We start from the raw sequence: 72,089 nt of genomic DNA on the forward strand, positions 1-72,089 counted from the left end.
GTCTCCTCCCTCTCCATCGTTTATTTATTTTAAGTGAGAAAGAACAAGAGAGCAAAAGACGGCAAATTGAGGGCGGAGGGTTTGCCTGGAAAATTCCCAGAATGAAACAACTGACAAAATAATACCCCCGAAAGAGATGGGTCCTATGGAGAATTATGATTTTCATGTTTAAAACATAGTTGGATATGGGGGCGACTTGACTCAGAGTTGGAGGGAAAAACCTGGAGATTTAAATACCAGTAGTTGGGTCTAAAGCCAAAAAAATAAAAAAGGAGGAGATGAACTCACAGATAACAGGACCATTAAATAGCCAGATGTTACAAGACTGTCTTTACAAAGGCCCCTGGTTATTTCTGAACCTCAGGCCTGTGGAAGAAACTTGTTTCTATTCGGTGCTTGAGTTTTCTCTGAGGTAAATCCATCCATCCCAGGTATATTTTTGGGTAACAAAAAAACATGAGCCCCTGAATTTTGTGTGATTGAAGCTGTTTGCCAAATCTAGTATTTGACTTACTGTTTCTGGAAGAACTAGCCAGTGCTTCCCTCAATACTCAAGCAACAATTGAAATGACAAATGTGCCCCAAAGCCCCACGTTTCACCTCGGATGCTTGGAAATGTGGGTGTGTTTACCTGTAGTCCCAGGCTAGAAGGCTTGCAAAAGGAGTGAAATTAATATGGAGAAGGGGACCTGGGGGATTTCCCCATCCTGGTTGCCAGCCACATTCCTAGATTTCTAGGACATCCATTAAAATCTTTGCATTTGTTTTAAAATTGTTCATAGTTATTTACAAGGTTTGAGAAGTTAGTTCACAAATTGGAAGATTACTCTTTAGGTTACAAGGGTCTTGGGCTATTTCCCTTCAAATGAGTGTTTAGTGACTTTTTGAGTGTTTAGTTTTGAGGAGGAAAGATCTGCTGCTTCCTAATTTTCTTTGACCATTTTTGTTTATTTATTTAAGATTCATTTCATTATTTATTTTTATTTTTGGCTGCATTGGATCTCTGTTGCTGCACATAGGCTTTTCTCTAGTTGAGACTGGGGGATGCTCTCTGTTGCATTGTGTGGGTTTCTCATTGTGGTGGCTTCTTTTGTTGTGAAGCACAGGCCCTAGGTGCTTGGGCTTCAGTAGTTGTGCCTCAAGGGCTCAATAGTTATGGCTTGCATGCTCTAGAGCACAGGCTCAGTAGTTGTGGCACACGGACTTAGTTGCTGCACAGCATGTGGGATCTTCCTGGACCAGGGCTTGAACCCGTGTGCCCTGCATTGGCAGGCAGATTCTTAACCATTGCTCAGGCTACACTGATATCCTTGTTGTTCCTTCTGCCTAGAATGCTCTTCCCCCAAATTTCCACAGCGCTCATTCCCTTACTTCCTTCAGGTTTCTTGCTTCAGGCCTTGAAGCTCAGGTTCTTGATGTCTCATGACAGAAAGAATTCAGTGAGAGACAAAGTGAGAGGTAAGAAGTGGATTTATTTAGAGAGAAACACACTCTACAGACAGAGTGTGGGCCATCTCAGAGGGTGAGAAAGGCCTGAATGAGTTTTTGAAAATGGAAACCCAAAGGAGCTTCAAACAGCAGGGGGACTAGAGGTCTGAAAGTGGGAACACCTGAGTTGTATTCTTGCCCTGTCCTTATCTAAGACAGCAGTAACAGTGGGCTGTTTTTCACCTGGCACTGACCATTCTTCCCAACCCGGCCCAGGGAGGCTGATCCTGCCAACTGCGTCACCCAGGCCCCCTTGCCGTTTGGCGTCTCACTGGTCTTGGCCTGGGGATGGAAGGTGGGAAACAGGTTGAGTGAATCCTCCCCATTCCAGCCCTTACTTCTGTCTCATCATCCTTTGTTTTTCTCTTAATCCTGCCCACAACTGTCTAAGTGGTCCCCTGTTAAGTTCTTGTCATTTGAACCATCTGGAGTGGCTTCTGCTTTCAGCCAGGCTTCTGATACAAATGATAACCAGCTTTAGCAAACTGGAAATGAATTTCAAGCAGTGGGATTAAATTCTGAAACTCTGGGATCACACCAGCTATGTCTGAATTCTTCCTATAAGAGCCTGCTAGGTGGGGAGAGAGGCAGGGAAGGTTAACTGGTCCTGACATGCCTGGGGCCCTTGCAGCCTGTTGCCCCATCTTACCAGAAGTGTAAGCTCAAGGACAGTTCAAGTGGTCTTGAAGCCACTGCTTCAGGGGCTTAAAAACAATTTTACCCACCAAAAGTATTAACGCACTTGGGCACTTGAGAATAAAAGAGCTTTACTTACGATTCAACCAAAAGTTTTAATTAAAAGTGGAGGTTTGCTTGCTTGTTTGTTTTTTAAATAGCCACATGACAAGAGGGTAAAGCAATCCCATAATGGGGTAGTGAGACCAGAGTCCAGGCTTCATTCTGCTGGCTGCACGACCTTGCAATAAGCTAGAAATAAGCTAGAAAGGTAAAATTGTGTGTGTGTGTGGGGGGGGGGGGGGTGGGATTGCAAGACTAGGGGAGGAGAGCAGGCCAGACCAGAGTGGGCAATGCCATCCTCAGTCTTTTGTATTTATATCTTATATATATATATATTACATCCAAGTACGAAAGTCATTTGTACCATTTCCCAGGAGACGCAGATGTTTCCAAGGGGGGATGGATGGATGGGGGAGGATGGGCGTCGGGCATGGAGTGGGTTGGGAGCCTCCTACAGAAGCTGCAGGAGCTTCAGCGATTGTAAGAGGGCCCCGGGCTCCGCCGACGCCAGATACTGGGAGCAGAGCCAGTCCTCCAGCTCCACCCCGCGCCGCCGGTCCACCGCCTTCTCCGCGAACTTCATCATCATCAGGGCCCGCTTCATGTCGATCCAGTTGTCGAGCGTGGCGCACAGCACCTCCTCCGAGGTGCCCGGCTGCTCCACCAGCTCCCGCCGGGGCCCCCACAGCAGGCACTGCAGCACGCGCTTGGCCTCGCCGATGCGGATACGCTTGATGGGGTCGGCCTCCAGCAGCAGGTGGGCGAGCCGCTGCAGGCCCGGCGAGTACAGGGAGAGAGCGGGCAGCGGGGGCAGGTCCTCCTGCCGGTAGTCCTGCTCCCGCAGCTGGGCCCGCACCTCGAACGGGTTGGGCTGATGCAGCAGCTCGTAGATGAGGATGCCTGTTTGGAACTCATCGAATTTGCGGTACTGGGAAGCAGACACGATCTCGGGAGCCAGGCGGGCCTGGCTCTTTTTCTGCTGCAGGTTGGTGGTGCCGCCTGGCTTCTGCTTGGCCTTCAGGAAGTTGCTGATGATGAGTCGGGGCAAGTGCTTCTCACGGGGTCCTCCCTGACAGGCGGGGGCAGCCGGAGGGGTGGGGGTGACGCTGGCTGGGAGGGTGGCAGAGGGGCAAGAGGAGGGGGTAGCAGCAGACGCCAGGGACATGGTGGTGGGAGGGGCGCAGGAGGTGGCAGAGGAGGCAGGAGGAGCGGGGGAGGAGCCGGGGCAGGCCTGGGGGGCACAATGCACCAGCAGCAGGTTCTCCAGGCACAGGTCCCGGTGGATGATCCCGTGCTCCTTCAGATGCTCCAGCCCGTTGCAGAGCTGCAGGAGCAGGAAGCACACACGCCGCTCGTACACCTCGGCCTCAGACTGATGGCTGGTGGCTGAGTCCCGCACAAAGTCTGAGGCAGTCTGGTGGGGTACCTCTCGAGTGATGACCACCACGCAGTCTTGCTCCTGGGCGGGGGGATGGGAAGGCAGGGCAGACAGAGGGTCCTTAGGTGCATCGGGAGAGGTGAGCATGCTGGAGGGCACCGAGGCAACAAAGTGGCCGCAGTCCTGCTGGATGTTGAAGTGCACGGGCACAGAAGGGTTGCAGTAGGAAGCTGCTTTGGGCTCAGGGGTTTTGCAGATCTGTGGGGGAAAGGGGAAGTGAGGTCAAAGAGCCAGAGCCATCATTCGGTTCAGCAACTGCTGCTGGGACATTTAGATATCCACATGCAGAACGGTGAACTTAAACCTCTACCGCACACTGTACACACAACTTAACTCAACATGGATCACAGAGACTTAGGTCAAAATGGAGAGACTTAGGCGTGAGAGCCAAAACATACACACTTTTGAAAAAAACACTGGACAGAATCTTTGAGACCTTAGATTGATCAAAGATTTCTCAGATACCACACCACAAGCATGGTCCATAAAAGAAAGAAATGGACAAACCTGACCTTATCGAAATTCAAAACTTGTGTGCTTCAAAAGATACTAAGAAAATGGCAAGACAAGTAATATAGAGTGGGAGGAATATTTGCAAAACACACATCTGATAAAATGGTTTCTATACAGACTTTACCAACAACTCTTGCAATGCAATAATAAGCTAAATTACCCAATCAAAAAGTGGGCAAAAGATATTAACAGGCATTTCACCAAAGGAATATGTAAATGGCCATAAACACATGAAAAGATGTTCAACATCATAAGCCATGTGGGAAATGCAAATTAAAACCACAAAGAGTGATCAGGTGATGCCTACCAGAACGGCTATAATAAAATGGCAATAACAAGTGTCTATGAAGATGTGGAGAAATGGGAACTTTCATATACTGTTGGTGGAATGTAAAGTGGTACCATCACTTTGGAATACAGTTTGGCAACTTCTTAAAAAAGTTAAACCTAAAATTATCATACAGCCCAGCAAGAGTGAGTTACCTTGGTAGGAAGACATCTCCTTTTGTCCAGTGTGGGCTGGACAAATTCTCAGGAAGCCAGATAAGAGCTTACCCAGGCAGTCAGCCTCACTCCCCAGTCCTCACACCTGAATCAGCAGCTACCTGACAGCAGATATGTTTGACCGCTGGGATGTTCCCTTCTTGGGAAATCTCAGGGGCAGGTGCAGGCCCTAAACCTCTAGGACTTGGTCAGATTCTCACAGGCTGCCCTAGTTTCTAGATCCAGGTATATATGCCATGCCTACTAGCTGGCACAACCTGCAAGGCTGATTTCAGTGAAGCCACTAAGTGGAAGCCATGAGCTTTTCCTCCAAAGCTGAGTCATAGCAGCTGAAAGAAAACAGAAAGCTCTCCAGAGAATAGGGAACCCAGAGGCCCAAAGGCACCCTCTTATCTGAAGGTCGGAATAAACAAGCACAGGATCTCAGGCTCCTCTGGGGAGTTCCCACACTGTGTCTTTCCTGACTCTTCTACTTCTTTTTGTACTAATGACAGTGACAGCCACCTAAGGATCCTGAGCAACAGGAACCCTCATCTGGTGGCCGCACAACTGGAGAGTCTTGAGCCAGACACAATGCCCCCATCAGGCCTCGATTTCCCTCTAATTACACTGAAAGGGATGATGGTAGATGGTCCGTGAGTGCCCCTCTCAAAAGGAGATCGTGCAACCCCAGCCGTGCTTTGCAGAAAGGTAAGGATTGGTGTGTAATCCTGAGAAGAAAGGCATCTCGCCTCTGTCTATAAAATATCATCCTGCAAACAAGCCCAAAATAACCCTTCGGGCTGCTGTGTGGCTGCACTCGAACGAGTACAGCAGTGTTTGTTTACGGAGCACCATGATGCTTACAGGTGACGTTTTTAGAAGTTCTATTGCAAACACCTTTTCAAAGAGGTTGATTTTTATTGCAGCTCTACAAACCTCAGCATGAAACCTGGCATAAAAGAGCTCAGCCTCTGAGAAAACTTTTAAAAAGATAATTGGAGAGTTGGGGTGGGGTGGGGGGACACATTGATTTAGTGATCTCTATTAGAGAAGTAAAAATAAAAGGGAAGTACATTTTGTCCCAGACAGTGTGTCCTATTACGTTAACAAAAGTGATTTTGGAATACATATCCAGAAGGTGTTGCTTCAGCCTTTCTTATCCGAGCCCCCCAGCTATATTCGGTTTTTAAATGGCAGTCTCCTGGAACACTATTACACTAAAGGAAATTTGGGAGGGGTCCTCAAAAAATAGTCTTGCGTATAAATACCAACCACTGTGTATGGACCTGTCTGCGGTGCCATCTACAGATACTGATGTCGCGGCATCCCCTCCAGTGAGGGCTTCTCGACTACACCATATACCCACCCAACTCTTGCACTATACCTACAAAGCGTTTTCCATGTAGTATCTCGTTAAATCTCACTGAACAACTCAATGAGGTAGATGCTACTACAGAGGAGGAAACTGAGACTTCAAGAGGTTAAATTATTCGCCCTAGATTATACAGCTAAGAAGTGTTCTGGAGGTGAAAAGTATGGGCTTTGGAGTGAAAAGGATCTTAGTTTAAATATGAACTCTGCAAACATTGGCAAGTTTCCCTTGTTTCTTGTTATCTGCAGTCATTACACTCTATTAAGTAGCCACAAACACTGAATGCATGACTGCTGAACCACTGCTCCTGGGGAAATACAATGTGAAGTTCTTCCAAGTCTCTGGTCACAAGATGTTCACCAACTGGCCAATGTATAACCTTGTCATATGTGTGTTTCTGTTTATAGACGCCTTATTCATAGTTGTTGTTGATGCTCTAACACTGACTCACAGCCACCAGCAGTGTAACTCACTCCTGAACGAAGCTGATCTAACACCCTCTCAAAGGTGCATCACAGCCTGCCAGACCTTAGGAACATGGGACAGGACTTCAGCCCTCAGCATGGCCATCTTAAAGAGCGAAATCACCAACGAAAACACAAAAATGTGAAGATGCACTAAATAGACACGAAAAGGATACTTGTTTACAGTCTGAGAGCTGAAACAAGAAGGTAGAGGGTCCCACGTAGCACCTCGGCTAGGCATTTGTGTGTTGGATAACTCAGACCCCCCAGCTCTGGGCACAGCCAGGAATGGTTTAAAGCACCCAAAGTATTTATTAATTGGGGGTTACAAATACATTTCAGCATCGAATTCACAAATACGGAATCCTCGAATGTTGAGAATTGACTGTATTTATCTCAAAGTGTTTCTCCTCTGTGTCTCAGGGGCAGTGGCCCTCCTCACAGAGCCACTGGGAGCATTAAGGACACAACACAGGTGTGGCTTTCAACGCAATACCTAGGACTTCCCTGGCGGTCCAGCAGTTAAGACTGCATTTCCACTGCAGGGGGTGAGGGTTCTATCCCTGGTCGGGAAACTAAGATCCTGGATGCCACACGGCTCAACCCAAAACAACAACAAAAACACAATGCCTAGCCCAGGCGAGCACCTGCCCGCAAAGGTTGCTATGGTGACTGCCCTCGTGGGTCTGGCTGTAGCCATGCCTGGTGGTGCCGGGTATTTCAGAGCTGGCTGGCAGGTGACTGTACAAACCCGGGGGACGCAGCTGCCTGGGCTTGGCCTGTATTTCCAAGGATCCCTTTTCTCCAGGGTACCAAAGGCCTGGGCCCAGCAGACACTGCCCTAGGGAGCTCCAGGAAGTTTGCTCAGAGATGTAAATGAAGGAGCAGAGTGAATGACAACTGGCCTGGATGCCTTTTGAAATCAATGAGCTGGTCCTCTGGCAAGACCTGCAGCTTCCTCACTGGCTCGAACAAAAGATGGGGTGCAATGTTAACCCTCAAGATCATTCTGCAGTGTCAAATTAGGGGTGAGGGTGGTGGGGGGAGGGGGGAGGGGAAGGCTTCTTTCCATCCCATCTCCCCACTGCCCTCCAAGTTCATTTTCAGGGGGTCTGTGCTTGAGTTTTGGCTCAAGACCTTCACACAAACCTTTGGTTCAGCTCAAATTTCAAATGTTTCACTGAGCAAGTCTCACTTTGGTGCCACGGCCTGATTTGTGGTTGAAAATCTGGCCTAAGTCATGTCTGTTAAATAAAAAAGGCCCAGCCAGCTTAACACAGGTCCCTAATTACCAGAGCTCTGGTGGACTGAGGCAAGAAACAGCTTTGAAAGCACATACAGCAAAGGCTTTTTTCCTCCTCCAGCCCCATATTCGTGGAGCAGGGCCACACACGCTGGCTTCACCTCCTGGAGGCTGCAGGGCGCCGAGCCCACAAACAGAGGGACCAGCGTGAGTCCCAGCAGGTGGGAGCCTGCAAGCGAAGCGCCTGCTTCCCAGGCGCGGATGAAATGGGCTCAGCCACAGCTGGGCGGTGCAGGAAGGAGCCCCACTCCCCACTTCTGGAGACTCAGCTCATTCAGATGACCGTATTCCATCCAGAACCAGCACTAATGAAGCGGAACAGCGGCACGTGTGGAAGGATGCTCCGCGCACCACGCCTCCCCTCCCCCCCCACGCCAGGCATATTTGTAAATTGATATGGCTGTTCCCCAGGCTCTGAATATTTGAAGCTCTTCTCCAGATTTCCTTTTCACACATTACAGAGATGGTCCCTGAGCTGCCAAGGCTCCAGCAAAATCAAACAGGAGACCCTTGGGGCTCTCCTCCTTAAGAGGACCAAGGTCTATTGCTGGTTTCCTTATGGTTTAGCTTTCAAGTGGAATGAACCATGCTGCCTTTAAACAGCCTCTGGAAATGCTGAATTTTCTGCACTGTTCTTTGTGGCTAATTCTACATGGTTACGGGAGGTCCTACAATCCAAGCTGCACATCACCTCATGGATACAAAAACCAAACCAAACCCCTTTGCCAGGAAGTTGTGATCCAGCAGCAGATCTTGCATCAGGTGGCCGCCCCCTGGGCCATATCACGTTCTACCCCATGGGCAAGAGGGATTAAGCCTGTCCCACCAGGCTCTTTCCTCCTCGAAATGGAGAAGTCAGCTGTCTCTTGACAGTGAAGGAGCCCCCAGGTCCAACCCCAGGAGATGGGGGCGAGTAACCGATGCCCTAGAACACCGGAAAGGTTCATGGTGGAAGCGGAGAGATTATTCACAGATCCCTTTCTCAGGTCCACTGGGTTGGCAGAAGCAAAGAACTTCCTAAAAGCACCTCCATCCCCTTGACTTTCAAGGAGCTCAAATTTACATTCCTTTCATTGGATGAATACAGACCCCTGGCTCTGTGGGCCACCAGTGATGACCAGGCCGACCACATTCAGCTCACTGGAGGGTCTACTCACTCTTCCTCTACTAGATACAGCACCCTCCTAATAGGAAGGGAAACACTTGGATTGTTTTCCTTTTAATTGTGGTTGGGGGAGTGACCAGGAAGGGTAGCTCAACAAGAAAGGAGCTGCTGAGTTTAGATATAAAGAGGCAATGAAATCCATCTACTCTTTTGGGGCCTTGATTTCTGACAATGAACTAGGATCCTAGTACCCACCTTCCTGCCTAGTTTTTTCACAGGAAGGCAGCGAGAAATTATACAGAGCCCCTTAAACAAATAAATCAGGGGTTCCCATCTATATTTTATGGTGGTATCACTAATTTTTTTAAGAGAAAAATCTCAAAGTGAAACTCACTGCAATTTTCCCTGGCTAGTAATCATAATATTAAAAAAAATCTTACTGGTAAGAAGGAAGCTACCCTGCCAAGGCCATTTCATATTAGTTCACTTTTTACACTTTTTCTAACTAGAAATAAAATAAAATAAAAGAATGTCTTGGGGCAGGTGATGGAAGAAAAGAGTTCAGCGTTCCCTCCTCACTCCTCGCAAAAGCCTGCATTTATAGAAGGACCGCAGACCACCAGGTACTCAAGGAACACCAAAAGAAGATGAGAAAAGGCCACATGGAAGGATCAGAGTCCACGACAGAGACCAGAGGGGCTGGATGAGTACAGACCACTCCACCAGCTTGCTCAGAGCTGCGCCCCAAGAGAGCAACAGGGTGTGCTGGCAAGAGCCCAATCCAGGGCCAATGATGAAAGAGCTGTGTTACCTTGGACTAGTCACTTAACTTCTCTGAACTTCATTTTTCTTAACTGACAGGATGGTAGCATAGGCTTTGAGACAAGACAAAGAAGAGCTAAAATGCATCTTAGCCCCTTGCTAGCTCTGAGCAGATTACTTCGTCATTTGAGCCTCAGATTCCCCACCCGTAAGACCTCCCTACCCTGTGAGGACCCTGTGTGTAGTTAACACACCCATCCAAGAGTCTAGCTGTATAGTGACTATTCTATCAATGCTATTACTCTTATCGTTCAAGATGATGCCTGGGTCTAAGTATCCTTTCAGCTCCCTTTTAAGAACAATATCTTAACTGTCTATCTCCCGTATTAAATTATAAGCTCCATAGGAATCATATGTTAACCTCTATATACTCAGATCTTTACAAAATACCTGGCTCATAACAGGCACTCAACAGAAACCCGTTGACTACGTGAATGAACTCTCTGTTACATTAAAAGGCAACTGTCTTAAATCCAACTCGATCATGTAGGTTGGTTCCTGAAAGCAGAGAGTGAACCTTCTATTCACTGTACAAATCGCATTACCCCACGTCCCAGGCCAGGCAAGAGAGTGAAATCACTGAACATTTCTAGGAAACTACCCTCCTCCAGGAGCCGGCCAAGGGGAAATGACTGCTCAAGCCACAGTACTGCCCCAGCCAGGACCTGCTGGCTGCACCGTGGAACCGCAGGAGGGAGCGGTACCTACTTTCACAGCGTAGGTGCTGCCGGGGTCCTCGGAGCAGGTGGCACAGTAATAAATGGCATCCCCCGAGTCACAGCAGGGCTTGTTACAGGTCAGCTTGAACAGGGACCAGTTATTCTCGCTGAAGTGCAGCTCCTTCTTCTGGCCGCCCATGAAGAGGTCCTCACACTTGGCCACGAGGCGGACCAGGGACTGGGCGTAGAGCCCTCCCAGCTTGGCGTAGGTGCCTTCCTTGCTGCTGATGCTGCTCAGGAGGCTGTGGAGCTGCAGCTGGCTGCTGCCCGCGGAGGCCTGGCTCCACACGCTCCGCTGGGAGGCCGAGGCCGAGGAGGCCCCTCTGCCCTGCAGGCTTTTGCTGCCCGCCAGCCCTGGCGCGGAGCCCAAGTGGCCATTGCCCTTGAATGTTTTCTCCAGAGGCTCGGAAGCAGAGAAGATGTGATGGTGGCGGCCACTGGGGCCTGAGGAGTAGCTGAAGTGGGCCTCCTCATGGACGCAGACGTTGGTTTCCGAGTGGCTGAGGCTCAGCTTGGGACTTGCTGTTCTTGGCTTGGGGGAGCCTTGGCCCCAGAAGAAGCCATCCGGAGAAGAGGCCGCCCGGCTTACAAGCTTCTTCAGGGGGAGGGGCGGGGGCTGCAGGGGGCCGCCAGGGGACACATCCTCAGTGGAGCCCGAAGGGAAGGGAACGGGGGCGAAGAGCTTCTTCCCACTGTTGGTGGGCGAGTGAGCCGGCTCAGACGAAGGACCTGAAAAAGAGAAACAGAAACCATCAGGCTAGAGGTCCATGCGCTCAGTTCCAGGGTCCTGCGGACTTTTCTTTTCTTTTTTCTCATCACAGCAGTTTAGTTTATTTTGTTTTTATCTATTTCTTGAAGGGACAACATATGTACAGTGAACACAATTCAAAATGGAAAACTGGTATACAATGCAGAGACTTCCTAGGTGGGGCAGTGGTTAAGAATCCGCCTGCCAATGCAGGGGACACGGGCTCAGGCCCTGCTCCAGGAAGATCCCACATGCCGCGCAGCAACTAAGCCCGTGTGCCACAATTATTGAGCTTGTGCTTTAGAGCCCGTGAGCCACAACTATTGAGCCCATGTGCCGCAACTAGTGAAGCCCATGCGCCTAGAGCCCGTGCTCCGCAACAAGGGAAGCCACTATAATGAGAAGCCTGCACACCGCAACGAAGAGTAGCCCCTGCTCGTCACAACTAGAGAAAGCCCGTGTGCAGCAACGAAGACCCAGTGCAGCCAATAAATAAATTTATTTAAAACAAAAAACAAAAAAACAACTGGTATACAATGCCAATGAAGTCTCCCTCCTACCTGTCCCTTAGCACCCAGTCCCTCTCATCAGAGGAAACCACGGCTGGCAATTTCCCACACATCCTTTGGAGATCTGCCAGACAACCCAAACACACACACACACACACACACACACACATTCACACGAAGGAGAGCAAACGGGGCCCACTGATTGCAACATTCCTTTTCTTCACTTGCCACTATGGCTTGGAGATATTCCACATTAGCTGATGTTCAGGTCTATCTAATTCTTTTTAACAGCTATCCCATACTATATCATATGCAAATATGATAATTTATTTAACCAGTCACCTCTGGATGGACACAGGTTGCTTCTAATATTTTGCAAACAATATTGCAACAGCAACAACAAACTTGAACATGTGGGGTTTGGCTGGATTTTTTTTTCAAAAAGTCAATCTATAGAGGGTACAATTTAGCTACAGCATAATTCCTCCTTTTTAGTGTGTAATTCTATGAGTTTTGACAAACCCTCTCATGGCCTGGGGGACAGGGCAGGCCCATAGACATTTTAGAAGGCAGAGGAACGTGATTTTATAAAAGAAAAAACAGATCTCCAGGGAAAGCGAGTGGTTCCCAGGCCCCACAGTCCCCACAGAAGTGCACGTGGATACTGATGTGGTTCTGGGAAAGTTCCATCACTGCCTCAGGTCTCCGCAGAGCAGGTCTTCTGTGAGCTTCAGAAACGTCACAGAAGGTGAGACGGCGGCCAGTCTAGACAGAGCAAAGATTGCACTTACTCTTTGTCTCAATGTATGAAATGGAGAGTTCACAATGAAACAAGAGTTCCGGGAAAAAATGTGTAAGAAAAGGTATCGACATTGGAGACAGGAAAGAGCCGACTGAAATAATACTCATTTCTTTCATTCTAAGAACTGACTCAAAGATGTACCCACTATTTTAATAACAGCTTTTAGGGGGATTAAAAAAACATTTACTATATCTATATATTGTAAAATGCATCCTATTATCCTAAAGGTTAACATGCGAAAGAAACAGAGGTCTCAGATTCAAGGAAATAGGCAGTTACGATGTGTTGCCCCTCATTCAGCTGACTGTGTGTGTCACTTAAGGGCAGGGCTTGTAGTGCCTCTCTGGACCCCTCCCCCACCTCAGAAGAGGACTAGGATGAAAGATGCACAGCAAACAGAGGCCGGAGGCAAGTGGAGGCAAAGGAAGCAATTGTTAGTTTTGTGTCACTTCACTCAGCGGCACATGGCCTTTGCAGGGCTGCTTCTGAATAGGTAATAGCGGTCTCTGCCTGAGTCCCTCTTTGCTTTCTGCAGCCAAAGGGGGACAGAAATGGGCTGGCACCAAGCCTTGCATATCAACACGGGGGCGTGGGGGGGGTCTCCTTACTTGGGATGCTCCACAGGCAGGAGGGAGCAAGGTGGATGACCAGGTCTTCAGGTGCTGATGTCCGTGCCCCAGTCCCACTGACCAGCATTAATGAGTGACAGCAGTACAAGCCCCAGTGCAAAGCCCCTAGGGGGACAGAGCTGGTATACACAGCTCCTTGAACACAGAAGCTGGGAACCAGGTTCGTGCAAAGAGATGCATGATCGACATGCAGAAGATAAGGGTTGGGGAGGGCGCGGAGTGTGATGAGGATCACGATCAGGGCTTTCATCAGCATCTCTGGCAACAGGGACAGGCTGCCTATGGTCAGGACTCCTGGTCCCCCGTCCAACTGGCCGGGGAAGTTTGTGACAAATCAGTTTCTTGGCTAGTCCCCTCTTTAAGCCTTATGCTTATTCCCAGTCCCTTATTTGGTTTGCCTTCCTTGCCTTCCCTGCACAGCTCTCCTTGACACCAACGTGTCCCTTCCTGCCTCTACTCTGATCTGAGGGCGCACAGGGGAATGAACTCTGATGTAAGCTGTCACTCTCACTCGGCCATTTCCTCATTTAAAAACTGGCCGGATTGCATCCCTGTGAAGGCTCTTTCCAGCACTAATAGTGTATAATTTCAGCGACTCTCTCCATTTTCAACAGCTCCTCATGTGCATTTTGTCTCAAAGCTGCCTCTGAAATAAAATACCTCTAGGCAGATGGTTATCTTTCTTCCACTGTTCCTCTATCTCTAGTTCCCACAAGCTGCCGCTGGAAAACTTTTCAATCTTTAAGGACAGCAGGAATCTTTAAAAAAAAAAAATTGGTAACACTTCTTATTCCCTAGATTACCAAAGAAAACCAAGCGGTTGTGCTTTAGTACAAAACAATAACGTGTGTGTTCAGGCAGCTGGAAGGAAGTGATTTTCTCCTTTGCCCTGTGTGTGTTCTCTTGCTTTCTTGTGGGAACTGTGAGTCAGTGGCTTTGATCAGATCTCCATCCCATAACCACTTGGCTCAGTCAGGCCAGGAGTGCTGGGTATTAGAAGGAGGTGTGGCTTCAAGGATTAACATGTGGGCTGGTTCATTTTTCTTTCTTTCTTAGATGTTAGGTGTTTGTCACCCAACAATCACTGCCTAAAGCACACAGTAATCAGAGGCTGGCACTGCACAGGAAGGCTCCAGCCATGCACTTCCCCAGCGGATGTGAAGGACTGCATTACTCAGACCTCACCTGGTGAAGTGAGGCTCACCTGAAATGTGCACTTTCCCTGGTATAACTGGCCATTACATACACACATTGTGATTTTTGCATCCGAAAAAAAATTGCCTAGTTTGGTAACAGGCACACCATCTTCTGACCATTCTCCAGATGTGGACCCACACTTGGTGAAAAGACCATAATTCATTCTGATTGCCCCCCAGTACCCCAGCACCATATAACATCTCAGCTGTTAATATTCTTAGGGCTACTCTGAAACAGATGTCCACATGTGGCCCTTCTTGATGAAACTGTGATTTCTCCACCACAAGACAACCAGTAGCTGTCTTCTATGGGATCAGAGGGCACCGCTCAAGGCCCACTCTGGTTCTGTCATTTTCTTGACTCTTGCATGGGGTACCTCCTCACCAGCACGGCCGTGGGCCCCGCAGAGGCTAGGTTCTTACTTTTTGTGGCAGCTACCACCCTCTGCAGTTAGAAGAACCAGAAAGAAGAGGGAACAAATATGCCTTGACACCTCAAATAGTCTCAAAATTCACAGGCAAACCACTGGTTCAGAAAAACGTGCCTAAAAAATCGTGAAAAACTTTGGCCAACAGCCCATATTCTCAGGACTCAGATCCAAGGGCACATGAGACAAAGTCAAATATATCTTGGTTTTATGCTGGTGTTAGATCACCCTGTTTCCAAATTCTGGCTTACAATTAAGGGTGTAAAAAGGGTGAGAATGGAAAATACTTTCCTGGGAAGTCTGCCTATATCATAGTTACATCATTGGTAGTTTTTTTTAAATGACTTTGCACACTAATTGGGCCAATGAGCTACAAATCCCATTTCCTAAGTGTTCCTTCCAATGTCCAATTCTGCATATCAAGCCCACAGGCAGTTATAGAGCAGAATACCTCTGCATCTCTTCAGTGTCTGTGCTTCAGTGAAGAGAAAGTGTTTCTAGGAGGAAACTACACACGGATGGGATCTTAAAACGGTGGAGAGGAAGGTATACTAGTTTGGCGCCATTATATTTAGAAAGCAGACAAGAGAAATCAGGATTTCAACGGTTGGGAAAAAGAGCCTAACTCCTATGCAGAAATGCAGGCCAAAAGTTCAAACCCAGCACTGTGAGGTTTTCTTATTATAGACAGTCCTCTCTTCTGGCTGGGTTTTAATAGGTACTTTCATTGTTCTCTACAGCCAAAATGAGAGCTGGGTTGCAGGAGGAAGTGGTCAGTCCAGTTTTGAACCGTATAAATGAGCCCATGTAGCTCCCTCGGCGCCCGGCTCTGCCTTCTGAAAGCAGCTGGGCCAGAACAAATGTGAGGACAGAGGGCAGGGTCCCAGCTAAGAGTCCCCCAGCTCCAAACATCAGCTTTGGTGTCTGACTGTTCTCCAACTTAAAGTAAAGGAATGCTTCAGCAGAGTTTTTGTGTATTGCCTATTTTTTTATTAGAAAATTATTTTTGTCGTCTTCTCGTGTATCTTACAGTTTAAGAAACACAGTGTATGCTACTCTCTCACTTCGTCCCAGCTTCTAGGGAGGGTGGGAAGAAGTTGCAGGAGGGATGAGATATGGGGATATATATATAAATACAGCTGATTCACTTTGTTGTACAGCAGAAACTGGCACAACAGTGTAAAGCAATTATACTCTAATAAAGAGCTTAAAAAAAGAAAAGAAAAGAAAGGAAAGGAAAGCAAACTGAATTTTCTTCTGTTCAAAACACTTAGTGTTCTGTGGATCATTTTTTAAAATGAGGATAAGAGGTTGTCTGACTGGAAATGGTTGTACAGATTTATATATTCATTCACTCAGTATTTCTTGAGCACCTACTAAATGCAAGGCAGAGGGAACAAAGCAGATGGAGAAAACCTCACCAACACCCTGTGGCTTCTTTCAGTCCCTTCATGTTCAAGGTGAGAAAACTAAAGTCACCTTGCAGGCACCTTGCCAGTGTCACACAGGAAGTGGCAGTCTTGCAGGTTTTGGCCCAAACCCCTCTCCCTACCCCCAGAAGATATGAAGGGTGGGGGCGGAGGGGATGTTCTAACCTCACAGAGAGCAATTTTTTCCTCCAAAGGAAAATTGTGCAAACTCTTGTTTGATTCCACAATCAGAATAGATGAAACTCTAAAAAAATTTTTTTTAAAGGAAGGCAGCATAGCATTCCTTCAAGAGGAACCCTCGCTTTTTCAAGAAGGTAAACGTGGTCTGAAAATGGAAGCATGTTGTTAGCATTTTATAACTGAATGGAAAATGTGAGAAGTCTCTCCGGACCACTTAATCTTTCCAGGAAACAGTGATCAAGATGGGTAGGCAACTAACATGCAAAAAAGGAGAAGCGCTGTCTCAGCTTGGAAAACAGGCTTGTGGAAAATATTCCATGTCTACAGCCCATGTGTTGTTCCAGAATCATGATACTTCTCCTGTTAAAACACAATCATTAAGGGTTTTCTTCCAAATTAACAGTAAAATTAAAAGTTAGTTCAAGGCACTTTCACATGCTGTTGATAGAAGCATAAACTGACATTTTTAGAAGTTAATTTGGTAACATCTATTTAAAAATGCATATACATTTTGACATATTGATTCCACTTCTAAGAATTTATCTTACAGATATGCTCACCAAATTATCTTTGTGTATGTCACAGGATCTTACTGTAGACTCATAATACAAGTAACCTAAAGGTGCATTGACAAGAGAAGAGTTTAATTCATAAAGGAAAAAATATGCAGCATGAAAAAAAATGAGGTAGACCTAGAGGTTCTGATTTGAAGGACTTTAAGACACAGTAAGTACAAAAATGTGTAGAACTGAAGTTTATGATAGTTAAAATATGGGTAAGAATTTCTGGGATGATATAGAAAGAAATGTTCCAAGTGGGGGTGGGAGCTGGGAGTCTGAAGACTCTGACTTTTCACTTTATATCTTTCTCCATTGTTTGGATTTTATCACAGACACGTATTGACTTTATTGAAGTAATAATATATTTTTAAAAACTTTAAAGGGAATAGCTCAAACTAAAACAAAGCTTCGCTTTAGTGATATTGTGAGGTCTCAGTCTACAGACAATCTTAAAAATGAGTATCTTTTCCTTTAGGATAACTTCTCCATCCTTTAGTAATAGATCTCTCAGAATAGAACCCGTGACTCTGTCTCAACACCAGTGAAATATATTAGACTGAATCCACCAATTTAGGATCAAGTGCTCAAACAAGCCTCTTTGTCAGAAAACACACTATTTTTTGGCTGGAGAGTTGTAGATGCCTTTTTTAGGACCATCTTTTTTTTTTTTTTTGGTCCATGCTGTGCGGCTTGTGGGATCTCAGTTCCCTGACCAGGGATTGAACCTGGGCTATGGCAGTGAAAGCCCAGAATCCCAACCACTAGGCCACGAGGGAACTCCTAGGACCACCTTTTTAAAAATACTATTTCCTCTTATAGAGTCTCAGGTAACAGCCTGAGTGGGTGAGCAAGGCTCAGTGAGGATCAGGCTGTCACTCATTCTGACTGACGTCTGATCTTTGTGGACTTACGTCTCCCCTTGACAGGTGCTCCCACCCCTCCCCACCCCCTCCCGGCTGACTTTTCCCCCAGCACTTACTGCCATCGGACACACTGGCTACTCTAGCCCCTCATCTTCCTCACTGCTCATCTCTCGCCACTAGAATGTGAGCTCCGTGAAAGAAGGGACAGGGCATTTTTGTCACTGCTGGACCTTCAACATCTAAAACTGTACCCAGCCCACAGTTGGCAGTCAACAAATATCTATCAAACCAATGACTGAATGAATGTCTACATTTTAAAAATCTTCTTGGCATTATTATTGAGAAATACAAACTGACGACGGTCAAGATATTTAATTAACTTTCTGTGTTTCTGGTTTGCCAGTTACAAAAATCAGAACACAAACACTGCCTCGGTGCCTGTCTTCCTGGGAGTTTATAACTATATTCCCTACTGTGTAGTTATTTAGACCTCTCATCTGTCCCTTCGGCCCATACTTTCAGTTCAACACAGTACTCATCTCCTGTGGGAGAGGGGAACCCCGCATCCGTGATGTTTGTTTACCTGTGGAGCTGAACTGCAATGTTATCCTAAATCAAAACGGAAAGTGATCTTAGTGCAAATATGAGGTTTGCATATTTAAAAGTAACCATTTAAAAGCGCAAGAGTCTTCTGGGGACCATTCCTGCTGAGCAACCCCCCTCCTCCATCCATCCTCTGCAGGTGACCTTGCCCTTGGCAACGTTCACGGATCTATCCCAACACAGGCAGTGTGTCCCTCCCCGGTCAAGCATAAACCCGACAACTGCTTCCATGGATTTTTCCTTTCACCGAGCTGACCCACCGTTCAATGGAACTGCCCACATGGACAAATGGGATGACAGATGTCCTTGGAGGAGTATGGAATGCCATACAAGCACAAAGAGATGATGTTAACATTGATACAAACATATTTTGTCAACCTAAAGTACAGACAAACTCATTTTTAAAATGCAGCAAACTTATAACTTTCAATTATGTTTATTTTCTCATAAGATTTAAAACTTTTTTTGGGGGGAGGGGGCACAAAACCTGAATAGTAGAAAACTAACTTTCACCATTAACCCTGAAGAGCTTCCAAAAAGTTTACGCAAACTACTACTATGCTATGCCCTGGAATGGCCTTGTCCTCAGCTCACGCAGGGCCCCCCCCACCACAGAGGCAAGAGGTCCACGAAATGCACTGTTTCCATTAGTGAATTCTTACCGACAAAACAAATGTACAGTCAAATGGTCTCTTTTAACTTAACATATAATATTAAAGAGCTGGACACTACATTCTTGAACTAATTCTACCTCTCCTATTTGGGTTCCCTCTCTCAGCTTCAGCACTAGATGCCAAATAGTAACAAAAGGCACGATGGGTAAATATTTCAGCTACGAGGTAGACGTGAATAAGGATCCATGGGAAGGAAAGCTAACTGTTCAATAACAGATTAAAGCCAGCTGCCTTGGCTAATGAAGAGTGGCTGAATGAAGGGCTTCTTACATTTCATGACCGGCGGTTCTGGATATTCTCCAGATTAATGTTTAAGAGACATTAAAAAAGGAAAAAAATGCCTGTGGTCTCTTGCCAGTTTCAAAGCATGGTTCTGGGTACAGAGCCATACACAGGAGCAGCAGATAGAAAGTGTTTGCTCTGAGGAGCCAGGGTCTGGTAGGAAGGTACACACCTTTTTGTTGATCTAGGAACCTAAATTTGGAAGTGCACTTTCATTGAATAACTGGATCGTGATAAAGAGCTAACCCTGAAAATATATTCTTTTATAAAAATTGAGGGACTTCTGTGGTGGCGCAGTGGTTAAGAATCCGCCTGCCAATGCAGGGGACATGGGTTCGAGCCCTGGTCCGGGAAGATCCCACATACCACAGAGCAACTAAACCCATGCGCCACAACTCCTGAGCCCACGTGCTGCAACTACTGAAGCCCGCATGCCTAGAGCCTGCACTCTGCAACAAGAGAAGCCACCGCACTTAGAAGCCCGCGTACCGCAACGAAGAGTAGCCCCTGCTCGTCACAACTAGAGAAAGCCCACGTGCAACAACAAAGACCCAACACAGCTAAAATAAATAAATAAATAAATACATACATACTAAAAAAAAAAAAAATTGAAGTACAGTTGATTTACAATGTTATCTCAGTGTTGCCATCGTACTCATAACCCCCCAAATGGCTCCCCACTTCCAAACTCCACAAACTGGTTTTGAGAGCGTTGTACAATCCAGTCCCCAGCCTCCCACCACCTCATGTCCCACTGCCCCTCATCTGCTTCCACTGAAGCGTATCAGGCTGGGCTTACCCTTTTCCCATGTGCACTGCTAACCCTGTGCCTTTTCTCCTCTTGAATTGTCTCCTTAACCTGCAAAGTCCCCTCCTCCTCCCACTACTGCCTCAGTTTTAACCACTCTGGAGACAGGAGCTGAAGTTCCACCTCCTCAAAAAGCCTTCCCTGGGACTTCCCTGGCGGTCCAGTTGTTAAGGCTCCGAGCTTCCACCGCAGGAGGTGCAGGTTTGAGCCCTGGTCGGGACGAAGTTCCCACATGCCTCGGGTACAGCCGCCCCGCCCCCCGCCCAAAAGCCTTCTCCGAACCTTCCATCAGTGCTCACTGATTCCTCTCTCTCTGGAAGCTTTCATAAGAACTCTTGTTCTGAGCAGCCCAATTTCCTAGCACAGCCCATCCACCCACGTCAGGTATTTTAATCTTACCTTCCTGGCTAGACCATAAGAGCCCCAAGAGCAAACCTCATGATCTGTTGGTGCTGAGAAGCCAAGTGCTGGGGCAGTTAAGTCGAGTTCTCGCCAACACCAGCTGGCCGATGGCGCATGGAAGACCCTCCCTCAGAACTGCCCACAACCCCGAGAGAGCAGGTCAGGGCTGACCAGCACAGGGTCTATTGGTTCACGTGCCCAGCCAGCCCTTGATGGATGAATGTGCCTTGTAGAACTTCTGCATGATGGAATGGGAAAAGGAAAACGATAGAAGCCCAGGAAGATCTGCAGAGAAAGAAAATCCTCTTTTGCCACATCCCACTCAAAAGGCTAAGATATTTCCTGTTTTTAAGTCAGAGCTATCGGAAGTTTCCCATCAGAACCACAGGCTGACATAACATACGCTTTTGTCTTAGCAGCACTAATCTTTTAGACAGAAAAATCTTGGTGACAGTAAATTCACAATGGAACCTCTACTCCAAAAATGCCTACTGAGGAGAAACACTTCCTTAGGACTGTGAAAGAGTCACGCTAGCACATATCCAAAGCTAACATGCTAGGGCAAGTCGATGAGAAACGCGGGAGAGGACACACGCACACAAATGTTAAAGGGTGAAGGTTTTAGCCTCCATGCTTTAATTCAACACACATTCATGTAAACACCTGCTATGTGTCCAAGTAAGTGTGTGCATATGTGTGCGAGTATGTGTGTGTGCCCGTGAAAGAATGCGAGAGAGGATGGGGGAGGGGGAACTTGTGGCAGGCACGCACCTAGTCCCCTGTGAACTAATCCTGAGGACAGAAATGGAACACAGACCTATACACAGATGGCTCACTACCCCACCCAAGGAATCGGGAGTCTTTCCATTTGCTTCCGACTTCGGCCTCCTCCCACCTTGGTGCCAGGTGGATGCACTGTGTGTAATCGGAGACGGAGATAAGGGATGAGGCACCTTGTCATAAATTCAACAGGGAATAAATGTCGACTGCTCCTTGGTAGAGTCTACCTCGTGGGGAAGGTGGGACCAAGACAGTAGGTCTAGCTCAGCCCTTCCGAATCTAGGCAATTAACCCAGGCCTGGCCTGCCAGACTCAGAAGAATCTAGGCCTCTCCAACAGGGTCCAGTCTGTTACCTCCGTCGCTGCAGGTCCTGGAGTCGGAGGCCAGGCTGTCCGTGGAGCCCGTGGTGAAGCTGACGTGGACGCCTCTGAAGGACGGGCTGAGGCTCTCGGCGGAGCCCTGGCTCACTTTCTCCAAATCAGAGCTGCTCTTGTTCATTTTTAAAAGGTGCCTGGAAAATGTAGAAACAAATGATAAAAGTAATTAATCTGGCTTCTATTCAAAAACTAGCCAATGAATTATGAAGCTACTATGGTCTGGAAGGCTAATCAGTGCCAGCAAGTTTTGAAAAAATGATTCGGGGAAGAGAGGACAGGGGCTCTCCTGAAACCTTATGCACATGAATGGCAGGCAATTTCTCAAGTGTGGTTAAGAAGTAAGACTATTAAATTTAGAAAAGCACCAAAATCATGATTTGGGAGGAACTGCCTTCATATTCTGGCCCGGTCTGCCAAAACCTTTATGTCATCTACTGTATCCTGTGTAACATCTCTACAAAGAAAAACTGAACATCATCATACAAGCCAATGTATAGAGATATACAGAGATAAGGTAGGTGCCGCAAGATCACAGGACAAGGGAATGCAAATTCAGACCAAAAACAAGGGATTTCTTTTGTGCCTGGTACTCTCTTGACATAGCTTCAAAGGGTCCAGCTTATTCCTTGGAATTAAGGAAAATGTTATTTCAATTTTAACCAGACATCTAGTGCAATACTTAGATGGAACCATGTTAACATAACCCTTAATCCAGAACTATGGAACGAATCTTCCCTGAGGCTTCCTATGAAATCTTTGGTTGTGTCTCTAAAACAGCATGACCGAGCCATCAGGGACAGGAATACCAAGTTCAGAAAAAGGAACTTGCCCGGGAGAAAACAGTTTCATTATTAAGTAGAAGGTTTAGCTTATTGATTTCTCTTTCCCTCTTTCCAAGGACTACATGAATATTCACTCTGACCTGACATTTTCCCCATGCAGTGGGACAGACCAGAATCAATCCAGCCCTTTCCCTGTTGGTGGTAACCCAGATTTGTCTGAACTGATATTTCCTGATGACATTCCTGCTCCCACTACGGCAGATCTATATCTCAATATCTGCTGTAGGAAATACACAATACAGTATTGACTTGGTATCAGAACTGCCTTATTTGATGCATATGACCTTACAGCCAAGAATGTATCAATCGTTCTTTGTGTTCAACATTACCCAGTCCTATACTGGTCCTCACCGGCACTGGAATCCCTTGTTTGTTAACAGAAAATTTTAGAGAAAGTTTGCTTCCGTGAAATGTGCTTTCTAGAAATATGTCTCTCTCCCCACCTCCAACCCTTAGAACCACATTAAAAAAAAAAAACATTTTAAAGCTATTACACATAAGTGTGACAGTGATGGCAGTGTTACAACAAATAGTGTTCTTTGTATTTCAATGTCACTGTAGGGACCTTAGGGATATGACATCTTTAGGAAGTGCTATGGCAGTAGACTGTCTTTATTTTACTCTTTGGCAAAATATAATCATAGAAAGTTTCATAAAATATTTTCATCTGTATCAGATCCATCAATAACAGCTTTCGCAGATGAAGCCAAGATAGGAAGTTGTGAATAATGACAAGTCCTCAGTCTAGGAGAAAAGCCAGATCTACAGTGAACCAACTACGCTGCCCTCTTCAAGGTGGCGTCTGGAGCCTCTGGGTCTTCAGGCTCAGAAAGTTGCCAAGAAATTCCAGCACCATAGCTGCTGAGCTGGTGTGGAGAAACACTAGATGAAATGTATATAAATAGATAAAACTAAGAAACACATAAATGTGTGTATGTGTGAGACTATACAGACACACACATGCATGCACACACACAATTATGTACAACAGTGAAGCATTAAAAGAAAGAAAAATGCTCAGGTGCCAGATGCAAAGGGAACAATGATTTTCAAATGACTAGTAGAGAATGAATGGCCCAGTCAATTTCATGAGTCAAGGCAGTTTACCGACTAGCAGTTTATTTTAACAAGAACAGACCAGAAAAAAATATGAAAATATAGAGTAAGTGAAACTTTGTTTTGTGAAACATTTCTTTCAGAGGTGTGTGTGTGTGTGTGAGTGAGAGATCACAATATTAAATACAGTTCTTTACAATATATTTTAAAAACCTGGTTTAAAAAGGTTAAAAATCATTGTTCTAGAATAGGGATAAACAACCTCTTCCTTAAAGGCCAGATGGTAAATATTTTAGGCTCACAGATCATATAGTCTCTGTTGCAAGTATCGACTCTGCTATTGGAGCAGGAAAGCAGCCATTGCCTATGTGTAAACAAATGGCTATGTTTTCTAGTAAAACTTTATTCACAAACACAGATGGCTGGCCTGTGGGTGGTAGATTACAGACTCCTGATCTAGAACATCCTTGTTCAATAGAAATATAATGCAAGTCATATATATATATATACATGTGTGTATATATATAAATATACACACAAAATTAAAAACATTTTAGTAGCCAAATTATAGATGAAATTGATTTTAATAATGTATTTTATTTCACAAAATACATAAAAATATTGTAATTTCAGTATGCAATGAATATAGAATTATTAATGAGGTATTTTATATATTTTTTCATTCTAAGCCTTCAAAATCTGCTACGTATTTTATATTTACAGCACATTGCAATTTACACTAACCACATCATTTTAACTAGTGGCTACCGCACCGTGCGCTACAGATCTAGAAAAACTCATATATGGATAAGACTGTTCAGTGTTACTGACAGCAAAAACAAAATCAGTCCAATGTCCTTCAACGAAAGCATGAATACACTGTGGTATAACCTTACAATGGAATACTACATAGTATTCAAAAAATAAACTTCATTTTAATGTACCAGTATGAAAATGATTCTTAAAATGCTGAATATTTAAAGTAGCTTGCAAAAGGCTCAAGTGTGATATCATTTACATATACTTTTAAAACATAATGATGCTATATATTTTTTATATTACATATATGTGGTAAAATGGAAATAACACTCATCAACTTCAAGACAGTGATGACTCTGGGTAGCAAGCAGAAATTGAAATGGAAATTGAATAGGGAGAGATCTTTCACTGTACCTGTAATATTTTACTTTAAAATATCCAAAACAGATACCAAATGTTAATATTTGAAAAAATCTTAGGGGGACACATGAAGGTGAGTTAAATTATTCTTTGAACTTCATTGTGTGCTTGAAATAACTGATAAGCTGAAAATGAACACAGAAATGTTCATTTCTAAAAAGAAGGAAAGAAAATCACTAGGGCTTGTATGAGTTCAGGGATGGCCACTCCTGTTGACCTGTTGCTGAGCCTCTGAAAGGCAAGGAACACAGAGATGACACAGGGAGATGTCCATCAGTCCCATGGGACAGATAGGCTCTATGGGGATTGGTTCCACCAGAGAATAGCCTCATGGATGGCGAAAGTTATTTCTCAGTCCTAACAACTTGTCTGAGACTGTGGGGGTTAATTTTTCTGCATCTAGTCACTATGACAAGTCAAGCTTTGAAGCCCCACCAAATGAATGCAAACAAAATCAGACTGTTCCTGTGGCTGCAGGATAAATTCTGTGTGTGTGTGTGTGTGTGTGTGTAGGGAAGTGGGAAGCCTCCAAATGTAGACTTTGGTAAATCTTAGTAGCCAAGCCACAAGTGGAATTTTCATGTTTTCACGGCTTCTGGGGATATTACTACTGTTTCTCTACCAAAAAAGCTCAAGAAGCCCAGGCTCCCAACCAGTAACTAAAACCCAATAGGCAGTTGGGATGCTCAGATGTAAAGAAGGAAGAAAGGGGTGACCCTTTCTCTTAAATCTTTCATATGAACTGCATCAAGTATCTTCGACCTTGAAAACCTGCATGATCTGCTCTCTTAAAGAATCGCCACTTTAATTATCCAATGAATAAAAACACACCAGATTTGAAAATGAAAGGGGAAGCTGACCATCAAAGCAGAGACTGACAACGTTGTTTTTGGGTCTCCAATCTGTGTGTGCAATAGATTTCTTCAGAATCCCTGCAAGAGGCTTACTATTCCAAAGGTGACTTTTCTGAGCCCTAATGGATTGTCCTGTCAGATCCAAATGCACTCAGCAACGTATAACAAGGCTATACTTATTCTTTTTTAAAGGCACTTTTTCCTCATTAATGATAGTGTGATCTGCCTTTCATAAAACTATTGCAAACCATCTGTAAGATGAACTCTGAAGTCATGTTATTTAAGGAAGTGGTTTCATGGGGCCAAAACCACACACTCTAGTCTTTCCTCTCTTATCAGCTGCAGTGAGAGCTTGGCCCACACAGATGTCTTTGCTCTGCACTGTGATAAATGACTTGTTCTTGCTCAGACTTCCTTCCCTGCCTCCCACCGCTGATTAGACACAGTCACAGGAGAGCAGCGTGAAACACACAGCCAGTGGCACAGCGTCCTCAGAGATCTGAGCCCTGCAGCTGCTGCCCAGTGTTTGCAGAATGGCTTTTCCCCCAATTGTCCTTAGAGAAAGAAGCCTTGCCAGAGTTTTCTCCATACTGTATTGGTAAAAAGCTGCAAATAATAATAATAATCCAGCCGGAAGAGCCATCTGCCAGACTTCCTCATTCGTAGGAAAAAGCCGAGTCTAAAAATACCCCCCGGGTTTTCAGAATGTCCGAAGTCCTTAACCGACACCAGACCCCAGTGTGGGGCAGAGACTGTATCTCAAACTTCACACGGCTGCTAGAATCCTCATAAGGCAGCACAACTTACAGTGTGACCAAGGCAAATTTTCATTCTCACCGCCCTGACTTTGGCTTAGTTCACAACCATTTGGTTGAGAACTTCTTGCCTCTGGAGTAGAAGATATGAAAAGTCACATAATGCCAGAGTGCAGTTTTAGACTAGCTCTCAGACCCTGGTACACAATCACACCACCCAGTCTTTGGATTGGTCAACTTCACTGATACGTTTAGTCTTTTGGAGAAACCCTTGCAGGTAGCTCTGAAAGCATGAACATGTTAGAAAACTCTATATACCCTGTTTAAATTACCAGGAAGTGAAAACAGACTAGTTTAGACGCTAATATATCAAGTCATGTCTAAATCAAAGAGCAAGAGCCTCTTACCATCCCGGACTTCAGCCTGCGGTGCCGTGCGGATGATCATGGGGACGGGCTGGGCCAGTGACTGCGGGGGACAGGAGCTGGGCTCGGGGACGGGCTGGGCCAGTGACTGCGGGGTCCCGTGGAGCAGCCCTGAGGATGAAGGGCCAGCTTCAGAGGCGGCGAGAGTGCCCTGTCAGCCTGCTGTGAATTCACCAGCTCAGAGAGCTCTCCGTTTCCCCTCAGTTCCTCTCTGACTTTTCTATAAAATGCACTTCCTGCAAAAGCACAGGAAAATAGGGACGGCTCTGCCTCTGTGACCTGCAGTTTTCAATCTCCAATCGTCCTGTTGGCTGCATCATGAGAAGCAATTCAAATACCCTCTCAAATACACTCAGTTTCACCCCATTCATTCTCTACCGTTTAGCCACATCCTAAAGTCAATATTATTTAACGATCTGAGCTGAAATACCGGGTTTGCTTGGTGAATAAGAGCACCCCATTTTCATTTCTCTTATACCTGTATGACCTGCAGTGCATCCCCCCACCCTGTCTCTTCTGATTTTCTCAGATTTTCCAACAAATAAATATTGACTGCCAGCTGTGTGCTGGGCACTGTGACAGGTGTTGTGGATACAACAGTGAGTAGAGGTGACACCATCCCTGCTTCAATAACCCTACAACCTGATAGATAATTATCTGTCAAGCTCCTCTAAAAAAGCATATAGAGGGTTCAAGCCATGTCTTCAGAAAATATCTGCAGCCTTGGGACAGATCATCCTGACTCAAAATATTTCCAAAATTCTGCTCTCATAATGCTGGCCAACCTGAAGAGCCCTTACAAGAGCTCTTGTAAGTATTCTTGACCTTGGCTGCCATACTGGATCAGCTCTGGTCCCCCATGGTGACAGAAACACACACCCCAGATTTCCTTTGACATTCGATTTCAAATATTTTCCCTCACGGTCTACACATTAGAACACACGCCTAGTTTTTTGTTTGGGAAAAAATTTATTACCACTTTGATTAATCAATACCTACTACTTCTGCTCATATACACTTTGCTCCAATGGGGCTAGTCTCCCATTGTCCCCAAGGCACCCTGCATTCCTGTCCCCTCCCCACCATGGCACAGAGGAAACATTCTCTCTCCCCTTCAGACCTTTTCCATCCCCAAGACCTAGCAGCAGGACCAACTTACCTACAGACCCTTCCCAAGCCATCTCAGTCTTCTCTGACTGGTCTGCCCCCTCTGGAACTCACACCAAACTGAGTCGGATTCACATCACCAAGCACTTGGTTATAATCCTGGTTAGGTTATTCTGTTTCATGTGAAATAGGCTTGTTACCACCACAATTATAAACTGTTTGAGGAGCTGTGTCATAGTCAGGACATGCTGGAACACAGAGTAATTACTAAATACTTCTTGATTAAGTTTATCTGCCCCTGTTTCAATAACTGGGAGGCATCTAGGAGGATAAATGTTTCCTTTAAGAAAAGAATTACACTTGCTCGGCTACACTTGCCAGGCAAAACTTGCAAAAGGCAGGAACACTGAGTAAACAACGGCCCTCAGGAAAACTGGACGCAATAGCTGAACCTTTCTCAGGTCTACAAAATACATTAGTCCCCAAATATCCTGAATGTACACAATTTTGTAGTTAAAAAAATTTTTTTTTCAAGAGATGGGATGAGAAAGGCAGATAGCTAAGCTGGAAAGGCTTTTATTGTTTTTATCTTTAGTGCTCTTTGATGAAGATGCTATGGGAGTTATTTTGCAAGTGTCTAAGTGCCAAATGAAGGAAGTAATGGATCCAGTCTGCGCTGGGGGCAGGTTTCCCCGTTGATTTACTAGCATGTATAAACATAGGAAATCAGTTTCATTTTGGGTCAGATGACCTTTACGGTCCCACAGTGCAGGCTTGTTAATTTGCATTTGCAGTTAGTGCGCTGGTGACTGCTGGGGCTCTTCAAGCTGAAAAAGACTGTGGTTCAACCCCAAAATGAATGCGCTTTGCATTCAGTGGAAATCATTTAAAAATAGGAATAAAGCCATGCTTATTTTTAAAGATAGTGGTGTTGCAAGTCCATGCATGCATGCACGCATGCCCACATCTACACAGAGATCTTTAGGTTACTGGTTAGCTAGTATAAACATGGATAAAAATGCTTAAATCGGTCAAATGGAAATTTTGCAGCCATTTGCCCTGACTATATACAGATGTACCTTGGCGCTGAGAGATACAAATGGTTTTAAAAGATGACCTTTCATGTCTCGGAAAATCAAAGTCTCTTATTTGTGGCCGCAAGACTGCATGGCTGTGTCCCTTCCCAAAGAAGTTCTAGTGCAGGAGTGAGGAGGGCAGATGTTTGCAGCTTCCTAGCATGAGGAGGTTTCAGCTTAGGCTGAGGACAGGGAGACCAGCTGTTGAGAGCAGGTAAGAGACTGCGAAAGAACTCAGCGGCTGGAACCCATCACCTGGTACACTTGCACCTCCAATACTATTTTCTGAGAAAAATGTCTTTAACTCCTGGCCCAAAAAGTCAAGGAGAAAGCTCTTACACCTGTTCAAACAAGGGGCAGATGGGAAAGAAGGCGATGAATAACTAATGGAAGTAAAGACTGAACAACTGCAATCTACAGAGGGACCCCTCCCACCAGCTGCCCGGCCCACAGGCCAGCACAGTGTGGAAGGACCCTCTATAGCCTTTGTTCTACAGAACAACGGCAATGTAAGCATTTGAATAGCCTCCCAGATGGATTTCAGGGTCACCTGGGAAGGCCACTGATGTGGTTAAGAGTACGAACGCTGGAGCCGCTGCCTGGGTTTGGGGTCCTCTCTCCAGTGGAAAAGACATTTAATCTCTGTGCTGCAGCTTCACATCCATAAAATGGAGATAACAACGCTAGTTACCTCATTGAGCAGGGGGTGGGGTGTTGGAGTTCAATGCGTTAATATGTAATAAGTGCTCAAAACAGCACCAGGTACATATAAAGTAGTAGTTATACAGAAAGATGGGTGGGTGGGTGGATGGATGGATGGATGGATGGATGGGGAGAGAGAGAGACAGAGAGAAGACTTCGGCAGCTTCCAGCAACTCCAATACTTTGCTACCTGGACAGAAGCAGAAAACAGATGGGCTAGAGATTTCACTCTCTCGGTACTTTGAAGAAACCCAAAGAAGAAAGTTCATCAGGGTGATTCTCTGAGGACATGCATTATTCTAAAGTAACGAGGAAGAGTTGACTTGTCCATCAACCAGACCTCAGTTTGAATCTACATATGCGAGAGCCTGATAAATTGTAGTGTAGTCCCAGGTTCAGGGGCCGACAGAAAGTCATCAGATGACCAGGTAGCTTAGCTCCATTACACGAAAATTTCGAAACAGAAGAACCTCTTTTATTGTATTAGCCTGCCTCCCTGCTGTAATAAAAGAACCTCCCATGATTCCTTTCTGTTTCACACCACCTCCCCGCCCCCTAACACACAGAGGATGCCAGTGATGGACTGAACGAAAACAGGAGTGACTTGCCGCTCACCAACCTGGGAATCACTGCTGTTCTAGTCCTGACCTCTTCCTGTTGGAATCCATACACCACAATGATCTCTGCCTGGCCAGAATCTTTTTGTTTCTAGACTATTGATTTTGGCAACGCTGCTTTCAGAATGATCTTTCCCCTGTTTTCTTGACTCAGCAAATGCTTCAAGTCCACTTTGTCGACCCAGCTTCTGAGCCCAGCTTTTGGGCTTAAGAAATCTGTGTGTATTTATGTTAGATTTCATTCCTACTCTCCAGGCTTGGGAGATTCAGGCTATTTGTAACTAAGCTCCTAGGATGATCTACTTCTCTACTCTCCACTCTGGTCCAGCCTGTTGCCTAACAAGGATAAGGTTCCCTTCCTAATCCCAGGTCAGTTCTTCAGCACCTTCCTACCTGCTCCTCAACAGCTTCATCTCCTGTCTGCAGCCTTAGCTGAACCCTCCCCACCCCGGTAAGTGTTCTGGTCACCCAATTCCAAAATGGGGTGGTGTGCTCCCCACACCATCAATTCTCGGACACCAGCCTGGGTGTTCTACCATTCAATTCAACTCTGACTCTATATACCCAGAGACAGCATCAGATTCCGCAGGTTAAGGGCTCAGTCCCACAAGACTGCCCTCTGTTGCAGACTACCGGCTAGGGTTAGACAGGTTCGAGATTCCAACGTTCCCCTCACAGAACACAGAAACACTTTACTTAAAAGGATATAACTCAGGAACAGTCAGATGGAAGAGATGCCTCGGGCAAGGTCTGGGGAAAGGGCGGGGAGCTGCCGTGCCCTCTCCTAGTGCCCCACGCTCCCACATGTCCCGTGTTCGCCAACACGGAAGCTCCCTGAATCCTGTCCTTTTGGGTTTTTATGGAAGCTTCATTACATTACATATGCATGACTGATTAGATCATTTAAATCATTGGCCATTGGAGACAGATTTGACCACCAATCCCTCTCCCCTCCCTGGAGGTGGGGATGGGGGTGAGACTGAAATACCAACCCTAACCACATGGTTGGTTCCCCTAGCAACCGGCTTCATCCTTAGGTGGGGTCCAAAAGTCAGCTCATTAACATAATAAAAGACACCTTTATGGCTTTCAGCACTTAGAAAATTCCAAAGGTTTTGGGAGCTCTGTGCCAGAAATGGGGATGAAGACCAAATGTATATTTCTTATTATAAATCAAAATATCACACTAGGTACCTGCAAACATCTCCAATCCTCACTCTTGCACTAGGCAGCCCAGTGCTTCTCTAGGAAAGCACATGCAGATGGGACCACACTTAACTCATGCTTCCTGACCAGCTAGCTCTTGGGGCTCCCTGGCCATCTTTTCGCTATTTGCTAAGCAGCTATTCCAAACATTCATCACTTTTCTTGATCATCTCAGTCACCATCCTCTCCTCTCTCAAGTAAGCCTTTCCTCCATCTCTCCACGATTCAGTCTTTCTGCATGTTCGTCTGCACTTCAAGTACAGAGAGGTGAGATGATCACATGCCTCAATTAATGATACACCTTCACACTGATCTGCATCATTTTTGTTTTTCCCTTCATCCCCATCTCTACTCTAATTCTCTGCTTCCCAATTTCCCACTTCCAGGTACTCATGCTCTATAGTGTTACTTTACGTTTTAAATTTACAGTAATTGCATTGTGTTACAGATCTTGCTCTGTTTCTGTTATTTCACTCAATAAATGATGAACCAGTTTAAGGTTCATCCATGTTTCTGTCTATACACCTAGCCCGCTGCTTCTGACTGCTATTAAGTATTTCATTTCACACACGTTTTACTTTTATTTCTCTAGAGATGAATACCTGGATTTGCTCCAGCTCCCTGCTACTATGAATGACGTTGTAACGATCCTCATTGTATACGTCCCTAATTCATCTGTGTGTGCGTTTCTCTAAGTCATCACTCGGGAATGAACACTGTGAGGGCACAGTGTGTTCTTATACTTAATTTTCCTGGGTAATTCATTTTAGCTCCACTTACACCAAGTCCTCTATACTTAGTGATTAAATGACTATCAAGATCAAGAAAGTCTCAGACTGCACTGTTGGAAGAGTCTCTTTCATCAGACCAGCACTGAAGGTAGGCTAAGAAGCTGGATCAAGGGGCTGGATTTAGGATTTACGGTACAGGCAATTCCCTGTTTCAAGAGGACACAAATATAGAGGAAGCATTTTGAGAGATTCGAAGGGAGGTCACCCAGTAAACATAACAGATCAGCAAATATTCCTATCCCGGTTTTCTTCTACTTTGTCTTAGTGAGATGCATTTTGTCCTCACGTTGAACATTTTTATAAAAAAGATGGCCTAACTTACCACCAGTCAAAAAGACTTGGAAAAATTATATGTAACATTAATTATGAAAACAATAATTGTTTTCAATGTCTAAAATTTAAATGTATATGATAATATTTAATTTCAAATTTCAAATTATCCCTCCAAAAGACTCTGACATACCTCTTGTCCCAATCCCCTTACCCCTCAATCCAGGGCACAGAAAGTCAGTGCCATGAGTCAAAGAGGGTGAGGCTGAGTGGACATTCTTTGTTTCACATTATTTAGGGACTGAACATTTTCAGTAAATTTAAGATCTATAAAGAGAAATAATACTTTGAATGTTGGATACTAGACTTTAACTGTTGTTTACTAAAATACAGAGTTCCAAAAATTCATGGGATATTCATGATCCCTCATTAAAATTCACAAACTATTCATAATCACTCATTAAGAGGAAACAAAACATTTTGGCGCAACAAGACTGAAACTGGAGGCTGTCATCAGAGACGAAAACCATCTTTTACAAACACGCCTGCTTAGGGTCACATGGGCTGGAGAGACCACAGATCTAACCCCACCCCACAGGTATGGAACTTTTAAATGAGTACAGGAGACAGTTATTGACCACCAATGATTTTGTATTACCGATGGCACATTTTAGATTTTTAAGCTCAACTGGAAAGTAGGTGGCCCACGTCTGCACTCCCCGACACATAACCTGCCGACAGTACCGATGGAGGCTGGCACGCTCTCCCGCAGGATGGGCACGTGGCCTCACCGTTTTCCACGCGGAGCTCCAGGCTGCTGCGCCACCTGACTGCAGCTGGTGTGGATGATGCACCCTAAGTGCCCTCGTGGTGCACGAATATGCAGTCACAAACCCCTTCTTTTGATCTGCACACATTCATAAGGATTATTTTAAGTAACCTCCTCACCATGAGTGATTTTAAAATTCCAAGGACTCTTCTTCCCTTTCTTTCTGATCTTCAGGGTCTTGCTACTAATTATTGTGTCCATTTATCTCAACTATTCTTGTCTTTCTCCAAGGCGGATGAATGTTCATTCATTTCGACTGTCTACAGAGCTCCTGAAATCAGGAGCCATTCTGGAGGGTTTCTACCACTCAGCGCATACGGTGGACACACTGCCAAATACTTGCCTAAAACACATGTTTTAAACTCTAGGAAAAGCTTTTATAGCACATGCATGAATGGGCATGAAATGGCAAAAAACCAAACTGCCAGGAAGTCTGGGGATCATTTGATAGTGATAGATACTAAAATTAACTGGAGAGTAAAATATCTGAGTAAAAAGGGAAGGATTTTTTTCAAAGTACTCTTTAATCTGGAAGTTCCCCTTTCCCTCCAACGGAGAACACTTTATATAAGTCTGCCTTGTTAAAAAAGTACAGAGAATAAACTGTCCGGGGCATCAGACGAAAGCTAGTAGAAGCAGGGGATTTTACAGAGCTGCACGGGGACATCACGAACACCCTCAACACCCAACATTTTTAGGGATCTGCCCAAAAGTCAATAGAAAGAAATAAGGAGCAATTTTAGCACAGAGGATGAAGACTCTGACCTTAAACTCTGAAAATTATTAGCTGCCGAAATGGCTGTTGACGATTCTTTGTAGTTGGTCTATCCATCCTGAGAGAGGGAAATACAAGTCTTTTCCTGATTGCCAAACAACAAACGTCTTGCATTACAAATAGAGAAAATTTCTCACCAGTTGGTGAGTTCCACACCTCAAAGGTACTGTTGGTTATTTTAGGGAACAAAGTGCCTTTGATCACTTGATGGGCAGAGGGGGCTTGATCACAAGGCCCATGTTTGTGTTTCCCAGCCCACCTTGGAAAGCATGGAAAATTTATTCTCAGAAAAATGAAACCACACCCTAGAATTCCTTGCAATTTATGGGTGGGGAAAAAAGTCCTTAGGTGATTACTGTCTGAAAGGAACATTCTTGTGGCAAGAGAGGGCTGGGCTCCACACACCTGTTCAGCTTTTAAAAAAAAAAAAAAGCAAATGCGCAATCGTTAGAGAGTAATTAATCCATGAAAGGATGCATTGTGCCGTCCTGGTGTTTGCCCACCTTGAAGCATTAATAATTATTAACTTCAGTTTCTTTAACTCAAGGCGACGATGTTTTGTTAAGCAAGGCTGGCCACAGACTTATAACGGGGTGTCCAGGGGAAAATAAGGCCAAGATCTGTAGTTCCCTCTGGTCTTTTCCCCCGCTAATTCAATAATCCTTTATTGAATACCTACTATGTCCCAAGGTATCCTGTGGGAAAGTCAAAGAAAAATGTATAAAACATGGTTCCTGTACTCCCACGAGTTTACGAGCTCTTAGAGAGATATAAATATCAATCCAGTTTAATTCCAGACACTGTGTTAACTGCCAAAACAGAGGGATGAACAGAGTACTGGGGCGATACAAAACCTGGGGTATCAGAAAGATACTGTGATACAAGTATTTAATGATGCTACTTGTCTTTTCTCAAATTTTCTTCATGTGTAAAACATAGAGTCAGATGCTCTTGGACAAAATGAAATAAATAGGGTATGGCCTCTGCTGACTACTGTCTACTGAATAAAAATTTCTTGAGCATCTATGTGTGCCAGGCATTGAACAGGATATTTTGGAATTCCAGATGGCTAAGCATGTTTTTTACCTTCAAGGAGGTAAAAAAAAAAAAAAAAAAAAAAGAAAGAAATGGTTATCTATATGCCTGTACTAAGTGCGATCTTGTATCAGGTCAAAAGACCTTAAAAGGAAGGACTATTTTTTCACTAATCCTGGGCACCAAGCTGAGCTCACCTTGGTTTTACTGAACAAAACAGAGAATTTGGTGAGAATCCAGCTGCTATGAAAACCAGTCTCATCAAAGGCAATCAAAGCAGGAGTGAGCCTTTGGTGGTCACTTTGCACATCTGCTGATTTAACTCATACCAACTCAACCCTCAGGCGCCGTAAGTGGCAGAACCTCCGTGACTGGCTTTTTAGCGTCTTGCACAGAGCATAATTGAAAGGGGGCAATTAGTAGATATCTGATGAATTACAGAATCTCTACTCCCATGGATGCCTGCTCAAAAAGAGAGAATATTGTAAACATTTCATATATACTACAGTTCCACTCAGTGATTTTTTAAAAAAAAATTACAGAATAGGAAGATAGAAATCAATTTTAGTTCTCCCTGCTTCAGCGTCACCAGATGTCCCATGTCAGGTTCTATCCACAAACTCATGGGAAGAGGCCAACTATTAATTTCCCCCTGGCATGGAGCAGGATATAAACTTGAACTGTTGATACACGTGCTTTGTTCTGTTTGCCAACCTTTGCGTGTGTGTGTGGCGGCAGGGCGATTTCCCCTCCTGAAGTTCACCCAGGATTCAGTCTCCCCTGGATCTACTTGACCTCCAGCCGACTTATTATAGTTTTGTCAAAAAGGCTAAACAGAGAGAAGATTCTTGAAGCACATATAGTGCTTTCTCATACAAACTTGATTCCCAAAACGCCACCCAGAAAAGCCCATTATAAACGAAGACTGGGGGATTTCCTAGTAAGCTGTTGCCATGCTGCTGCAGTCCACTACAGTAGAAAGTGCCTCAAGAATCAAGCATTTGGAGGTTTAATCAGATTGGACATGGGGTATGGAGGCAATGACTCATCTCACTTATCTGACTCCCATCCTCAAGGTCATCTTAAGAGATCGTGTTATTGAGAAGACCACACAGTGAAGTCCTTTTGGTTCCTCTGGGTAGCAACATGGCCACTTCTGGGTGCAGAAAAGACCTCCAACTTTGACACCATCACACCTGTCCGCTGAGAAGCCACATGGGAGGGAGGGAGGGAAATTAAGAATGAACAAAAGCCCAGGACAGACTCAGTCTCTGCCCCCAGAATCCCTGCAGAGGAGGAGGAGAACTTAGTAAAGTATTGGGTTAAAATTACAAGAAGCATGAGTGATACCATAAGCATGACTTTAAAACAGTCATCCCTCGCCTTCTTGAAGAAACATTCTTTTGTATAGTCTCACCTGGAGCCAGACCATTTGAAAACTAAAACCCTATAAAGCTGTCTTATTTCTCACTCACCTGTCATCCTCTAATTCCACTTCTGAGTCCAGGTCTACCAGCCTAATTTGGGCTTTCTTTGTGAAATGCCTGTTCTGCACTAATCAGATGATTTTCCCTCAACTGACCTTGTCATTCAAAAGCCATAAGTCATTTAAAACCCAGTTTGCATCTGCAAGGAAATAAAAGGCAGAAATAAATTTGATTTTTTTTGCATCTTAATTACTCCCCCAGGCATTGGCTGCTCTCATTAAACTGCCTTAAGTCTTGAACGTGACATTTAAACTAAGAAGTCCGCGCTTCTTTCCTGCAGCTTTCCATTTCCTAACCAGCAGGATTTGTTGATCCTCACCTAACTTGGCCCGAAATTGGAGCAGGGTGACCCAGAGACTCCGTAGGGTCAGTCAGTCTGAGTTGGTGTAAGCCTGCACAGGTAACAGGCTGCCTTGCTAACAGCAGATGAAGGACCCAGGACCCTTACCTGCCCGGGAGGAGGGCTATACATGTACTTAAACACCTCTAAATGGCTTTCAGGCATTAAATGCGTATTGAGAGCCTTCGTCCTACATAGCATTACAGCAAGAGTTTTCCCAGGAATCCTAATGGGAATTTACAGAGGACAATATCTCAAACAGATGGATCAGCTACTACCAAACATTCAGAACAAGAGCACAGGAAAACCAAGTCACTCTCAACATCTATTTTTCCCCCTCCAAGTCAGTTTTATAAAACGGAACCACAGGAAAGCCAGCAAATGATTCTTTGCTCTTCCATAATGGCCCAAGAAAGCCGGTGGATCTGCTTAAGTAAGTGTCAGTAAAAAGCAACACTACGCTGCGTGAAACAGCCCCTTTCTCTGGCGTTGTGAGTACACATAATACACACCATCACAACCGTTATCTTTGTTCATGGGTGAGGCTGATCCTCAGAAACAGGACCCACTGAACAGAAGACCCACGTGAAGAAATTAAGTTAACCTTGCAGGTAGCTCAAAGACCTTCCAACGTTTTTCCATCTTGGAAAACCGACATCAGTCTGCCATGGTTACCAGTGTGGTGCTGGTATCGGCACCAGATCAACCGTGGGCTGCGTTCTCATCAATACTCTGATTTGCCGTCACCTGGGTAGGTCTGAAGGCTGTGGGTTCCCGGCACCCTCCTCAGAGGAATTCAGGACGTACGGTACTGTGTTCCAGAATCAAAAGTCAGTTTATGGTCCTGAGCCTGCCCTCGTATCTCCTCATAGGAGAGATGTGATGATTCAAAAGAGAATGTTGGTAATGCTTGAAAAATCTTCCTCAGGTGAATATATATACACTAGTTTGATTTATTTTAAATAGTACCAGATGCTCTTTTCTTTTTCCTCTGTTCCCTTGCGCTAGTTAATTTTATTTCCTAGATTTTTCTCTCCAACGTTCTGAAAATAAAAACTTTTTTTTTTAAGAGCTGGCACCTAGAACCTCTGAGATTCCCACCCGTGTGAGTTGTATCTAATCCAATGGTTCTGTCGTAACAAACTGGCCCCCCAAACTCTGATCTCAACCCAGATGCTAACGAAGATTCTACCCAAGTCACACTGCTGTGGTGACAGTGGTCTCTTCAAGCCCTATGGTTCTTACCCAAGAAAATTTTAGTTCCTTCTCCAAGGCTCAGGTGGTGCTCCTGGGATCGGGCCAGGCCCGTGCCTATAGGGTGTGGGTGTCCCTGCCACCGTCGACAGCTCGGGGTGGCTTCTGCCTATGTGACTAATCTCTGCATTGGATCCTGCTCATCTCATCTGAGGCTTTCAACAACAGGGTATTACAGATGTATTGTTATCATTAGCCCATTTTAGAGAATAACTTGGAGGCTTGTTCACAGCGAGTGGCCTGCTCAAGGTCACTTAACCTGTAGGTGAGACAGATACAGCATGCGCTCAATTTTCTGACTCCAAAGCCTGTGCTTTCCACCAGCCTTCCCAGGTTGAGGTAGACAGATGCAATGCCCACATTCTACTTGCATGCCCTGCCCACAACCTATGCCCACTGATGTGCCTTAGGTGTTTGCAAGCACAGACTTTGGAGACTGACCGCCAAGTATGGCCATGTGACCTTGGCAGGTTACTCAGCACTTTCTGTCTCCATTTTGTCATCTGTAAATTGGGGATGGAAATTCCTACTTCCTAGAGCTGTTCTGAGCATCAAATGAGTTAATATGTCTAAATCCCTCAGCTCCGTGCCTGGCCAATAGTAAGTGCCATGTCCATGGGAGCTCTTCTGTGCTTCAGGGCCCCTCATTCATTCAGGGAGTGAGAACTGTAGCCCAACAGTCTGCGACCTCCCGAGGGTCTGGAGGATGGCTGTCTACTCCGCACAGCAGGAGGCCAGCTCCATTCCAGAGCAAAGTAGTGGTCCCAGAAAAGGCCCATGTTAGAACGCATCGCAGCCCAAGATGCCTTGATGTTCAAAGTCAAGTGTCACAGCCGCTTCCCCCTGCGGTAGATTCCCTGCTTATGACATCAACCTAGAGCACATGAGCTGAACCAGAATCACTGGAGATGACCCGACGACAGAAAGTCTGTTTGGAAACGCCATCATCTTTTGAAAAACAGCAGGTTGTTCTTTTCCCCGACAGGAATCAGTTTTGCTCTAATAGAGGGCCATTCTATTTCCCCCCAGAATGTGAATTCCATGCACAACTCAATACCTTAAAAAAGGCATTTATTTTTCTTGGGCCTTTGAGAGAGACTTTAAACTGGCAGGAGAGAGCAGTGAGGCAGCGCAGAAGGCTGTGAGTTTCAGCACGCTACCATGAAACTACATATATTTTTTCTTTAAAAACCCACATCTGAGGGTTCCAAACCACGTGCAGCACCCCCTACTATTCTGCTTTTGGCCCCAAAGCCTAATCACCGTCATGGTCACAGTTTATGGAGCACAATGGCTTTGTTCCTTTGCCTCCCCACCATCTTGTCTCTCGAGATTCTGCACCATAGCCTCCTGTAGCCTGCTTTTGCATGTTTAAATAAATGGGGAATTTCAGAATCTGGGGGGGGGAAAGCCTGCTGAAGACACTTCAGAGGGATGGAGAGAAAAAGAGCACCACATTATAAGAAGATGAGCACCTGGAAAGAGCAACAGCTTTGCAGTGCTTCTTGAAAAGATGCCTTCTGAACAGCCAGTCCCAAGCAGGGCACTGCTTGTAGGTTTGTGCGCTGAGCACCAAGCAGCAGAAATTTACGCAAAGGCACAAGGGCCTTTGGGCCGACACTGATGCCTGGAGTTAGGACTCTGAGCCTGGGCCTGATGCCTTCTGTAGAGGTGGCAAAGACCAAGGTTTCTGGAAGAGGCCACTGTCTTGACAGACAACCCCACCGCCCCCAGAGCTGCACACACACAGCTGTACTCACCGCGACTTTGGAGGCGGCGGGGGAGGCGAGAATGCCTCAATCCCACTTCTGTCCTTGGGAAACTCAAAGGCAAACGAGGCCGATTTGCTTATTCCGGTCCCGGCTTTGCTGTTCTGCCCAGAGGAGCTGTCTGTGGGGTGGAGGCGGTGCCAGGTGGAGGAGTTGGACGGGTCCGTGGGGCCATTTTCCACCTCTCTCCCCCAGCTTTGACTCAGCAAGTCCTGCTCAACCTCGTCCTCTTCCTCTATCCGGCACTGGCGGCTCCAGGCCCCAGTCTGGTACCGGGGTCGCCTCTGGTCCAAGGCTGATGTGGTAGCGGCAGGCGCGGGGCCTCTGGCAGAGTCACTGGTGAGGACACCATTGGCCCGGCAGAAAGACGCGGGGTCAACGGGGCCCTTGGATGGAGGCTGGGGCCCAGTGACTCCTGAGTTCCCTTCGTTGAGGTCGGACAGTGGGGAGGCCGAGAGGGACACCGGGGACCCTCCGGGGCTGCTCTTGGACAGCTTAGGGGGGATGGCAGGCCTCCCCTTGGGTGTGTTCTCACTGGCACCGTGATGGTGGCTCTCCCTGGAGCTGAGACCCTGCCCAGCTGAAGGCTCCCCTTCCCCGGCCTCGGAGGCCTGGCTCAGGGGCCCGCGTGGCCACTGCACCCCCACCGAGGAGTCAGGGCTGCTCAGGTAGATGGTCCGGTGGTCCTCTTCTGGGTGGGCCGCCATGACTGTGATGGTGGCCGCCACCTGGGGGGCCACCTCCGGGCCTTCCCTGTCCTGGCCCCAGCCAGACGCTGTTTTCTGAGCCCAGGTGTTCGGCGTCCGCACCTGGCCCTGGCTCTGGGCCGCTGCCGCCTGTTCTGCCTTGGCCGGTGGCCTGGAAGGCACTGGATGAGCCTTCTTCCTCTTGGTGCTCTCAGCATAGATGGGTTCAGGCTGTGCAGCCTGCCTGGAACGGGCTGGGGGCTGGAGCTCCCCCGTCAGCATGAGGCACCTGCTGGAGAAGCCCCCGTGGCCGCCAAGGTCCTGCTGCTTCCCGGGCGCGGGTTCCTTCACGAGGGAGCAGTAATCGCTCTCAGGAGGGGGCACCGCGGGGCTGCTGGCGCGGCTGCTGGCGCTCCCGCACGAGAGGCCATCCGAGGAGCTGGCAGCCTCGGAGGCGAGGGACTGCTCCTTGGGGCCCAGGCGGGGCGGGTTCTGGGCCGGGCCCTGGCTGCAGCCCTCCCTGGGGACGCTCAAAGCCCGCTTCTCCTCCTCGGCTGGCCTCGCACACACCCCCTGCTCCCAGCGCGCCGGCGAGCAGTCCCCGCCGCCCGGTCTGCGACGGGAGCCCTCGGCCTGCGCGGCGGCGTCCGCGGCATCCGGGCTCCCGGGGCGACAGTCCAGGATGGAGCAATATTCTCCCCCTTCGCTGTCGCCCGAGGGCGAGCACCTTTGATCGCTGTCATCCTCCGAGGGCAGGGACTCCCGCAGGGGCTGTGCGGAGGGGCAGGGCCCGGGGCCCTTGTGGCAGCCCGACGGCATCCCGGCAAAGGCGGCCAGTTTCTGGTGGAAGCTCTCCTGAGGGGAGGTCAGCTCTTGGTGGGGAATCGTGCGTTTTTCTCGTCCGAGCTTCTCCTCCGGGAAGCTCACCGGGTGGAAGGCGGCACTCCGTTCCCCCCGGGGCTCCAGGCTGCGCACGCCGACCATGGCATAGGCTGGGGGGCAGCGAGGGTGGCCGTCTGTGGGGGCCGAGGGCCCAGCAGGCTTCTGGACGCCCCGGAAGCTGCCCAGGTAAACGACTGGCACGTCTTCCTGCTTCGGGAGGGGGAGCTTGCTGGGGGCTCGTCTCCAGATGACCTACACAGCCCCAAGGTTAAAAGACTTACATTAGACCTTGTCAGAGAAAAAAGGAAGAGAGAGAAAGTGAGAGGGCAGGGCCACGACACCACAAACCGCCTTCCGAGCTGCCGTGAAGCAGCCGGGCAGCACACCTACCCTCTGATCTCCCCACAGCCTTCTCATCCTCCCTGGGGCCCCGTGGAGCCGCTGGTCTTCCCAGACACTGCACGTCCCACCCGTGTCTCTAATCCCTTCTGCTTTGGTCTGTGAGGTAGGGGGGCAAAAAAACACTAAAAGAAGAACATTTTACCTTCTCCCTTGAAACTGCTGGATAAGATAAGTTCTCCTGAGGCTTTGAAATAGAGTTTTGGGGTTTTGTTTACTTTTGCTTTGTGTTCATTAGTCTTTTGATAATGGTGTCACGACACGAAGAAAACAAAGTCATGAGGCTTTTAAAAACACCTTGGGTGGACGGTGGGGTCAGAGGGCAGGAGGGTGAGGGGTGGTTTCCGAGCTGGATCCCAGCTCACGTGCTTTGCTCTGAGCCGTGCTCTTTCCCCCAGTTACAGGCAGTGACCTCAGTCTGCATAAGTGGCTGGACCAGTTGAGCTAGAGACAGCAATGTGGGCTGGTCATTCCCATCACTGAAATCACTGTCCCCTCCTTCCCCTCTAGTCTCCCCTACCCAGACTTTTAAAGCAGCCTCAAGGTAGGGCTGGCCTCTGGCTCTTTCCAAGATGATTCTGAACGGAAAGAATCCCTGGTTTACATCTGTGATGGTCAAAGGTATTGAGAAAGGCCTGGAGAATGGGTGTAACCAGCTTCCAGAGAATGGAGCAGCTCTGAAGGGGATGTGAGGCTGAACGCAGCCCCAGGAGATGGCTTGCCTCACTCAAGCCTGCCTTGATTTAAAACTGAACTCTGATTTCACATAAGCTCACACATCCTTCCAGACCCACTCACCGTGACAGCTCAGGAAAACGAGAACAGGCAAAGAGGTCAAACAGGTCACAAGCGGTTCTTAGAATATGCCCTAGACATGCAGATTCCCAGCAGACGTGTCTAGAGGCAGCAGGCTCCACGTGCTCTCTGAATAACTAGACCTTGGTCAGGGTCACCTGGAGCGTGAGCAAAGCGGTCTCATCCCTAAGGATGTGATTGTCTTTAGTGATCCTGGGTCAAAGCTGGAAAAATCCAAGCTTCCAAACTGGAAATATGAACACTGGCTGAGAATTGGATGATATTACAGAGCTGTTGCTGACATTTTTAAGTGTGATAATGATATTTCGTACAAAGACTTTATTTTTCGAAGAGGTACCTACTGTCATGATGCAATATCTGGGGTTTGCTTTAAAATCCTGGGGAAGGGAGGGTGGGGGCGCGGGTAGAGACGGAGCAAGATGGGTCATGAGTTGATGATTGTTCAAGCTCATGCGGCAGGGTGGTGGATGCATGGGATTCCTTAAGCAATTCTTGCTACTTTTGTGTACATTCAAAATGATCCATTAAAAAAATTCTTTTTTAAAACTTTTTAGAAAAAGCTTCATTTTGGTGTGCCCTGATGCAGTCTCCAGATGAACTTGGAGGGACTGCATTAATGGTTCTCAGCCTAAAGGGACCGAGAGAAAGGAGGGCATAGAGAAAAGAGGCGGCGGCAGTCAGGAAGGAGCGGTCTCGGGATGAGCCGATGGGAAGCCATCCTGCAGGAGTCCTGCTGGAACAGCCCTCCCTGGCTGCCTGCCCGTCACCAGTGTTACAACAGGAGCAGCCCCGGTAAAAATACCACGGGGCTGAGTCAGCCTCACCTGCGTGACGTCAGCACTCATGCCAGCCTCAGTCCACCCATCAGAGGCCTCAGAGCTTATCATGGTGGGCTTTACGGCAATGGTGGGCTTGGAGTAGGGCGAGCTGCTCAGGCCGTCATCTTCCGGGCGGCCACTCTCCGGCCTGGGGGGCAGGCGAGGTGGAGGGGGCAGGCTGCCGGTTCGGGGCTGGGGGCGGCCGGGCGCCAGCTGGTGGTCGCTGCGCAGGCAGAAGCAGTTTTTGCAGGACCCGGGCTTCCAGATGTGCTCCACAAAGTCGCTGCACGCAGACATTTTCGGGCCCTCGGGGTTCAGTGGGATGGTCTGGAGCATCCTGAGCAGCGGACGGGGGGCTGGTTCATCTTGCGACCGGCTGCCTGGCGTGGTCTCGGGGGAGGCAGATGGGGCTCACGGGGCAGCATCCTGGAAAGGCAGAACACTTGCCTGGTCAGAGCGCGCCCCTGCCAGAGGATGGGGGCATGTGATCAATTAGAGTGTGATGATGTGACTGGGGAGCAGATGGGGAAGGAGGCAGAATGGAGGAGAGAGAGGTAAAGATGAGTATTCTATTCATTCCGAGGCCCTCACCCACCTGTCACGAGGCTCTTAATCACGTTCAAGTAGTGTGGCCTTAGAAAAGCTGTAAAAACTAAACACAGCTCTGTTGTGTGAGTGGAGAGTGTAAAAGACACTTCAGTCCCCTAAAATCCTGAGTGCTCAGAGGTATGGGGGCCACTAACAGGAAGAAATCACACAGGGCTGGAGATGAGAAGACTGTGGTTGACCCATGCATCCCCTGCTGCTAGGGGTCTCGAGCCCGGGTCTCTGCCCTGGAGAAACAAGAACTACCAAATAGGACAGCAGGTAAAAATCGTGGCTTCTGGAAGATAAGCCACAAGTTTTAACCAAGAACGATGTGCGTGGGAAGGTATGCCTGGGCTCTGAAATCACCCTGCGTAATCCATACCTGTGACGCGGGGGAGACAGAAGAGGTGAGACAGAGGAGAGGTGTGGTGCCGGCCTGCCCCCCAGGGATCCTGGTCAGGAGGTCTGGCATCTTGGGAATGCACTCCCCACCTGCGGCCCGCACCTTGCTTAACAGGCCTTATTCAACCCAGGGCTCAGTGAGATCAATACAGCCAGAGCTGCAGGGCCGGGGGGGAAACCGAAAGAGAGGTTCATGGACATGACAGCCCTGTGGTCTAGGGTTGGATAGGCTATAACAGGAGGAAGAGATGATCACAGTTATTTTCCCTACGAGAATCCTGGAGGCGAGGCAGTTAGCTAGCTGAGTGTGTTGCCTCTGAGAGTAAAACTGAAGGCAGAGAGTTTGCATCACTCAGTAAATTCACCACTGAGGGGGGACTCAAAGAGTTGCAGATTTTAACCCGTTAACCTGAATAACACCCATGAGATAGCTGCCATCCCCATTTTACAGATGGGAAAACAATGGCAGCAACATAAACTAGGACCTGTCCACAGACACAGAGAGTTTAGGGGTTCCAGAGAGAGAGAAGCCAGCTCTCCTGGCAGCTCCTCATGTCACCACTTCACTCGCAATGTTAAGTCACTCGCCATTATCATGTCTGCTGCTTTTTGCTCTTCTTTCCTCATTTAAATGAACTGTCTTCTCAGAAGGGGAGTGTTAGGAAAAAATTGTCCTGAAGACTCTACAGCGAATAGACGCTCTTTAAATAGAGAGGGTTTGGCCCTGGGGTCTGCTTTCTGCTTTCCTCCTGTGAGAACTGGCTCTGAGGTTGATGTTCTCCACATCTTCAACAGGACTAACCAGGTGGAATGAGCCAGGAGCCACAAAGATCATTCCGGAATCTCTGTGGGAAGAGCTCTCTTTCTGGTCTCCCACACTCGCAGACAGCGGTGCTTATTCAACGAGCGCTGAGGCTAAACTGGCCTCTTTTCCCTCCAAAGTTAACCAGGAAGCCCACTGCAACATCTTTAAGCTAAATGAACTCTCTGAAATAAAAGACAAGTATGTGTCTTTCAAGACTGTTGTTAGGATCTTATGCATCAAGATGACTGTGGGTTCGGTCTTCCAGCTCCTGTAAATACACCCAAGAGGCAGGTTCATTCCTTGCCAAGTTCCCCAGAAGAGGTCACTAAGCTTCAACAAGCAGAGGAGGAGAGCAAGCATTTTTCTTTCTCCTACAATCCCAGCCATGGAGAATTTTAGGCTCTGCTGCTAAATTCTGGAAAGAGGAGAAAGTGGAGGAGGTATTTTGGTGTTCAGTAAGGCAAACCTCCATACCCCTGCCCTGAGGTGGGGAGAAGTTTCTTTCCTGGGGGTCCTGGCCCCCCTTCTACTTCAGACAGAGCCTCCCGCGCCCCAGGGAGGGATGGAAGGAGAGAGCTTGCGAATCGGTTCTGCGTGGGCTCCTCTTGTTCCTGCGGCTCCTCACGGGGCTGGGCTACCTGAGGAGGGGGCATCCTACAGATTCTCGCAAAGAAGCCGCTTGGGGTGGCCACACCTCACTTCCTGCTCCACAGGCAACGGACCCACACTTGTCGTGGTTGCTTGGTGCCGGAGGTCCCCCTCCTGTGCAGCAGATGGCCCACGGCCGCCCTGGCACGGTTGGCAGGTTCTGGACTACCAACATTCGGGAAGCTTCCAGAACCCCTCACCAGTTCATGAGCACTCTCCTCGCTCCCATCCTCAGCTCTGAAGTTCTCTGACGGTGGGTCCAACTCTCACGACACAACTGCTCAGAGACTGGAAAGGTTTTTCAGGGAAAAGGAATGAAGACAAGAAAAGAATGAAGCTCTGGGCTCTGCACCATCCCTGACTCACTACACATCCTGTTAAAACTGGTTTCTCCGTCACAGCAAACAGAATTTATCACTACATCAAGCCAGAAATGATTCTCTCTGTCTAGAGAGGTTCTGTGCTTGAAATTATATCTGATTTAAGTAAAGCATGGTGGAAAAACTCAAGTGGCACTCACAAAGCAGGAGCCCTGCCCGCCTCCCGGGCCAGCTCTCCACAGCCTCGGAATGGCACCTTCCCAGCCCACATTCCTTGCCTCTGAGGGTAGGCAGCCCCCAGAATTATGCAAATTCCCCCATTTCAGTGGGAGGCAGCAGTGTAAGATGAGAAAAAGATCTCAGCATTCTTTCTGATCCAAGTCATGATAAAATATCTTTGCCTCTGCAAACTTCTGCACCAGATTTGTGGCTAAAATGTGCAAGATTGAAGCTGTCAGATACACGCCCACCTCACTGGAAAAAGAATCCGAAGAATGGTGACCAGACCCATAAAATGAAATCTTTGGGCTCCAAATGCCCCTTGTACTTGCATCGAAAGTTGTTCACGCCTCACCCTGAAGGGACAGAATTCCAGAAAACACTCATCTAAAAAATTTATCTGTATTACAATTAAATGAATGCAACACTGGAAAAAGAGAAATATTTATGAAACTGTTTGTCTGGATTTCAACACTCCATTGACAGGGGTTGCCCAGGCAGAAAGGAGAAAGTGACAGCCTTACCTGTCCCTCCCTTCCACCGCACACACAGAAAGTCATGATATTCACCCAACTTTTTATTTCCTTTTTCCTTCTCCAGTGCTATGTAATCCAATCTCAGCATTACGAATGTGGTTTTTGTGGGTTAGATCCATTACATGCTAAACTAGGAAGGAAGATACCTCCGTTCCACAAGACCCTATGATAGTGAAATGACCGCAGAATTCCCAGTGCTTCCTGTCAGATTTCCGGCTCAAAAAGGGAAGGGGTTTGTTAAAGATAGTTCAGGCCAGTGATCAATAGGGCCTTCCCAAGCTGACTCTGGGCTGGACGCCTTGCAAAACTCCTCCCTCCTAGACCTTTGGGCTTTGCTATCCGCTCTGCAAAGCCATGTGCTTGCTGGCTGAGCTTCACCTGAGAGGAAAATACACAGTGAGCCGGCCCTGCTTCCATTCTCATCCAGGAAAGTGGAGAGGTTCTATTTTTTCAGTGTGTGTCTGTGTGTCGCTGGGGGGGCGGCAGCACAAGCAAAGGTTAACAAGGTACCCACAGTAGCCTTTCAGAGGGCTCTGCCACGGCGCAGGAAGAAGGCATCGTCTCGTTCCCCCTGGAGACCCCCAGGCTGGCATCAAACTCGGGGCTGCCTAAAAGGCAGCTACTAACCTGGGGCCCCAAAGCATCACCCCCGGGGGCCTGGTCCGAGCCGCCCCGGGCGATTTGACAATCTTGCGACCGCGGAAAGGCAGCCTCCACAATAGCAATCCCCAAAGCGCTCCGACCTCCTGCCCCAAACCCAGCAGCCAGACCAGCGAGACACGCACAACAGTCGGTCCCCCTGCGGGAACTCGGAGCAAAGTTTCCCCGTTCGAAACAGCGTGATTCTCGAATGAATCGAAAACACCCCTCCGGCTCCCCGGTTCTCGGGGCTCCGCGCCTCCTCCTCGGGCGCATCCCGGGGCGCACGCGGTCCGGACGCTCCACCTTCCCCCAGTGGCCGCCTGTCACCCCGGGGACGCCGACGGGGGTCGCCCGCTCGGCAGTCACCGCGCTCCCCCGGAGCTCCCCTCTGCGGCCACGTTTGCCAGACAAAAAGAGGCCGACTTTGGAAGAGGCGCCGCGGGCTCACCTCGGGGCCGCGCTCCCCCGGCCTCGCTGCTGCTCTCCGAGCCGCCAGCCGCCCCGCCGGGCGCCGCCGAGCATTGTTTGGAGAGAGTGCGCGCGCGGTGCGTGCCCGGCCGCGGGCGGTGTCGTCTGCCCGGGCCCGGCGGCCGGGTGGCAGCTGCGCGCGCGGCTCCGCCCCCTCCGCCTCCGGTGGCGCCGCCCGCCCGGCCCCCGCCCGGCCCCCGCCGCACCTCCGCTGTCCCTGCCGCCGCCCCGCGCCCCCCGCCGGCGGGCACGCTCCCCGGCCCCCATTCCTCCCCACGGTCCCCGCCCCGCCCCTCCCTCCCTCCCTCCCGCTCCCGACGGAGGCTCCGCCCCCAGCCCAAGACTTGGCGCCGTCCGACCCCCCGAGCGAGCGCCCTTTTGCACCCCTTTCTGCGGAGGGCCCCGCAGGGTTCTGCAGGGGCGAGTTTCGGTGTCTGCAGCCTTCCTTTTCCCATAAATGTGCGCATAGGTATGTAGGTGTCCTGCATCCCTTCATCCTCTCTGCTCGGCAAGACCCTGAGAGGACGAGAGTGGCGTGGAGGGTACAGAAACCAGAGGGTACGAGAGAGGCGTGGAGGGTACAGAACCAGAAAGCGAGGGGTCTGGAGGGGAATGATGAGGTCAGGACCGAGACGCGTTCCGAAAGCTGCGTGGGCACCGAGATTGCCAGTGACTGTTGCAGGTGGGAGGAGGCTGACGCACGACCCAGCCCGACTGGGAGTCCTGACAGAGGGTTTCAGGTTCTGCTCGGCCCCTCGGCTTAGGCCTCAGGCCAGTGGCTTAATCCCGTGAACTTTAGTTTTCTGAAAGTGGAATACAAGGGTTGGAGTGGAAAGAGCTGGTCTTCCTCCACGCGGGGAGAGCGAGGGCTTCTGCGGGCCATATTACACCTGTGTTTACACCGTTTCCAGTAAGTGACTCATTCACTGAGATAGAATGAGTTTGAGATAGTCCTCGGGCTAAAAATCTTTTAACTGAGAGTATGACAGCCTACGACCCAGTTGGTCCCCTCCCTTCCTCCTGTGCCTGCAACAGGCTTGCACCTTGACCTGGGTGTTTCCTCAGGCAGCCGGCACCAAGGTCACCACCTTGCGCCCGCCTGCTTGGGGGGGAATTCGCTAAATGGAACAGGAAAAAGACCCCAGAAAAACACCTGTGGTCTTCTCTCTGCTCCTTCCTCCTCCCGAGGGGCAGTGTATAGAAACTCCAGTGGGGATCCTCTGCCAGGCAGCCCACCAGGTTGTGCCTGTGAACCTCTTCCCAGCCCAGAGGAGGAAGGCTGGTTCTGCTTGAGAAGCCTGCACTCTTAGTGATCCTGTGGTGACATAGCAGGACTGGGAGGTGGGGAGAAGACATGTATTTACCGGGAGTTTCTGTGTGAGAAAAGGAGAAAGTTTAGAAGGGATATTAAAAAATACTACCTGTGCTCCAATGTCACTGATTTCTCCTTAGTTTGAATAGAACTGGTGGGTGGGAGGTTTAGAGGGATGGAAGTAGTACTAACATTCATTAAATACCTACCCTGTGCCAAGCAGCTCCTTGAGAGGGACATCATCCCCATTTCACAGAGAAGACCAAGGTGCAGAGGGACACATAATTTGCCACGGCCTATCGGCCGAAAAGTCATGGTCCTGGGATTGGAACCAAGAGCTGTCTGGCTCCTCTGACTGGCAACTCCACTCTGCCACTCTGCACTCCCCTAGTACTGGTCGTCCAACTCTGTTTTTCTTTCTTCTGGAAGTGAAGGGAAACCATTTGAACAAACATGGAAGGAAAACTCTGTTTAGGCTCCATGAGCATCTGAAGGGTCAAAACTGAAGGGTCAATCCCACTCATTTACGGAGAGACCAGGAGGGGAAGGTGTGGATAAGCAGGTAGGGACAGAGTGGTTGTCACTGGAGAAATACAAAAATGACATCAGGAGGTGCATGCAGTTCAGCTGCAGTGGAAGAGGGCAAACCCAGGTGTTTGAGAAGTTCCTAGTTCCCATGATTCAGGTTAGATATTTCTGTTCTTCCTTTGAAAGTCCCGATGGGGACACCCACCTCACAGAACGGAGCACACAGGAGGCACTTATGTTCCCACTTGTTTCCTTCTCTTTACTTAATTTGCCTTTAAGATATTAATAGGCTAAAGAACGTAATTATGAGAAGCAAAGGCTATAGTATGACAAGATTGGCGGTTCTATGGCATGGGACAGCAATTGAAGGGTTAATTGAGTCTCCAAAATAAACTGTTTTCAAGCATTTTGTTGTGCTCACACAAAGTAAATGCATTATACTGTAGCTGCTGACATATAATGTGCATCTTTTAACGTCAGCAACATGGCCTTAAAGCTGGCTTCATCTCGCCTAATGAAAAGAATAAAAAGTACTTCAAAAGAGTCGCTTAGATCCACACAAAATACCCATTCTCTTATGCAGTGCTCCACCAGTGACCGTTAAGTATGTTATCTCCTCGGTGAAGCTACGGTAAGCTCATGCATTTTAATAAACAGTTCTTGCTTGAACTTCCAGACTGCACCCTGCAATGCAGTGCAATTTGTGTATATGCAGCATTCTTCTTCTACCTACTTATCAGTTCATTTTCACGACATTTTTAACTGCAGGGCTTGGCTTCTCTGATACAGATCAGACCTTGAAGAAGAGTGATTCCCTTCAGGGTTTTAGTCCTGGAGCACCATTCTGTACAACAGAGCAGTTAAATCTGGGGAAATTACGACAAAGGCTGGGGCAGGTGGTGCTTTGGGGTGGATAGGGGAAAGTAGTTTGGAATTAGAAAGGCAAAAATGTAGGATGAGGAAATGCGTACTGTTAAATTATACAGAGAAAATAATGCTCACTGGGGTACTTGAGGGGTTAGCGTGAAGATTGGACCAAAGTAATCCAAGCCTGTATCTCCCCAGCTTGATAAGAGACCTCAAATAATAGAGAGGTGTTTAATTTTAGTCAACAGATATTTATTGAGTGCCTTCTCCTTATGAAGCACAGAATGAGGGAATATGGGGGGGAAAGAAAGATGAAAAAGAGACAAAATATAAGCTCTATGAGAGGATGATAAGCTAGGGGCAGTGAGGAATCAAAGGAAGAAAAGACAAAAATACAAAAAGTGGTTTCAGGGAGGAAGGGGCTTTGTAGGATGAGAAGGATTACAATTTGTGGACAGTGGGGACTTTCCAGACAGAATGGTATCCGCAAAGGAATGGACGTGGGCGAGGCAGAAGACTTTTTGAGAGATTTCTTATCTAATTTGGCTGGAGCATGATTATTGGAGACAAGCCTGGAGATGGCGTGGGGCACTGGACAGGAAAGGCTTGCTTCCAAAGTGAGCCAGTGGGAGAGGATTGACATTTCCGAGCAGCTGAATGACACTCTCCAAGTTAGTTTTTCATTAGCTCTGTCTGGATCTTATGTCTCAGGTGGATTACGAAGTGGGAGAAGAAATTGGAGATGAGGAGACTGGCTTAGAATTTCTAACCCTGGTCCAGATGGGAGGTCAGGGCTTGATAAGGGACGCGGCAGGGGGAATGGAAAGGATGGATGTTGGAGGGATGGTTTTGAAAGATATCAAGAGGGAGATATGGGAACTCGATTCTTCCTGATCACTGTGAGCGGTAAGATCTTAACCGATCATAGCTTACAGAATGGGGTGGTTTCTCTGTGTCAGGCCCTGTGTGCTAAATGGTTTACATGCTTTCTCTCACTTAAACTGCACAGAACCTCTGAGATTGGTGCTGTTGCTGAGGGAGAGGAGGAATCAAAGATAACTAACAGAACTTCTGCCTCAAGAGACTGGCAGAAAGGTGGTGTCATTAGTACAAATAAGGAAGTCAGAGGATTTCGTTTGTGGTCTCTGAAGTCTGAAGGGTACGGAGCCATCTGGTGAATGAAGCAGGAGTGGTGTCTGGAGCCGCAGGAAAAGTGAAAGAGCTTGGAGAGGTAGGTGAGGAAGGAGCAAAGATGAGGCGAAGAGGGGGAAGACTGGAGACATGATGATCTAGAAGGCCTTGAAACAGAGGAGCTCTCTTCCAGACCTTGTGTAATTCAGAGCAGTGTGAAGACAGGTCTCTTGGAGAGGATGGAGGAAGCATTGTCAAGGCAATTCCAGGTTTCTGCTAATTGCATGAGGTGGGGCGTGTTCAGGGCCAGCTTAAACTCTTAGTTACTTTCCTTATCACAGCAGGAGTTTCCAGCAGACCCCGTGGAAGAAGTAAATCAAATGGGAGCACAGATGGGATGGGAAAGGTGGGCTTGATAGGGATGCAAGTAGGCAAAAGGTGGGTTTAACAAGGGGAGGAGGGTGAGGAAGCTGAGAGAGGATGAAACTCCTGGAAGCCATGGGCGTGTACCAAGCCTGCCTTGGTGGCACCTGGAATCCCAAAGGCATCATGGAGGGGATTGCCAGGATAAGGAGGGAAGGAAAAGGGTCTGCTGAAAATTTTCTGTGAGGAGGCCTTCTGGGTTCCCTCTGTCCTGCTGGAAGATGGTATTCTCAGCAAGCCAGTTAAAGGTTCATTTGGTAGGTGCACACGGCCCCACTCCTCTCGCTTTCCTCCCGAGTGATAATCAGCTCTTTAAGTTGCCAACCCTACATTCTCTCTTCCTTCTCGAAGGTGTGGAAATTCAAGTAATCTGATCCGTTCATCCCGGCCTGGTGATTAGGGCATCCCATCTTTGTGTCCCAGCTCTTTTTTTAAAACCATTCCCAACATCCCATTCTTCCCCATCTTTAGTCCCAGGCAGTGCTACCCAGGATAAGCCATGTTAAATACTTTACAGTGTTTTATCCCGAGCACTGAATAGATTCCCTCCCCCAAATGGAAAGCTGTTATTTAAGTAACTGCAGATGTCAGAATCTCAACCCACAGGGGACTGAAAGCCAGGGGTTCAAGTTTGTTATGATGTTTCTTTGGGCCCATGTGCCATAGAACTCAGATGTCAGGTGTTGAGGAGGAAAATATTTTTTTCCCTTTTGTAATATAATTACAGTTAGATGTGCCTTCAGTGACAGACACCTTATTGCAAACCTCATTTTTTTCCAAAATGTTACTGTTATGGATTGACTTGTGTTCCTCTACCACCCCCCCCCAAAAAAAAAGATACTGAAGTCTTAACCCCCAGTACCTCAGATATGACCTTACTTGGAAGTGGGGTCTTTACAGATGTAACCAAGTCTAAATAAGGTCATCAGGGTGGGTCCTAACCCAATATGACTGGTGTCCTTATAAAATGGGGAAATTTCAACCCAGAGACAGACACACAGAGGGAGGACAGTGTGAAGACACAATGGGAGAGAGTGATGTGAGTAAAGTGATGCATCTACTAGTCAAGGAAGGCCAAGGATTGCCAGTGCACGGCAGGAGCTGGAAGACACAAAGAAGGATTCTTCCCTAATGCTGTTGGAGACAGCTTGGCCCCTGCAACACCTAGATTTGGGACTTCTAGCCTCCAGCACTGCGAGACAAATTTCTGTCGTTTTAAGCCACCCAATTTTTGATACAGCCCTCTGTTTCTAGGGCTTTCGATCCAAGTTGGTTGACTCCAAGGACGTGAAACCCAAGGATACGGAGGGTCGAGTGTATTCATTGAACTACGTCATTTCATATAAGGGACTTGGACGTGAGCATCTGCGGATGTGGGTATGCAGGGCACTCCTGGAACCAATCCCCCGTGGATACCTGGGGACGACTATACTTTGTTAGAGCAGCCCTAGGAAAGCAATGTAGTTCCTAAAATAAAAATGTCCCAATGAGTGATATACACTACTGCTTCTAGACAGATGATCAAGATTTTTCAAAAATCAACTCAAAAGAACATGACCTACAGAGGCATGTTAATTAATGCCCACCATGAATGTGATGCCTGACAGTTCACTGGAATAAGAAAGTCAGAGTGTCCCTTCATTCAACACGCCCGAGGAAGAAAATGGTCGTTCTTTCATCTGTAGCTCCGTCTTTCTCCAATTTTAGGGTGCATGGTTAGGGGAAAGTCCCAGTTCCTTAAATGAGTTTGCATTTACACGGTTGAGAAACTCTTTACCTCCACACCCAGGCAGTGTGAACTAAGCATCTAGAAGCCCATCAAGGGATTGTTCTGGGTCCACAAACACTTCCAGAGATGCCCTTAATGGACATTAGAAGTCATCTTGGTCTAATCCTGCACTAACAAATGGGGACCCCAAGGCCCTAAATGACCAATGTGACTTGCCCAAGGTCTCATAGGACATTTCATAACGCTTCTTCTGAACTTTCAAGGTTGTTTGGTTTTAATGTGAACTCAGCTGTGAGTTAAGGATGTGAAAATGAGAACTATGTGAAGAATTAATTCATCACGCCCACTGCTTGGCTTTCTGACTGAGCTGGGGTCAGAGTTGAAAAGCAGCAGAATATTTTACATTGGGAAGGGTCACAAAGGGAAAACAAATTCATTTGCAAGATCTGTTTAGTTACCTTAAAGAACAGCTACTAATGGCACAGCCACTTTGGAAGACAGTTTGACAGTTTCTTAAAAAGTTAACTCTAAATTTGTCACATGGCCCAACAATCCCACTCCCAGACATCTACCCAAGAGGAATGAAAATATGTCCATACAACAACTTGCCCACCAACGTTCATACAACATTATTCATAATAGTTGAAGAGTGGACACAACCCAAATGTCCATCAACTGGCCAATGGATAAATAATATGTGATATATTCATATAATGTAGTACTATTCAGTAATAAAAAAGAATGAAATACTAATACATGTGGCAACACAGAAGGACCTCAAAAACATCATGCTTAGTGAAAGAAGCCAAATTGTGTGTGTGTGTGTGTGTGTGTACTTTAAAAAAAAAAAGCCAGACACAAAATACTACGTATTGTATGATTCCAATTGTATGAAATATCCAGAAAAGGCAACTTTTTAGAGACAGAAAGTAGATCAGTATTTGCCTAGGGCTGGAGGTGGGAAACAGGTTTGGGAGTCAAGATGAACTGGAAATGGGCAGGGGGGGATCTTATTGAGATGATGAAAATGTCCTAAAACCAGATTGTGATGATGATTGAGCAGCTTGACAAATTTACTAAAAAATATTGAATAGCACGCTAAAAATCGTTGAACTTTATGCTAAGAAAATTATAACCTCAATAAAGTCATTTATAAAAAAAAAAAAGTTTTCAGAAAGTATTCCTTCCTTTTTAGGAAGGAAATTCAGACACATCCTGCAACGTGGATAAATCTCGAGGGCATTATGCCATGTGAAGTAAGCCAGTTACAAAAGGACAATTGCTGTCTGGCTTCACCTAAATGAAGTACCTAGAGTAGTCAAATTCATAGGGACAGAAAGGCGAATTGTGGTTGCCAGGACCTTTGGGAAGGGGGAGTGGGGAGTTATTGTTGAATGGATACAGTTTCAGTGTGGGAAGATGAAGTTCTGGAGATGGATGGTGGTGATGGTTGTACAACTATGTGAATGTCCTTAATGCCATGGAATTGCACATTTAAAAAAAGTTAAAACGGTAAATTTTATGTTATTTATATTTTATCACAGTTAGAGAGAGAGAGAGATCACCCCTGTCTCTCTGAGAGAACTGCCTGTGTGTGAAAAATGAAGCAGGTCTGAGAAACCTCATGTATCTTTGGGTCAGTGAGCTTTAGTCATTCAAAAGGCCATCAGGTTTTACACTCCTGTAGCAGACAGATGGACCCACAATTGTCTAACATCACAGAAACTCCAGGCTGATTGCGGCCTGATAAATCAGGGTTGAGAAAACATCACATGCTTTTTACTGTGGTTCAACAGTCCCGTCACTGTCCCTTTCCCCTCGTCTTCCCCAACGCAGCTTCGGTTTCGGTTTTACTAGGTCAATAGGCTTCCGAGTGTCCTGACCTCTGTGTTGTTGACTTTTACAGGAAGCTTTCTGTGTAATGTTACCTCTGAGACCTAGTTATCAGTTGCCAAAACCCAGCCATGAGAATGTCATTCCATGGATCACATCTTAGAGGTTTTTACTTGCAAATGTAAGCCCGTGCTCTAAGTCAAGTTTTTCTGAGGATTTTTCAATCGTAGAAAAAAAAAAGGTTTCTATTTATCTAAAAAGAACATGTCACTTGCCATCTGTTGTAAAGTTTTCTAAACCTGTTGAAAAACTGTTTCCTTTGCTTATTCACCCTTGAAGTGAGGTGGCCTTTTCTCTTTCCCTTCTTCGGTTTTTTTTTTTTTTTTTTTCCCTTAGATTCTCATAGGAAATATACCACAAAAGGATCTCAAGACAATTTTTTGGACATAGAGCATTTTACCAATAACCAGCCTTGGCCCTTTGCAGGAATAAAATCCCATTTTGATACCGCACAAGGGACTCTGGGGAGAGGTCTTATTTCTCTCCCGGTACATTACTTGATGAAACCAAAAAAAGACTAACTTGCTTCCTCCTTTTGGGTTTCTGAGTGCATGCACTCTGTCATGAGACAGATGTTCAGATGTTGCTTGATTTCTGCATGGGGTGGGATGCAGTGATGTGGGGGAGCAAATAAACCTCCTCTCTAGGACCTGCAGGTGCTGGGCAGCCTCCTTCAATTTCAGGTCCACAGTACACAGCTGACACAGAGTATCTACCTATGCCAACCCCTGCACCTTCTACAAACACTGACTCATTAGTAAATTACTTCTTCCCAAGTCATAATGTCACAGAGTTAACATTCTCATTTTGCATCTCAGTCAAGTGTGGGGGGAGGACTTGCCCAGGCAGACCAGTTAATAGAAGACCAAGTATAGAAGACTGGAGGGGGAAAAAGCACAATTAATTTCTCTTCCAGACCCTCTGTATAGAGCTCCCAGATAGCGTTGCATGCAGTGTCGCCAGTGCTGCACTTTGTGGAATCAGGATGAACTGCTTGTGGATAACATTCCTGACTGGTGCTGGCATGTGATAATGGTGGCTGAGAAGCTCCTGGAGAGACACTTGGTGGAGTGTCCAGTGACCACAGAATGTCGCAGAGTCAACAAGCTTTGCAGTGACCAGTGAATGGGGGAATGGGGGCACCATGGTTAGAAGAGAGAGCAGAGCAAAAGCCTGAACTAATTTACTGGAAAGCCCCGGGCCTTGCTAAGGAATCTTTAAGATAATAGCTCTTTTGACTGGCTGTCCCGTTTTTTCCCTTTTAGAAGTAGCAGTGGTGGTAGGCTGGGAGCGATGTGGAGAGAGCAGGGTAGGAAGGGGGTCAAGAGACACGTGATGGGGCTGATTAACAAGTAGGCTTTGTGAGCAATGGCCAGGGGACACCTGCAGCTCTTCCAGACATGCCTGCCCAGTAGGGGTGGTTTGAATGAGAAAACAGCTTCCAAAAAGATGTAACACAAGAGCATAAAAGGAAAAGAAACCTGTGCATTTGTGAGATGAGGGAATTGTAGAGTTTTATCTCTGATTTTCCTTTAAATAAACCTTTTACTATCTAATACTCTCACCCGTAGGTCAGGGCTCACCAGATGACGAGAGAGAGGACTCATTACCAGGGCTCCAAGCTGGTGTTTTGCTCAAAAAGGAATTTGCTTTCAAACAGACATGTATTCACTAATCTCTTTTCTTTAAAAAAAAAAAAAAGTAAAACAAACACAAAATCTCTTCCAACTCAGCTGACTAAGTCTGAGCGGGGATGACAGCAGCATTCACTGGCGTGATCCCACAGAGCGAGTGTCCAGAATGAAAATAAATGTGACTTTTCATATCAGGGCATAGTGTTGCTTTGTTTGTAATTCAATTAAAGAACAGGCATTACAGTGCTCTTGTATGGCAGAGGAGATAATAAAGAGATCCACAGCTTCAGGGCTGAAATTCAGCTAGGCCTGTGGTTGACAGATTGGAATCAGTATCTTAAGAGAGCCAGAAGGGGACAGTCCTTGGTTTCCAAGGGGCTATACTTGGGAGAGCAGGGAGGAGCCAAAGAAAAACTCCCCACACCTTCCATGGTCAATCACCTTAGCCCAGATCTATTCCAGATGGTTATTTCTCATATTTAGTGACATTTTCCATAGCTAATAGAGCCTTGATAAATTGTGTGATCATATATGTGAGATATCAATTCATCTACCAATCTCTCTATCTCTCCCTGTTGAAATGCTAATTTGTCCAATAAGGTCATCCACTTAAATTTAGTTTTAGCAGGACATGGAAGGAATTAAGTGAGGTGTCATCACTGTCACCTTTGGAAAACCTTTCCTGACTGTGGAAGCTGAGCTGGATGTCCCTTCTTGGTGTTTTCACTGGCTTCAGTTTCCTTGTCCGTAAAACACATTTAGTGGTACCTTCCTCTGGAGGTTGTTTTGAAAATTAAGTAAGCTAAGTTATGTAAAATGCCTAGTTCAGAACTTGGTGTCTTAGTCCATTCAGGCTGCTATAACAAAGTACCATAGACCGGTAACTTATAAGCAGAAAATATTTCTCACCATTCTGGAGGCTGGGAAGTTCAGGATCAAGACACTGGCAGATTCATAGTCTGGTGAGAGCTTACTTCCCAGGTCATAGGAGGCTACCTTTCTGCTGTGTCTTCACACAGTGGAAGGGGTGAGGGAGCTCTCTGGGGTCTCTTTATAAAGGCACTCATCCCATTCATGAGGGTTCTACCTTCATGACCTAATCATCCCCAAAGGATCCCCCTCCCCATCTCCTAGTGCTATCACATTGGAGGTTAGGTTTCAATACACAAATTTTGGGGGGACCGAAACAATCAATCTGTTATTGGCATACACTCTCAATAATTGATGGGCACTGTTAGAGCATAGATTAGAAAGCTAAATCCATTCATTTACTCATTTGGCACATTTTTTTGAGGACATACCCTGTGCTAGGCTCTAAGAGAGGCCTTGATGATACAGCAATGAGCCAAACAGATATGCTTCCTGACTTTCTGAATCGGACAGTATGATGGCGGGGGGCGGGGAGGGGAGGCAATGACATAGCCAAACAGGACCATGCACTTTTTATTGATTAACTGATTGATTGATTGGCTGCGTTGGGTCTTCGTTGCTGTGCATGGGTTTTCTCTAGTTGCAGCAAGCGGGGGCTCCTCAATGCCGTGGCTTCTCTTGTTGAGGAGCACGGGTGCTAGGTGCATGGTCTTCAGTAGTTGTGGCACATGGGCTCAAGAGTTGTGGCTCATGGTCTTTGTTGCTCTGTGGCATGTGGGATCTTCCTGGAGCAGGGATTGAACCCTTAGGACCACGCACTTTTGATGACAGACTGTGACGGGTGCCTTGAAAGGATAGTGCCTTGTAAGGTCACAGTGCAGGAGAATTCCATCATCTAAGGGGTCTTCCTTTTGAATGGACGTCGTTGCTGAGTTTGCAAAGATAAGGGTTGACCTGGAGGGTAGGACATGAGACAGAAGCAGGATGTGAGAAAGGGTACCTGTTCTGTTGTGGTTTAATTTCATGCTCAGGATCAGGAGATTTACTTGTGTGGACTTAGACTAGATTGCTGCACGGCCTTTTCTGGCATGAGTTGCTTTCCTCTGGTGTCACAGGGATGGGTATGGAGGGAACAGAGACAATGCAAGGGAGGTGGTTTAGGGGTCTGCGGGGAAGACCCCTGGGGTGGTGGATTATGCAGGCAAATAGGCTTGTGGAGTTAACACAAGGAACACCGGGCTGAGAGGCAGGAGACCTAGATCTTGTCCCCAGCTAGCAGTCCTAGTTTACAGATGAGAAAACTGGGCTTCCCAAAGATTGTGTATTTACCCAGGATTCACAACTGGTAGGTGGTAAAACTTAGACTAAAGTTCAGGCCTTTTTACTCCAGGTCTCTCGACTACATCACAAATGGAAGGATTTGAGAAAATAATTGCTGAGGTCCCTTTGAGGTCTAAAGTTAAGTATTACGAATGATTCACATGGTTCTTCCTCAACAGTAAAGAGAAAAAGAAAAAGAAAAAGAAAGGAAGGAAAGGTAATGTAAACAAGGATGGAAGGAAGGAAGGAGGGAAGAAAGGAAGGATGGAGGGAAGGAAGGAAAGAGAGAGAGAGAAAAGAAATGAAGACACAGAGACAGACAAAGAAAAAAGAAAAAGAGAGAAAAGATAAGATAAGATAAAAGAAAAGATCTTAAATTCTACGACTTTTCTACTTTGGAATAGGCCCAACTTAATCATTTATAGAGCCATTAAAATCCACATCAGAGCTCTCACCAGTTGAGTGTTCTGTCTCCAGCCCTGCCGTCAGGGCACTCACTAGGAGAGATGCGAGACTTCCCTGCTGTATTGTCATAATGGTTATTCCAGCCAACGCTTGATTATCTGTGCCAAACGCAGGGCAAGCGGTGGAGACACGAACCCCTGAGAGAGTTCAACACGGTTCTGAGTCATTAGCTCCAATATCCTCGCAGCTCCAAAAGCAGCCAAGCTGGAGGCTTCTGCTGAGCTTCAGTCCCTTAACCACTTCCATGCTATTGTGTTGAGCCTGTAGGTTCAGAAATGAGACACAACACAAGGCAAAGAAACAATTTACTTTGCACCCGGAGCAGACAGCAAGTTAATCACCCGGCTAAAATGAGGGTCTCGGGTGTAGGCAATGGCTTACCCTTTAATTTTTTTTTTTCCACCAAACCTCGTTTTGGCTACTCCAGGTATAAAGCAAATGTGCTTCTCCTCCAAGCCTTTTTGTCATTTCCTTTTTCCCTAAGCCACGGTGACCAGACACTGTTCTTCACGCCAATGTCTGCTTCACTGCCCTCCCTTGCCACACACACACAGTTTTTCAGTTTATGCTTTTTGTAAAAAATTTAAATGTGTTGCCAGTTAACTACAATATCAAAGGCCCCAAGTTATTTATTTCCATTTTTCTATTAGAAGAAAGGAATCATGATAAAAATTGTGCTTTGTGGTTCTAATGGTATTTAAATATTTTTTAAACAAAATGTTGGTAAGAGACGCCTATCTCCTCCTCACCCAAAACCCTCATTTTATAAAATAAATGTTTAAAAAAGTTGAATCTGTTTTTTTGTGTGGAATAGAAACTCAGGAGTGACTTTGAAACTTCTTATAATACATAGCAACGGCTTCGGGGCTGCCTGTGGTGTAGAAAGAGCAAGCTAATGACTAAAACTGAGATATTCTGACGTGATACTACGTACAAAAATAAATCATCTCTGAAAACAGTGTATTAATAGCACACTTATTTTTAACCAAAGTTACAGTTAAACAGAAGGATCTTCTCAACACTTATCCCAAATTCCATTAAGTATTTCCAAGTGCCGGAGGAATATCTGGAAATGTACAGATCAGAAAGTACAAGAGAGTCAAGAGAGAGAATAAGGTCAGTTCTTACTAGCACACAAACTACTTCAAAGAAAACTGGACATCTTTTAAGGAGCAAGGGACTGTCTTTTGGGGACTTAGGCCATCAGAAAACAGTTCTGTTCAGAAATGTCATCTGTGTGTCATGGAATCCCCAGTCTAAGATTTAACTCAAGACTGGCTACATTGGGTCATGTCATTGGAGAGTAACCTCCTTTACTTTAGTAAAGATGTTGTTTTTGTTTGTTTGTTTGTTTTTGTTTTTTTGGCCATGCAGCATGTGGGATCTTAGTTCTCCAGCCAGGGATTGAACCCACATCTCCTGCATGGGAGGCACAGAGTCTTAACCACCAGACCACAAGGTAAGTCCCAAGACACTGTGTTTTAAGAAAAGACATTACTACCCTTTGTGATGCTAACCGCCTGTTCAGGATACAGATATATCCCTAGTTCCCCTTAATAACCTATGATGTGTGTATAAACTATGAGTTTATAGTCACACTTCTGAATGTATATATATATTTAGTCTGTATCTTTCAAGGCCAGCAAGTTTTATAAGGTTTACAACTACTTTGCAAAGTAATACTTTATTTTACTTTCTCCAAATGCTGTCATTTTCTGTCTCCAGAGGGTGATCCTATATCCCCTTTGGGCTTCAGGGAAGCCATTCACATTCTTTCACTACTTCTGGAAGCTTTTTTAAAGTCTCTCTTGGTCTCCCCCTAAATTTCAGTACACAAGTTCATCCTAGACACGCCCGCCCCTTAAATCTGTTATCATTGACGGAATGCGTTGACCCTATCAACGATTTTTCCTTCCGTATTTTCTGTTCTAATCAGTTCTAATCGTTCTACCCATAAAGTTCTTTCTCACCACCCTCCCCAATCTAAATTCCGTTCATTCTCCAAAGTTAATCTTTAGGTCATTTCCCCCACCATGTCCTTTCCCTCTTAATCCAATCCACTCTGAATTCCTATACCATTTCTGTGGGTTCCCTTTCATGCCACTTCCAAGCCTCCTTTCATTGTTCTTAACCATTTTAGAGTTTTCTCTCTTACTCTTGCCTTGACAGTGAGAGACCAAAGGCTAGATACCCCAATTTACACTTGTTCTGTACCTCCTCTAACCTGTAGGAGGGAGCTTTGCATCTAGGAAGAACCATACACTGTATTTTAGTGTCATTGATGGTTTCCCTGTCAATCTTTGTCAAGAAGATATTTAGTCTGTCTGTCCTCTTGCTAAGTTAATTCCCCACCTGAATCATTTTTGTTGCATCTATACACACAAGGACACAGCTATGATAACCATGGAAGCTGGTTATCTCAATATGAAGAAGCAGGAAGGGAATCAGTGGGTTATTCATGCTGGTAGATGAAGACTATGCAGTCTGTAGAGCATCCACAGACTTCATGAAGGTGTTTGATTGAAAATTTTGTGGTGTCTTTGGGTAAAAGAAGGGAAATAAGTTGTGTTGAATCTAAGCATATCAGGATCCTGAAGCAGTTATTACTCATTTTGAATTAACTCACTGGCCTTCTGGATTTTATATAATCTCACAGGCTTGTCCTGCCACAGGCAGCATAATTGATCTTCAGGGTGCTGATAAGGTCTGCATTCTCTGCCCTGGTCAAACCCACCACGCACACTCGATTCTCATCACCACTTTTCTGAGCCAGGTACCTCATCTTTTCCTTATGCAATTTCTATCATTGCAAGCTCAGGGTTAAGCCAACAACAAAGTGATGTATTTCAAAAAAAAAAAAAAAATTCAATACAATCTTAGCCTCATTGCAACGTTGGGTGATGGCATCCTGGGCAGAGCTGAAGGTCTAGCAGAGCCAAGAGTCTGGACACTGTTGATAAGGCACAGTTTAAAAGGCTGGAAGCTGGATCACCCAGAAAAGAGGATGTGATGTAGAGAGTGAGCAACCGGATTCTATTTTTGTCTATCCAGGGCGGGAGGTAATGTGAAAGTGGAACTCTGTTCATATGAAAGCTAGGACTAGTGAGGTTAAATTATAGGAGGCTCCATAAGTTTAAAAATGGAAGGAATTGCCACGTAACTGGTGAGCACACTCCTAACACGAGTCAGATGTAAGGATCTGTGTTCAATGATTAATCAAGTTATTATGAAAGAGATGCCTGCATTTCATGGGACTAAAGAGACACAAATCAATTCCAACTCCAGCCTTCTTTGAATCTGTGATGGCTTCCAGTTCATTTATGTCTTTCAAGAGCTGCAGCACTTGAAAACAAGTAAGATTCCAGTTCCAGACATACAGATGAAAAGATTTTATGCAAGGGCAGAATTGGGAGGGGGGAATGGGAAGGGGGAAGGCTTGTCTGAAATCAGTCTTGATGGTTTTATTCTAGTAGGTCTATCTTGAAAAAAAAAACAGCGCTCACTCACAAGGCAATACTAATTTTGTTCTCTCCTTCACAACTGGCGCACAACTCAATACAGTCACCCCTCACTATTCACGGGGGATTGATTCCAGGACCCTCACGGATACCCAAATCCACAGATGCTCAAATCTCTGATATAAAGTCCAGTAGCACTATCAGTCCTCTGTATCTGCGGGTTCTGCATCTGAGAATTCAACCAACCACGGATTGAATTTTGGCTATAAGTACCCCAGGATTTCAGGCATTCTAAAACCTTTAAAATTATGAAAAATAATGTTTGGTTGCTTTTTCATGGCAATTTACAATGACTAGAAGTACCAGCTAATTAGACTTTTGGGGATTTATTCTTTGGAGAAAAAGTACATTTTATTGAATTGCTTTCATACATATATCACATTCAATCTCTAAAATAATTCTACAAGGTAAGCATTTTTTATTCCGATTTTACAGCTGATGGAGTTGGGGACAGCAAGCAACTTATTCAAGTTCACAAGACCATGATGTTGCTGAGCTAGTATTTGAATCTGGGCTTATCTGATGCCACAGTCCTTTCACAGAATCCCATGGCTCTAATCATATATCCTGCATATTGTGAAAGATGGAAGGCAATGTTTAGAGATGCGTGTTACTTCTGAAAGACATGACTTGGTTTTACAAGGATGGAGGAGTATTTACTTAGTGAGAGAGAATGCACTAGCATGGGTTTGAATATCAGCTCTTCCCTCTAAATCGCTGAGTGTCCTTCAGCAAGTTCAATAACTTGTGTAGGTCTCTATCCTTATCTGAAAAACGGGAGTGCTAACAGTACCTTCCTCATAAGGCTGTTTTTAATAGTAAATGAAATAATACAGGGAAAGCAACTAGCACAGGGTGGACATGGTAAGTTTTAGCCATTGCTAGGTTGATACGGGTTGACCCTTGAATGATACAGGTTGGAACAACACTAGTCCACCTATATGTGGACTTTTTTCAATAAATATGTTGGAAAAAAATTTGGAGATATGCAACAACTTGCAAAAACTTGCACATGAACCATGTGGCCTAGAAATGTAAGTAAATACGGTACAGTATTGTAAATGTATTTTCTCTTCCTTATGAGGGATTTTCTTAACATTTCAAGATATAGTAGTTCTATCACCCCCTCAGAGTTCCCTCAGGCCCCTTTGTGGTCAACTGCATCCTGCCATTTCTAGCCCCTGGCAATCACTCATGTACTTTCTGTCCTTATAGTGTTGCCTTTTCCAGAAAATCATATTAGTAGAATCATACATTATGTCACATTTTGAGTCTTTCACTTAGCATAATGCTTTTCATATTCATCCTTGTTGTTCCATGTAGTAATATGTTCTTTTTTTATTGCTGAATAGTATTCCATTACATGGATATACCACATTTGCTTACCCACTCATCCACTCATGGACATTCAATTTCTTTCTATGTTTTGGTGATTTTGAATAAAAATTCACTTTGAAAGGGTTTTTTGATTGTTTGTTTTGCAAGTCATCAACCTTTTTTTTTTTTTAGCAAATTACCATAACTTACTCATGTAGCAATTAGCAATTGTACTTTTAGCTTGATTTGATATTAAGGAATTATCTTTTGCCTTTTCAACTGAAGCATTCATTCTAAAATATGATGATAACTAGGGCAGGCTGGTCAAGGGAACTTAGCATAGATGTTCCATTAGGTATCCTTCTTCCTGTACTTGTCATTCCAGGCCTGCGATTTTCCACGTGGAGAATAGAACACCACTTCTCCGTATCTGAACAGGCAAATATCCTGCTGGATGAAGGGACTCAGAAGGTAGTGGCTGTAGCTGCCTGAGATCCAATAGTCGCCCTTTGCAATAAGGCTGTGATGTAAGTAATCGCATGTAAATGGGTTTTCAACTTGACCAGTGGGAAATTGGGAGCCGAACTTTTGTTCTTCAAACTCTGTTCCATTTTGAAAATTACCTATCTGAGAAGTAGGAAGAAGAGTATGTATGAAGACATCAAAGTTCTAAGATAGGTGAGTGCTGCTTTATTACATAGTGTATTCATTTGAAATGGAATTTGTCGTTTAGATTCACTTGCCTCAGGTATCACAGTGTTGCAACAGGCTGCAGTATCACATTGCAAAACTATGGTTGCTAAAACCTCTCTCTCTGTCTCTCTTTCTCTCTCTCTAACCTTCTTTTCCAAGAAAAAGGAGAAGGGAGGAGGAGAAGATGAAGGAGGGAAAGAGGGTAAAGAGTGGAGAAGAAGGAAATAGAAACCCCGGGTAATTATATAGCACCTTTGATGTTAGAATCTCGAGAGTTATTTCCAAAATCAACTCACTTGACACTACTTGACCGTCAGGACGGGGGAAACCAGGCAGGAACTGGAACGGGTTTTTTTAGAGAACCACAGTACAATGGTGAATTTTATGTGTCAACTTGGCTGGGCCATGGGGAGCCCAGATATTTGGTCCAGCCTTATTCTGATGTTTCTGTGAAAGTGTTTTTGGAGGAGATGAACATTTAAATGGGCGAATTTGAGTAAAGCAGATTATTTCCATAATGAGGGTGGGCCTCATCTAGTCAGTTGAAGGCCTGACTAGAACAAAGACTTGACTGCTGGAACAAGAGGGAATACTGCCAGCCCTTGGCACTTGAACTGCAGTTCTTTGTTGCGTCTCCAGCCTGCTGGCCTATCCTGAAGATTTTGGATTTATCAAGTGTCCAAAATTAGATGAACCAATTTCTTAAAATAAATAGATGTATAGATATAGATATAGATACAAATATAGACACACACACACACACACACACACACACACACACACACACACACACACATATCCTCTTAGTTCTGTTTCTCCAGAGAACCTAAACTAATTCGCACAGCAGGTCAGTGGCAGAAGGAGAACAGCCATCTGGATGGAGACAGGAGAGTCCAGTGGTTAATGGTAAAGGCTCTGGAGCCAATTAACTGACTTCAAATTAAGACTCTGACAATTATCAGCTGTTTGCTCAATCTCCTTATCTGGGGAGCAATTCTATCAACCTTATGAAGATGTGAAGGAGTAAGGGCTCTGGAAACCCAGTTGTAATTACCGTTATAATTAATATCTGAGTCCTAGTGGCACCTATTTTCTAGGTCTGCTTCCACACTACAATGGCAGAGTTGAGTTAGACACCATATGGCCTGCAAAGTTGAAAATATTTACTTATCTGGCCCATTCTTGAACTATGATATGGGGAAATCTGACAGTAATGCTTCACAAGTAATTTGACTAGATAATGTTCTTTTTAATCAGAAACCACATTCTTGCAAATCTATCTTGAAGTTCCTCTCCTTGTTTTAGATTTTTAAAAATTTTAGAGGCATCAGACAATGTAACTAAATCTCTGCGATGCAGTTTATCACATTTGAGCAGAAATTAGTCATCCTTATGTTTTCTTGAGTAGGCTCCTTCTGAATCTATTAAAAGTGCCAATATCATGAGTAACAGACTTCTCAGAGCTCTCATTTTTGATTAGTTTGGGAATTAGTAATTCGGCCTAGCCGCCTTTGAGAAAAGGACAGAAATAATTACTTTAAAACTTGGAACATCATCTGGGTTTGGGAGTGACAAGGTAAGGGACTCTGCTTGGATTATCTCATTTGAATTAGTGCTAGTCAAGGCATGCCAAGAATATTTCTCTTAAGAGCAAAAGGAAACATGTCTAGGGTGGCTGGTATACTCATTTACTAAACGACACACACACACACACACACACACGTGTCGCAAGTGCATATATGCACATGTACGCATTTCAGGCACACCAGTCTTCTTCCTTTTGAGATTTATTCTGTTATGATTTTCCTATTGCTTCCAAGAGACAGAGGTAGCCAGGTCTTCATTCTGTGACTCTTCTAGTCCTAGACTGACTACATTGGTGACCACACTGGTGATTTCAGAATAGGTTGCACTCAGCCTTGCAAGTCCTCCTCACCAAAAATTTCCCATCACCCCTTTATCACCATTCTCAATTGTCTTTAAGTTTGTTTCCTGGGCAAATGTCCAAGCAGTAACTGGGAAAATGATGCATTGCTAGGGGAATGACATCATAAGGAAGATTCAGGGGGTGCCCATCCACCCAAGGGTGGTACCTGCCACAAGTTGTGATGGGAACAGGGTGATGGAGATGGGGAAGACTAGTTATCGTGACACAAGGGATGCTTGCTGGCAGATGTGTTATCTGATTAAAATCTTAAAGGGCGAGTGATGGCTATTGCCAAGAAAGTGAAGACGAATAGCAGGGAAGGGAAGGGACAAGCTTGAGTCGAAGGGTGCAGATGGTCAGAAGTCCCTGGCAGGCACTGGCCATTGGTTCTGCATTGCCTCTCCCTGTTTAAATTCCTGCCTCCCCCTCACTGCCATGTTTCCAGGGGAAGATGAATGAAGTCAACCCTGTAATTTAGGAAGTGACTTCTGACCTCTGGTCTCTGTTAAACCCTACCTTCTCTGTTTCTTCCTCCATAACAGTGCCTTGCAGTAGGAAGCACCACCGTCAGTTCATTCCTCCACGTGCCTTGAGTGGCAGGCTCGCCCTGGGTGAGGCCTGTTGCAGCTCTTTATCTGGATTACATGAGAGACTTGTTCTGCCAGTGGTGCCGTTTAACCAAAGAACTGCCTTCAGGACCTTCCTTATTTATTGAAACTATTGTTGGAAAACCAAAAATGCATGCAGACTCACATCCACAGTTTATTCAAGCCAGGTAATATGCTAAGCACATTGTGTAAGTAACAGATTCTTTCTTGTTGGAAGTCATGGGCTAAGATGTCAGTCTGTTGGTTTCATAAACATCTTCCATGAAGATTCAGTGTTAGGAAAGTGTCTACACGATCTGATTTAAACATGCGATAAAACACAGTGGGGCATGTGTAATTGACATGTACACATAATTTACATGTTTAATTCTTTTCTGAATTTTTTCCTCTGTTGTTCACAAACTTAGACATATCTCTTTCCTGAATTAAATAGTAAGTAAGAATTTTAATAAAACGCTCCCTGAATAAAAACTTTAGGAAGTCTACTGCTAACTTTGATGGTTGGAAGATAGAGCTGTTATGTCAGTGTTGATATTTGCTGGCGGTCCTCATCTCGCCTACATAATATGGTTTTGTGTAGCATGTCCTCGCACAGTAATGTGACATGATCCTTGATATTCAGCACATTTTGGAGCAAAAGCATGACACTAAGACCCTTTTGACAGGCTTCCACTTTGCCCTGTGCAACATTACAATGGGGACATTCTTTTTCCAAGACAGTCATTGAGACCAGCACTATCAGATTATGGCTTGATAGCTGTTTATCACTTTGGGTTGATGTAAAAACCTAATCACTCATAACTTAAAAAGGCCACAATGTTATCAGAAAAGAAAGTTTTAAAGAAATATTTTAAACATTATTTCACAAACTTTCTAAACCCCGAAAGAAATCTGGCTTTCCATTCGAATATTTAAATAATACACGAAGCAGTTAAATTTGATCACTTTTAAATTCCCTTCTATTTTATGTATTTACTGTGGAGAGGGCTAGGGGACAGAAAGAATTTCACCCCTCCTTCTAGGGTTTAATCACAAACAGCTTGTTTTTTACTTCTAGGAGATATTATAAAGGGAAGTTGGGACATGATAAGAAAGGCTTGGCTGATTCGATTACATCTGATGCATTTGTCAATTGATTGAAATGATCAGATTTCAGAAGTACCTAGCACAGACAAAGCAATCTCCTGAAAGTGATAGCCCAGTGCTGGGTGAGGGAGGGGATTGCACAGAGAGGACTTCCCCCACCCCCAGTCTGAGTAACAGCCTTCTATTCTGTGCTCCCGTCACAAGTGTCCTTTGCCCATTCCTAGTCTAATACTTATATCACGAGGTTTCACGATCTGCTCATTTATCTGCTCCTACTAGGCTGTGAGCTCCTTGATACCAAGCATGTGCTCTTTATACTGTTTTCCTAAATCCTGGGCAGAGTAGATGCTCAATGAACCTTTTGGAAGGAAGGAAGGAAGATAGGAAGGGAGGGAGAGAGGAAGGGAGGGAAGAAGAAACAAAAGTTTACCTATAATGTTTACAAAGATATTCAACAAAGTAGAACATGTACTTAGTTTGATGAATCATTTTATTAATAAAGAAGTATGATTTATTTAAGATTCAAATACAAGTTATAATTTAACAGGTACTCTGGGCCTGACATAATGAAAAATAAGTGTAATACATTTTAAAAGGCTTTCAAATCCTAAATATAAACTAAGCAGATGAGATTTTTCATCCTGAAGAATTACCTGGGATATTATCTTTGGAAAGTGTAAAAGGCAAAAAGAGGGGAATTGCTGAAATGAGGTCAGGTGGATTATTTGCATAAATATGTACAGTCACTATAAACTTCCAGAGGAATTTAAAAAACACATAAGGAATAATTGCTAAAAGAAAGCAGCTTTACTTATTGTCTTTACAAGTTAAATCAGAATATTTTAGTAAGTCTTACTGATAAGTGGTTGATTTAATTCTTTGTAAACAAAGTTCTTTTTTTTTACCTGGATGATGTAAGTATGTTGGTTAATCATTGGAGGACTCCCAGTCTTCTTCTTTTGTTCCACTTCTTAAACAACCAGAAGATTGTAAATCCTTGAAGTTTCCTTGGAGCTATCTTAGGTAAAGTCCAAAGTTTGAGGTAATGTTTCATAAGCCATAAACATCATCACCAAAGTCCCCTAAAGCAGAGAATGGTCAAAGGACACAGCATTCTGGATTAGTCCTTACTTAGCCTGCCTTCGATCTGTTTCTTTAAAGATTCGTCATACTTGGCTTTTCACCCATGACCTATCCAAATTTTCTTTAAAATAAACTTTTTTATTTTAGAACAGTTTTAGATTTATAGAAAAATCACAACAATAATACAGAGAGTTCTCATATGCTCTGTACCCAGTTTCCTGTATTATTCGCATCTTACATTAGTAGATTACATTTGTTACAATTAATGAACCAATATTGATGCGTTCTTATTAACTAAAGCCATAGTTTACTCAGATTTCCTTAGTTTTAACCTAATATTCTTTTTCTGTTTCAGGATCCTGTCCCGGGTACCACCTTACCTTTTGCTGTCAAATTTTCTTAGGCTCCCCTTGGCTGTAACAGTTACTCAGACTTGCCTTGTGTTTGATGAACTTAGTTTTAAGGACTGGTTAGGTATTTTGTAGACTGTCCCTCAGTTGGGATGTTTTTCTCATGATTAGATTGGGGTTACAGATTTTTGGGAGGAAGACCCCAAATGAAGGGCACTTCTCATCATATCAAATCAAGAGAATGTACTATCAATCTATCTCTGTTTATGTTGACCTTGAGCTCCTGGCTGAGGTAGAATCTGTCAGTTTTCTCTGCTGCAGTGTTACTCTTCTTCCCTTGGTTCCAAACTGTCCTCTTTGGAAGGAAGTCACTAGGTACAAGCCACACTTAAGAAGTGGGCAGTTATCCACCTCCTGGAGGGAAGAGTACAGAAATTATTTGGAATTTTTCTGCACAGGCAGTTTGTCTCCTCTCCATTTATTTAGTCAATAATTTATTTATATACACATAGACTTATGGATATTTATTTTTACTTTCGGTTATAATCCAATTCTGCTTTATTTTCTTGCTCAAATTGTTCCAGTGTTGGCCATCAGGAGCTCTTTTAGTTGGTTTCTGTGTCCCTTTGACATACCTCTATCATTATGGGGTTTTCTTTTTCTTTTTTAATCACTTAAAAAAAAACTTTCCAGCACTGTAAGATACTCCAGACTCATCTTGTGTGTTTTCTGCCCCAGTCCTAGAAGCAGCCATGTCTCTAAGGAGTCCTGGTTCCTTACATTAGAGGATGCTATAAAAAACCAAGGTTTGAAGTCTAGGTGTTCTTGGTGTCCTTGATCTCGGTCCTCTCAGCTGACAGAGCAAGGAAATTCAGGTGTGGGTATTAACTTGCATTTATATGCATGTCTGTAAGTATTTGTATATGTAACCGTCCAGACACATCTATACCCATATTCAGGTAAACACACAGTGCTTCCAATGTGGATCCAGTAACACATGTATCATCCTAGCCGTCT

General features: G+C 45.7%; 1 protein-coding gene across 1 annotated transcript; it reads right to left on the minus strand.

Annotated features, from left to right (window-relative positions):
* Positions 1-1,461: 1,461 nt before the first annotated feature.
* Positions 1,462-48,405, minus strand: PRAG1 (PEAK1 related, kinase-activating pseudokinase 1). Its single transcript, XM_057697887.1, has 6 exons — positions 48,299-48,405; positions 43,697-44,116; positions 40,081-41,909; positions 21,697-21,854; positions 10,438-11,177; positions 1,462-3,862 (listed from the first exon to the last, which is right to left on the minus strand). Exons 2-6 carry the CDS (start codon positions 44,024-44,026, stop codon positions 2,678-2,680), a joined length of 4,242 nt encoding a protein of 1,413 aa, XP_057553870.1. The 5' UTR covers positions 44,027-44,116; positions 48,299-48,405; the 3' UTR covers positions 1,462-2,677.
* Positions 48,406-72,089: the final 23,684 nt, after the last annotated feature.

This window comes from Hippopotamus amphibius, chromosome 10, assembly GCF_030028045.1.
Source record: "Hippopotamus amphibius kiboko isolate mHipAmp2 chromosome 10, mHipAmp2.hap2, whole genome shotgun sequence".
Taxonomy (NCBI): domain Eukaryota; kingdom Metazoa; phylum Chordata; class Mammalia; order Artiodactyla; family Hippopotamidae; genus Hippopotamus; species Hippopotamus amphibius.

Coding starts and splice junctions, on each gene's coding strand:
- PRAG1 (XM_057697887.1), bottom strand. CDS start 44,026: ATGCTCCAGACCATCCCACTGAACCCCGAGGGCCCGAAAATGTCTGCG. Junction 41,910..43,696: donor TGAGTGCTGACGTCACGCAG/GTGAGGCTGACT, acceptor GGGGCTGTGTAG/GTCATCTGGAGACGAGCCCC. Junction 21,855..40,080: donor CCGCCGCCTCCAAAGTCGCG/GTGAGTACAGCT, acceptor TACATTTTCCAG/GCACCTTTTAAAAATGAACA.